Source organism: Triturus cristatus, chromosome 4_1, assembly GCF_964204655.1.
Source record: "Triturus cristatus chromosome 4_1, aTriCri1.1, whole genome shotgun sequence".
Classification (NCBI taxonomy): Eukaryota; Metazoa; Chordata; class Amphibia; order Caudata; family Salamandridae; genus Triturus; species Triturus cristatus.
In genome coordinates, this window is record NC_140585.1 from 697,894,098 (window position 1) to 697,966,186 (window position 72,089).

The following is a 72,089-nucleotide window of genomic DNA, read 5'->3' on the forward strand; positions in this document are numbered from 1 at the left end:
CTAAACCCTAAATCTACCCCCAGCACGGCCCCCCTACTCTACCCAAACACCACTGCACTACCCTAAACCCTAAAACACTGCCCCAGCACAAACCCCTACACTACACAAACACCACTGCACTTCCCTAAACCCTAAAACACTACCCCCAGCATGACCCCCTACAGTACACAATAACCACTGCACTACCCTAAACCCTAAACCCTAAAACACTACCCCTAGCATGACCCCCTACACTACAAAAACACCACTGCACTGCCCTAAACCCTAAAAGACTACCCCAGCATGACCCTCTACACTACCCATTCACCACAGCATAACTCTAAACCATAAAACATTACCCCCAGCAATGACCCACTACACTACTCAAACACCACTGCACTATCCTAAACCCTAAAACACTTCCCCCAACACAAACTCCTAAACTACCCAAACACCACTGCATTACCCTAAACCCTAAAACACTACCCCAAGCACAACCCCCTACACTACCCATACACCACTGCACTACCCTTATCCCTAAAACAGGACCCCCTACACTACACATACACCACTGCACTACCCTTAACCCTAAAACACTACCCCCAGCACGATCCCTTCACTATTCAAACACCACTGCCCTACCCTAAAACCTAAAACACTACCCCAAGCACAACCCCCTTCTCTACAAAAACACCACTGCACTACAATAAACCCTAAAACACTACCCCAGCACAACCCCCTACGCTACCTAAACACCACTGCGCTACCCTAAACCCTAAAACACTACCCCCAGCATGACCCCTACAATACCCAAACACCACTGAGCTACCCTAAACCCTAAAACACTACCTCCAGCACGACCCCCTACACTACACAAACACAACTTCACTACCCTAAACCCTAAAACAGTGCCCCCAGCACAACCCCCTACACTTCACAAACACCACTGCACTACCCTAAACCCTAAAACACTACCCCGGCACGACCGCTTACACCACCCAAATACCACCGCACTACCCTAAACCCTGAAACACTACCCCTAGCACGACCCCTACACTACACAAACATAACTGCACTACCCTAAACCCTAAATCTACCCCAGCATGACCCCCTACACTACCAAAACACCACTGCACTGCCCTAAACCCTAAATCTACCCCAGCACGACCCCAACACTACACAAACACCACTGCACTACCCTAAACCCTAAATCACTACCCCCAGCATGACCCCCTACACTACACAAACACCAGTGCACTACCCTAAACCCTAAAACACTACCCCTAGCACAAGCCCCTACACTACACAAACACCACTGCACTGCCCTAAACCCAAAAACACTACCCTAGCATGACCCTCTACACTGCCCAATCACCACTGCATAACCATCAACCCTAAAACACTACCCCCAGCACGACCCCCTACACTACCCAACCACCACTGCACTACCCTAAACCCTAAAACACTACCCCCAGCACGACCCCTTATACTACCCAAACACCACTGCACTACCCTAAACCCTAAAACACTACCCCCAGCATGACCTCCTACACTACCCAAACACCACTGCATTACCCTAAACCCTAAAACATTACCCCCAGCACAACCCCCTACACTACCCATACACCACTGCACTACCCTTATCCCTAAAGCAGGACCCCCTTCACTATCCAAACACCACTGCACTAACCTAAACCCTAAAACACTACCCCCAGCCAACCCCCAACACTATCTAAACACCACCACACTACCCAAAACCCTAAAACACTACCCCCAGCATGACCTCCTACACTACCTAAACACCACTGCGCTACCTAAACCCTAAAAGACTACCCCCAGCATGACCCCTACACTACCCAAACACCACTGAGCTACCAAGAAACCTAAAACACTACCTCCAGCACGACCCCCTACACTACCCAAACACCACTTCACTACCCTAAACCCTAAAATACTGCCCCCAGCACAACCCCCTACACTTCACAAACACCACTGCACTACCCTAAACCCTTTTACACTACCCCTAGCATGACCTCCTACACTACTCAAACACCATTGCACTACCCTTAGCCCTCAAACACGTCCCCCAGCACGACCCCCTACACTACCCAAACACCCCTGCACTACCCTAAACCCTGAAACACTACCCCCAGCACGACCCCTACACTACACAAACATCACTGCACTACCCTAAACCCTAAATCTACCCCAGCATGACCCCCTACACTACCAAAAAACCACTGCACTACCCTAAAACCTAAACCACTACCCCCAGCACAACCCCCTTCACTACCCAAACACCACTGCACTACCCTAAACCCTAAAACACTACACCCAGCACGACCCCCTACACTACCTAAACACCACTGCGCTACCCTAAACCCTAAAACACTACCCCCAGCATGACCCCTACACTACCCAAACACCACTGAGCTACCCTAAACCCTAAAACACTACCTCCAGCATGACCGCCTACACTACACAAACACAACTTCACTACCCTAAACCCTAAAACACTGCCCCCAGCACAACCCCCTACACTTCACAAACACCACTGCAATACCCTAAACCCTAAAACACTACCCCAGCACGACCCTTTACACGACCCAAACACCCCCGCACTACCCTAAACCCTGAAACGCCAAGCCCAGCACAAACCCTACACTACACAAACATCACTGCACTACCCTAAACCCTAAATCTACCCCAGCATTACCCCCTACACTACCAAAACACCACTGCACTACCCTAAACCCTAAATCTACCCCAGCACGACCCCTACACTACCAAAACACCACTGCACTTCCCTAAACCCTAAAACGCTACCCCCAGCATGACCTCCTACACTACCCAAACACCACTGCACTACCCTAAACCATAAATCTACCCCAGAACAATCCCCTACACTACCCAAACACTACCACACTACCCTAAACCCTAAATTACTACCCCAGCATGAACCCCTATGCTACCCAAACACCACTGCAGAACCCTAAACCCATAAACACTACCCCAGTACGACCCCCTACACTACACAAACACCACTGCACTACCCTAAACCCTGAAACACTACACCCAGCACGACCCCTACACTACACAAACATCACTGCACTACCCTAAACCCTAAATCTACCCCAGCATGACCGCCTACACTACCAAAACACCACTGCACTACCCTAAAACCTAAACCACTACCCCCAGCACAACCCCCTTCACTACCCAAACACCACTGCACTACCCTAAACCCTAAAACACTACCCCCAGCACGACCCCCTACGCTACCTAAACACCACTGCGCTACCCTAAACCCTAAAACACTACCCCCAACATGACCGCTACACTACCCAAACACCACTGAGCTTCCCTAAACCCTAAAACACTACCTCCAGCACAACCCCCTACACTACACAAACACAACTTCACTACCCTATACCCTAAAACTCTGCCCCCAGCACAACCCCCTACACTTCACAAACACCACTGCACTACCCTAAACCCTAAAACACTACACCCAGCACGACACCTACACTCCACAAACACAACTGCACTACCCTAAACCCTAAATCTACCCCAGCATGACCCCCTACACTACCAAAACACCACTGCACTGCCCTAAACCCTAATTCTACCCCAGCACGACCCCAACACTACACAAACACCACTGCACTACCCTAAATGCTAAATCACTACCCCCAGCATGACCCCCTACACTACACAAACACCAGTGCACTACCCTAAACCCTAAAACACTACCCCTAGCACAAGCCCCTACACTACACAAACACCACTGCACTGCCCTAAACCCAAAAACACTACCCTAGCATGACCCTCTACACTGCCCAATCACCACTGCATAACCATCAACCCTAAAACACTACCCCCAGCACGACCCCCTACACTACCCAACCACCACTGCACTACCCTAAACCCTAAAACACTACCCCCAGCACGACCCCTTATACTACCCAAAAACCACTGCACTACCCTAAACCCTAAAACACTACCCCCAGCATGACCTCCTACACTACCCAAACACCACTGCATTACCCTAAACCCTAAAACATTACCCCCAGCACAACCCCCTACACTACCCATACACCACTGCACTACCCTTATCCCTAAAGCAGGACCCCCTTCACTATCCAAACACCACTGCACTACCCTAAACCCTAAAACACTACCCCCAGCCAACCCCCAACACTATCTAAACACCACCACACTACCCAAAACCCTAAAACACTACCCCCAGCATGACCCCCTACACTACCTACACACCACTGCGCTACCTAAACCCTAAAACACTACCCCCAGCATGACCCCTACACTACCCAAACAGCACTGAGCTACCAAGAAACCTAAAACACTACCTCCAGCACGACCCCCTACCAATGTTCCCTCTAATTTTTTTCCTCTGTGTGCGGCAGTATAAGGTTTCTGTGCGCTGCAACTAAGGCTATGTGCGCCGGAATCCAGACAGCGTATGTGGTGCAGCGCCAAATATCACTCCAAACCTTTGCTTAAAAAAGTGAAAAAAGAGTGCATTTCCACACATGTATCTGGTGGAGGTGGAACACAGCATTTAGAGTATTTTTATCCTCTGCATTTGCTTCATTTTATGGATAATGTCCTACACTGGGGTATCTAGCAGCACTTAACACATTATTCTTGAACAAGGCTTTTATGTATCTAGAAGAAATGCAAATCTGTGAGTTGTTGAGTGTATTTGTGTGTGTGTTTTATAGAAGTACTACGTCAGAGGGAACATGTTTTTAAGGTTAAAGAGATAGCCTCAGAAGTAGCACATGAAAAAGTTTCTTTTAGTGAGAAGGTTTATGACCAGCTAAAAATCTCAAGTGTAAGTAGTGAGAACAAAAACATGAAGTTTGAGCAGAGCTCGTCAGTCTTGGTATTTCAAGAATAAAACAAAAGCTAAAGTCCAGGCAGGGTTATGACAGTTAAGAAAATAGCCTCCCTAAGTGGACCTTGATCTTTTATGTGCCAATCAGGTTTATTTTCTGTCACTGTGCACTACTCTGTCTAAACAGGAGCAATAATTATCGAATGAGCTTTTTTGGTCTCCCTTCCTGTGCTACTTTTCTGCATGTGTCACTATAAGTGTCTGAGGGTTGTTCTATATAATTATTATACGTTTTGTGGTCGGTGATTAGCTAACAAGGCATTATGTACATACTCTAGATGCCATTGATCTATGATTAAAAAAGGGATTGTTTCTACACAGATACCAGGATAGGGGCACACATTTTGTAATTGCCTGAATGTGTTTCAGAGTTGCTTTCCGTATCCAGCCATCCTTTCAGTTACTCATCCATCCACCCAGTCACTCATCCTTCCACCCATCCACCATTTCAGTCATCCATCCATCCTCCCTTTCTCTATCCATCGACCCTTTCACTTAGCCATCCTTCCTTCCATCCACCCACCCATCCATCTACTCATCCACTCATGAATCCATCCATTGTCCCTATCACTCATCCATTTATCCTTTCACTCCTTAATAATAATACAGCATTTTGTAGAGCGCGAACAGCTACCTCACAAGGAGGTGTCCCGGCGCTGAAGACCGCTGGGGAACCCATCCTGGCTTTCCCTGTGAGATGGTCCCTTTCTGGGTATCTCCAAGGTGAAACCAGGCATCCCCGGCGTCTGTGGGAGGCCGTTGTAGAGATGAGGCAAGCTTAATGCCCAGAGTTGCCGAGTGTGTTCCTGGTTAGAGTAGGTACCGAAGCGAGAATTATCGAGTCCGTTTTGACCCTGGTCCACAACCCTGCCGCGTTGGGAATTGAACCCTGGTCCCTGGCCGAATCTCTGCTTACGGGTCTGCCACCTCTAACCAGTGAGCCACACCTCTCCACATCACTCATCTATTCATCCTTTTGTCCATCTACCCGCCCTTTCACTCACTCATCCATCCTTACATCCACCCTTTCACTCATCCATCCATCCATTCACCCTTGTTTTATAGAAGTACTACGTCAGAGGGAACATGTTTTTAAGGTTAAAGAGATAGCCTCAGAAGTAGCACATGAAAAAGTTTCTTTTAGTGAAAAGGTTTATGACCAGCTAAAAATCTCAAGTGTAAGTAGTGAGAACAAAAACATGAAGTTTGAGCAGAGCTCGTCAGTCTTGGTGTTTCAAGAATAAAACAAAAGCTAAAGTCCAGGCAGGGTTATGAAAGTTAAGAAAATAGCCTCCCTAAGTGGACCTTGATCTTTTATGTGCCAATCAGGTTTATTTTCTGTCACTGTGCACTACTCTGTCTAAACAGGAGCAATAATTATCGAATGAGCTTTTTTGGTCTCCCTTCCTGTGCTACTTTTCTGCATGCGTCACTATAAGTGTCTGAGGGTTGTTCTGTATAATTATACGTTTTGTGGTCGTTGGTTGGCTAACAAGGCATTATGTACATACTCTAGATGCCATTGATCTATGATTAAAAAAGGGGTTGTTTCTACACAGATACCAGGATAGGGGCACACATTTTGTAATTGCCTGAATGTGTTGCAGAGTTGCTTTCCGTAAAGGCGTGTAGTGAATAATTCAAATGTTTTGTTTGATATTTTCACTGCCGAATGTTCTTAAAGGAGACTGAAGTTTAGAACCTGCTTCTTAAGCATATATCTTAGTAAAACGTAATCCACAGAAAAAGTGCCAGCATCTTTGTTCTCTGCTCTTACAATGCAAACAATTGCAAAATCGCATCATAGTAAAACTAATCCAATACGTTGTAAGCCAAAAAACAAGGCATAAACAACAAATGTATATTTGTTAATCCATTCATGCACCCATGTGTATACATTAAATCATGTGTGCATTCACAGTTGCACACGTATCCATCTACTCTCTACTCACACAGTCGTGCATTCCTCTTCCTGTATATCTGAGACTGTATGTGTGCCTTTGTACTGTTGTCTGTAGGTGCATATGTGTTGTCTGTTTGCTCTGATGCACGTCTTGGTATGCCTAGATGTCCATTTGTCTGCTTGCATCTTTATCTCTTTGTGCTTGGGGATCTGTGTTTGTGCGTGCATATTCTGCCAGGCCCCTCTGTGACTTCACTCTATTCGTAAGCCAAACCTATTTGCTGTACCAAAGTGCATTAAAATATATCCTCAGTCACCAGTGCCAAAAGCTTACGTTAAGCAGGGGTCAGAGCTACTCCTCATTTGGCACAGTTTTCTTTTTAAAACAGAAAGCAGCTACGATCCTGCTATCTAGTTTTCGGTTTGGATGTTGTAAGTTCTTTTTATTTGAAAGGGCAGTTTCGGTTTCAAGTCAATCCTTATGACATCGAGGCAGTGGAAAAATAAGTTAAAATGTGAGTTGTTTGTGTGAACCCCAGCTGCTTCACTCTACAGACCCTCATACGACTTCCGGCCACCTTAGAGCGGAATAGGATCAAGAAGCCTTGGAACTGGTCATGTGAGAATGTCTCGTAAGTGGACGGTATGGAGAGCATCATTTATATTTTGGCACAACTGCAATAGTACATTTCTCTTGTTGAACCGACTTTGTCCGTGACCTCTGCCATAGGGTGACCAACTGGCATTGGTGCAAATTCAGGACACAGATTCAGGACAGGAGGTCAAAATTCAGGACAAAACTTCTGGACAATAGGTAAGTTTTACAGACACATCAGAGGTGGCCGCGCAATAGTATATAAGTAAGCCCAGTCATATCCAAACATATTCAACCATTTGCAAACCTATCCATCATGTAGCCTTCCATCTATCATTTCACTCATCCATCCCTTCATCCATCCTTTCACTCATCTATCCATTATCCATCCATCCATCCACCTGTACACTCATCCATCCACTCTTCTACCCATTTCAGTTACTCATCCATCCATCCACCCAGTCACTCATCCTTCCACCCATCCACCATTTCAGTCATCCATCCATCATCCCTTTCTCTATCCATCGACCCTTTCACTTAGCCATCCTTCTTTCCATCCGCCCACCTATCCATCAACTCATCCACTCATGAATCCATCCATTGTCCCTATCACTCATCCATTTATCCTTTCACTCCTTCACTCATCTATTCATCCTTTTGTCCATCTACCCGCCCTTTCACTCACTCATCCATCCTTACATCCACCCTTTCACTCATCCGTCCATCCATTCACCTTTCCACTTATCAATTCATCAATCCACCCATCCATCATTTCACTCCATCCAACCACTCACTCATCATCCTCCTTTTCACTCATCCATCCATCCTTTCACTTATCCATCCACCCTTTTACCCATCCAGCTACCCTTTTACCCATCCAGCTACCCTTCCACCCATACATCCAGCTATTTACCTTTTCTCTTATCAATCCTTCCACTCACTCATCCATCCATCCTCTCTCATTATCCATCTATTCAATCTTTCATTCATCCATTCACCCTTTCACTAATTCATCCAGCCATCCACCCATTCCTTCACTTACTCACTCGCCCACCTTTTCATATTAATTTTGAGCTGAACCTTTTTGAGAAGAGGCCCATCAAGAACTTCACCCTCGCTGCAGGAGCCATTCCCGGACTGGGACAGAAGCCACCCAGGGCGGAGACAGGATGCACCACAGGGGGGACAGGAGCCATCACAGGTGGGGGGGACAGGAGCCACCACATGGGGGGACAGGAGCCATCACTGGGGGTGGGGGCAGAAGCCATCACAGGAGGGGGAACAGGATCCACCAGGGTGGGCACAGGGGTGGGCATGCAGTATTCTACTATCATCTTGATCTCTGCCAGGGTGGGGTAGGGCTCCTCACCCCCTCCTGGACAAGACAACGAGAAGACAGGCTCTCTTTCCAAAATTTTAATTTTGCCACCCCCCACTGTGATGTACAGTACTTAAAGGAGATACTCCAAGAGAACTGATTTAACTGATTGTCCTTCATACATTGTAATCAGTGTGGGTGCGATTGTGCCATTTCTTTATTTTATTACATTATAGACTGCATGTTTGAAGAACCGAGGTTTGCTTACAATTTAGTGACAGCAATTAAGCTCTGTGAAGAGAACCACGTGCTGCCTCGGGGTAATCAGGGCCGGTTCTAGGATGTTTGGGGCCCTGGGCAGGAAGGGAATGTGTGAGGCCCCTCTAAATTGCACAGACATGACGCATTCAGGGCTGTTTGCATGTGAATAGATGCCCCTGCGCCTGAAGCTGCAGCCCCTCCCTCTGTCACCTTCGAGCACCTCTCCCCTTGCCTGAATGTGTAATGTAACCCGTGCTCATATAAAGCGCTCCAATACCTTCGGCTCGAGTTTGCGCTATATAAATGTGCAACAAAAAAAAAAGGAAAAAAAAGGAAGTAGAAGTGACTTTGTCAGAGTGCAAATGAGGGCCGAAGTGCTTTTGGTAGTCCGGGGACTATTGGGAAGAGGAGTCCAAAATACAGGTCTTATCCGAAAACGACAAAGCTCATTGACATGCAAATGGTCTTTTAAAGACCCGTGAAGTACTCGGTGCGGCTGTTGGGTGCCCGGGAAGCTGGCTCAGCCGGGCTGACACACGACGGGGGTGTGGGGGGCTGAAGCAGAAGCCCTTTAAGCACAATGGGCTTTGCACGCCTGCAAGCACCATATCTCTTCCCCTGCCTCACGCCCGGATTTCGCGCCGCTCGCGTTTAAAAAGCGGCGGCGCGAAGGGTCTTGTAGGGATGACAGTGTGCGCGCTAAATGCAGTACACTGCGCGCTCCGGGTGACCATCGTGGGCGCGCGCCCACGCGCGCAGGTTAGTGGGAACAGTGCCTCCTACACTACCTACACACCACTGCGCTACCTAAACCCTAAAACACTACCCCCAGCATGACCCCTACACTACCCAAACACCACTGAGCTACCAAGAAACCTAAAACACTACCTCCAGCACGACCCCCTACACTACCCAAACACCACTTCACTACCCTAAACCCTAAAATACTGCCCCCAGCACAACCCCCTACACTTCACAAACACCACTGCACTACCCTAAACCCTTTTACACTACCCCCAGCATGACCTCCTACACTACTCAAACACCATTGCACTACCCTTAGCCCTAAAACACGTCCCCCAGCACGACCCCCTACACTACCCAAACACCCCTGCACTACCCTAAACCCTGAAACACTACCCCCAGCACGACCCCTACACTACACAAACATCACTGCACTACCCTAAACCCTAAATCTACCCCAGCATGACCCCCTACACTACCAAAACACCACTGCACTACCCTAAAACCTAAACCACTACCCCCAGCACAACCCCCTTCACTACCCAAACACCACTGCTCTACTCTAAACCCTAAAACACTACACCCAGCACGACCCCCTACACTACCTAAACACCACTGCGCTACCCTAAACCCTAAAACACTACCCCTACACTACACAAACACAACTTCACTACCCTAAACCCTAAAACACTGCCCCCAGCACAACCCCCTACACTTCACAAACACCACTGCAATACCCTAAACCCTAAAACACTACCCCAGCACGACCCTTTACACGACCCAAACACCCCCGCACTACCCTAAACCCTGAAACGCCAAGCCCAGCACAAACCCTACACTACACAAACATCACTGCACTACCCTAAACCCTAAATCTACCCCAGCATTACCCCCTACACTACCAAAACACCACTGCACTACCCTAAACCCTAAATCTACCCCAGCACGACCCCTACACTACCAAAACACCACTGCACTTCCCTAAACCCTAAAACGCTACCCCCAGCATGACCTCCTACACTACCCAAACACCACTGCACTACCCTAAACCGTAAATCTACCCCAGAACAATCCCCTACACTACCCAAACACCACCACACTACCCTAAACCCTAAATTACTACCCCAGCATGAACCCCTATGCTACCCAAACACCACTGCAGAACCCTAAACCCATAAACACTACCCCCAGTACGACCCCCTACACTACACAAACACCACTGCACTACCCTAAACCCTGAAACACTACACCCAGCACGACCCCTACACTACACAAACATCACTGCACTACCCTAAACCCTAAATCTACCCCAGCATGACTGCCTACACTACCAAAACACCACTGCACTACCCTAAAACCTAAACCACTACCCCAGCACAACCCCCTTCACTACCCAAACACCACTGCACTACCCTAAACCCTAAAACACTACCCCCAGCACGACCCCCTACGCTACCTAAACACCACTGCGCTACCCTAAACCCTAAAACACTACCCCCAACATGACCCCTACACTACCCAAACACCACTGAGCTACCCTAAACCCTAAAACACTACCTCCAGCACAACCCCCTACACTACACAAACACAACTTCACTACCCTATACCCTAAAACTCTGCCCCCAGCACAACCCCCTACACTTCACAAACACCACTGCACTACCCTAAACCCTAAAACACTACACCCAGCACGACACCTACACTCCACAAACACAACTGCACTACGCTAAACTCTAAATCTACCCCAGCACGACCCATACACTACCAAAACACCACTGCACTCCCCTAAACCCTAAATCTACCCCCAGCACGACCCCCTATACTACACTAACACCACTGCACTGCCCTAAACCCTAGAAGACTACCCCCAGCATGACCCCCTACACTACACAAACACCACTGCACTGCCCTAAACCCTATAGCACTACCCCAGCATGACCCCAACACTACACAAACACCACTGCACTATCCTAAACCCTAAATCTACCCCCAGCACAACCCCGTACTCTACCCAAACACCACTGCGCTACCCTAAACCCTAAAACACTGCCCAGCACAAACCCCTACTCTACACAAACACCACTGCACTACCCTAAACCCTAAAACACTACCCCCAGCATGACCCCCTACAGTACACAAAAACCACTGCACTACCCTAAACCCTAAACCCTAAAACACTACCCCTAGCACAACCCCCTACACTACACAAACACCACTGCACTGCCCTAAACCCTAAAAGACAACCCCCAGCATGACCCCCTACACTACACAAACACCACTGCACTATCCTAAACCCTAAAACACTACCCTCAGCACAACCCCTTACACTACACAAACATCTCTGCACTACCCTAAATCCTAAAACACTACACCCAGCATGACCCCTTACACTACCCAAACCTCACTGCACTCCCCTAAACCCTAAATCACTTCCCCCAGCACGACCTCCTACACTTCCCAAACACCACTGCATTACCCTAAACCCTAAAACACTACCCACAGCACAACCCCCTACACTACCCAAACACCACTGCACTACCCTTATCCCTAAAACAGGACCCACTACACTACACATATACCACTGCACTACCCTTAACACTAAAACACTACCCCCAGCACGACCCCTTCACTATTCAAACACCACTGCCCTACCCTAAAACCTAAAACACTACCCCAGCACAACCCCCTTCACTACCTAAACACCACTGCACTACAATAAACCCTAAAACTCTACCCGCAGTATGACACCTACAATACCCAAACACCACTCAGCTACCCTAAACCCTAAAATACTACCTCCAGGACGACCCCCTACACTACACAAACACCACTTCACTACCCTAAACCCTAAAACACTGCCCCCAGCACAACCCCCTACACTTCACAAACACCACTGCACTACACTAAACCCTAAAACGCTACCCCCAGGACGTCCCCTTATACTACCCAAACACCACTGCACTACCCTAAACCCTAAAACACTACCCCAGCACAAACTCCTACACTACCCAAACACCACTGTGCTAAACTAAAACACAACCCCCAGCATGACCCCCTACACTACCCAAACACCACTGCGCTACCCTAAACCCTAAAACACTAGCCCAGCATGACACCCTACACTACCCAAACACCACTGTGCTACCCTAAACCCAAAACACAACCCCAAGCACGACCCCCTACACTACCCAAACACCACTGCGCTACCCTAACCCCTAAAAAACTACCCCCAGCATGACCCCCTACACCACACAAACACAACTGCACTACCCTAAACCCTAAATCTACTCCCAGCATGACCCCCTACACTACCCAAACACCAGTGCACTACCCTAAACCCTAAACACAACCCCCAGCATGACCCCTACACTACCAAAGCACCACTGCACTACCCTAACCCTAAAACACAAGCCCCTACACTATAAAACCACCACTGCACTACCCTTAACCCTAAAATACTATCGCCATCATGACCCTCTACACTACACAAACACCACTGCACGACCGTAAACCCTAAAACACACCCCTACACTACACAAACACTACTGCACTACCCTAAACCCGAAATGTACCCCCACACATGACCCCCTACACTACCCAAACACCAATGCACTACCCTAAACCCTAAATTTACCCCAGCACGACTCCCTATACTACCCAAACACCACGGCACTACCTTAAACCCTAAAACAACACCCCTAGCATGACCCCCTACACTACACAAACACCACTGCAATACCCTAAACCCTAAAACACTACCCCCAGCATGACCACCTACACAACACAAACACCACTGCACTACCTAAACCCTAAAACACTACCCCCAGCATGGACCCCTACACTACCCAAACACCACTGTACTAAACTAAAACACAACCCCCAGCACGACCCCCTACACTACCCAAACACCATAGCGCTACCCTAAAGTCTAAAGCACTAGCCAGGCACGACCACCTACACTACCCAAACACCACTGAGCTACCCTAAACACTAAAACACTACCCGCAGCACGACCCCCTACACTACCCAAACACCACTGCGCTACCCTAACCCCTAAAACACTACCCCAACACAACCCCTTACACTTCTGAAACACCAATGTGCTACCATGAACCCTAAAACACTACCACCAGAACGACACCCTACACTACCCAAACACCACTACCTACCCAAAACCCAAAACACCAACCCCAGCATAACCCCCTACACTACCCAAACACCACTGCGCTACCCAACACCCTAAAACACCATCCCCAGCATGCCCTTCTACACTACCCAAACACCACTCCCCTATACTACACAAACACCACTGCACTACCCTGAACTCTAAAACACTAACACCCGCACAACCCCCTATACTACACAAACACCACTGCACTACCCTAAACCCTAAATCTACCCCAGGACAACTCCCTATACTGCACAAACACCACTGCACTATCCTAAACCCTAAAACACTACCCCCAGCAAGCCCCCTATACTACACAAACACCACTGCACTACCCTAAACCCTAAAACACTACACCCAGCATGACCCCCTACACTACACAAACACCACTGCGCTACCTAAACCCTAAAACACTACCCCCAGCATGACCCCCTACATACCCAAACACCACTGTGCTAACCTAAAACACAGCCCCCAGCACGACCCCCTACACTATCCAAACACCACTGTGCTACCCTAAACCCTAAAACACTAGCCAGGCGCGACCCCCTACACCACCCAAACACCACTGCTCTACCCTAAACCCTAAAACACGACCCCCTACACTACCCAAACACCACTGCACTACCCTAAACACTAAAACACGACCCCCTACACTCCACAAACATCACTGCACTACCCTTAATCATTAAACACTACACCCAGCATGACCCCTACACTACCCAAACACCACTGCACTACCCTAAACCCTAAAACACTACCCCCTACACTACACAAACACCACTGAACTACCCTCAACCGTAAAACACTACCCCAACACAAACCGCCAAACACAACTGCACTACCCTAAACCCTATATTTACACCCAGCACGACCCCCTACACTAACCAAACACCACTGCACTGCCATAAACCCTAAAACCCTACCATCAGCACAACCCCCTATACTACACAAACACCACTGCACTGCCCTAAATACTAAAGCACTATCGCCAGCATGACCTCCTACACTACCCAAACACCACTGAACTGCCCTAAACCGTAAATCTATCCCAGAACGACCCCCTACACTACCCAAACACCACCACACACCACTGCCGTACCCTAAACCCTAAAAAACGCTACCCCCAGTACGACCCCTACATTACATAAACCCCACTGCACTACCCTAAACCCTAAAACACTACCCCCAGCACGACCCCCTACACTACCCAAACACCACTACACTACCCTAAACCCTAAAACACTACACCCAGCACGACCCCTACACTACACAAACACCACTGCACTACACTAAACCCTAAATATACCCCCAGCATGACCCCTACACTACCAAAACACCACTGCACTCCCCTAAACTAGGCCTGGGCTAAATTCCTGTTCCGCTCGCGGAAATTGCGATAATTTGACATTTTCGCGTTCCGCGGAGAGCGCGAAAATGTCAAAATTTCCGCATTCCCCAGCTTAGCGATAATTTGTTTCTTGCTCGCGCTGTAAAATAATACATTCACGCGCGCGATCACCTTACCTGAATCCCCGCGTTCGCCGACAAGTTTTCCCGATCCGGTCGCGTTCTCCACGAGATGTTGGATTGTTGGTAGCCATTTGCGCTGTCTCGTGACAGATCGCGCCCGCAGTAATGTCATTGGTCGCGCGATCACATCTTTCTTCTCGCAATCATGCACCGCGAGAAGAGTGAAAAAAAAGATGGCCGTGCCCGCGAACAACCACATGGGTAAGTTGACGAGCCGCGACCACGCAGAAAATACCGCGAACGGACGGGAAAAAAACTTCTGCATCTTCGCGATATTTCCGCGTGTTTGCGGAGATTTTTAACATTTCACTTTCGCAAATTCCGCCCACCCCTACCCTAAACCCTAAATTACCCCCAGCACGACCCTCTACACTACACAAACACCACTGCACTGCCCTAAACCCTAGAAGACTACCCCCAGCATGACCCCCTATACTACACAAACAACACTGCACTGCCCTAAACCCTATATCGCTACCCCAGCACGACCCCTACACTACACAAACACCACTGCACTACCCTAAACCCTAAATCTACCCCCAGCACGACCCCCCTACTCTACCCAAACACCACTGCACTACCCTAAACCCTAAAACACCGCCCCAGCACAAACCCCTACACTACACAAACACCACTGCACTTCCCTAAACCCTAAAACACTACCCCCAGCATGACCCCCTACAGTACACAATAACCACTGCACTACCCTAAACCCTAAACCCTAAAACACTACCCCTAGCATGACCTCTACACTACAAAAACACCACTGCACTGCCCTAAACCCTAAAAGACTACCCCAGCATGACCCTCTACACTACCCATTCACCACTGCATAACTCTAAACCATAAAACATTACCCCCAGCATGACCCACTACACTACTCAAACACCACTGCACTATCCTAAACCCTAAAACACTACCCTCAGCACAACCCCCTACACTAAAGAAACATCACTGCACTACCCTAAACCCTAAAACACAACACCCCCAGCATGACCCCTTACACTACCCAAACACCACTGCACTCCCCTAAACCCTAAAACACTTCCCCAACACAAACTCCTAAACTACCCAAACACCACTGCATTACCCTAAACCCTAAAACACTACCCCCAGCACAACCCCCTACACTACCCATACACCACTGCACTACCCTTATCCCTAAACCAGGACCCCCTACACTACACATACACCACTGCACTACCCTTAACCCTAAAACACTATCCCCAGCACGATCCCTTCACTATTCAAACACCACTGCCCTACCCTAAAACCTAAAACACTACCCCCAGCACAACCCCCTTCTCTACAAAAACACCACTGCACTACAATAAACCCTAAAACACTACCCCAGCACAACCCCCTACGCTACCTAAACACCACTGCGCTACTCTAAACCCTAAAACACTACCCCCAGCATGACCCCTACAATACCCAAACACCACTGAGCTACCCTAAACCCTAAAACACTACCTCCAGCACGACCCCCTACACTACACAAACACAACTTCACTACCCTAAACCCTAAAACAGTGCCCCCAGCACAACCCCCTACACTTCACAAACACCACTGCACTACCCTAAACCCTAAAACACTACCCCGGCACGACCGCTTACACCACCCAAATACCACCGCACTACCCTAAACACTGAAACACTACCCCCAGCACGACCCCTACACTACACAAACATAACTGCACTACCCTAAACCCTAAATCTACCCCAGCATGACCCCCTACACTACCAAAACACCACTGCACTGCCCTAAACCCTAAATCTACCCCAGCACGACCCCAACACTACACAAACACCACTGCACTACCCTAAACCCTAAATCACTACCCCCAGCATGACCCCCTACACTACACAAACACCAGTGCACTACCCTAAACCCTAAAACACTACCCCTAGCACAAGACCCTACACTACACAAACACCACTGCACTGCCCTAAACCCAAAAACACTACCCTAGCATGACCCTCTACACTGCCCAATCACCACTGCATAACCATCAACCCTAAAACACTACCCCCAGCACGACCCCCTACACTACCCAACCACCACTGCACTACCCTAAACCCTAAAACACTACCCCCAGCACGACCCCTTATACTACCCAAACACCACTGCACTACCCTAAACCCTAAAACACTACCCCCAGCATGACCTCCTACACTACCCAAACACCACTGCATTACCCTAAACCCTAAAACATTACCCCCAGCATAACCCCCTACACTACCCATACACCACTGCACTACCCTTATCCCTAAAGCAGGACCCCCTTCACTATCCAAACCCCACTGCACTACCCTAAACCCTAAAACACTACCCCAGCCAACCCCCGACACTATCTAAACACCACCACACTACCCAAAACCCTAAAACACTACCCCCAGCATGACCCCCTACACTACCTGTTAGAATGGGGAACCTCTGGTTGGCACAGGTAGGTACTTGTGACAAGCAGTGGTCCCTTCTTCTATTCAGGGCGAGAGAATTACCCCTTCAGAACAACCCCTGCTCACCCTATAGGTAGTGTGGCGCGAGCAGTCAGGGCTAAACTTCAGGGCACTAGTCAGTTAAGCATTTATGATCACACACAGTAAACCACAACGATCCCCCACAAACGGACACCAGGCGTAAGTTGTATCAAAAATACGAATGCTTTATATAAAAGATTCTTGGTTACGCAGGCATGTACAAGACCATCAATAACGGTTGCGAAATGGAAGCCACAAGATGATAATTAGGCACTGTTCTTGTCTTTGGTAACTTATTCGATCACGAACGCTTCACAGGGCTCGGTTGAGTCGGTCCAGTCACGATGATGCGCAGTGCACCCGGGGTACAGTGATACGGGGAAATCAGAACGTTGCGGACCCCGAGTCCGATAGAGAGTTCACTGTACCTGGGAATGTGCGATGTGCTTGGACGAGTCTTCGGGGGAGATGCAGGTTCTGCACCTCGCGGGTCTTCGGGTCAAGAATTCAGCGGGCGGCTCTCGGTAGACAGGTGCGGCCCGGGGCCTCCGACACGGACTGTGCGGGAGGTCACTGCGGAGGGCGGCACGGTCAGACTCAGGCTGGGAGGTGAAGCGGGCGGCCGGATACGTTACGACGTACGGGCGGCCGTCCGAGGCTTGATTTCACTTCCCAAGTAGAAATCCGGCGGGAGGGCGAGAGGGCACCAGGCACGCTCCAGTGGCAGGCAGGTGACAGGGAAGCGGGGCGGCCAGCCTCGATGGGTCCAGAGCGACTCAGGTAGAGCGGGGCTCTCGGCGAGGGGAGGCGGCCAGGCTTCTGGGTGTCACGGCCCTAGGAGGGGTGGCAAGGTGCGCAGAGCACTCCGGCGGGAGAAAGCACACGGCTCGAGTTCTCAGACGAGCGGAGACACGGTGAACCCACTGGTCCTGGGGTTCAGTTCAGGGGGCAAGCTCTCCTTCCAAGCCCTTGGAGATAGTTGAAGAACAAAGTGCAAAAGTCTCTTTCCGTCTTTTTCCTCTCCTTCCTCAGCAAGGCACCTACTGCAGGCCAGTCCCTCAGGTCAGGGAAAGTTACTCCTCCTTCAGCTTCTTCCAGGTCCTTCTAGTCGGGCAGAGTTCCTTCGTGGTTCAATCTGGATCTGATTTCTTAGGAGCCAGGCTCCTACTTTTATACAGTGATTCTTTTGTTCTTTAGCGCCAGGGGGCCTGGGCCTGGCTCCGTCCAGTTTTGGAGCACTCTGTTGTGGTGACTCGGCTTGTTCCTTTCAGCAGTAGGGCAGAGACATCAGCCGCTCCACAGGGGGCGGCGCCGGCTTTGTGGTGGCAGAGCACAGGTCTATTCAAGAGTCAGGGTGTACTCCTCCCACCCATCCTGGTGTAATCTCTCTACCCACCACCTGGCAGCCAACCTGTCTCCTGGAATCCCCCAGCCCTGCTCCTGTACTGTTGCTAGGCAGAACACCCACCCCCCCAGCAGAGGCGGACTGAGATGGTCAGGCACGCAGAGGCTAACTTTCTAAAAGTAGCATTTGCAAACCCAGGATATTAAAATAACCTTTACTAAAAGATGTATTTTATTATCCCGAGTTCAGGCATACTAAACATGACTTTCTACCATGCTCTCTGAGTCCACTGGGGTCACAGCGTGTAGTGATCCCAGCAGCCCATCCTGGCCTATGGAGAGCAGGTAGCCTTCAATAGTGAAAAACGAAAGTGGTTGTAATTCACTATTAGGACATGCCACACACATCAGGGCATGTCCTACCTTATGCCTACAATGCACCCTGCGCTTAGGCCTACCAGAGGGGTGACTAACATGTAGTTAAGGGAAGGTTTAGGGACTGGCAAGTGGGGACACTGGCTCAGTCAGCGCGACGGTACCAGACCGCGCGCAGGTTCTGCAGTGGCAGACCATAGACACATTTTACCCCGCTGCTTCGGTGGGTGGCACAATCAGTGCTGCAAGCCCACTAGCAGCATTTGGATATACAAGCCCTTGGCACCCTTGGTGCACTCTACCAGGGACTGACAGTAAACCAAATAAACCAAACGTGGAAGTCAATTCACATAACACATTTTACCATAGGGAGCACTTGCACTGTGGCACTGGATGGCAGTGGCACAGTGCCCTGAGCAGCTAACACCAACACAAAAACACATTGAGGCACAGACAAAAATGGAAGGGTGACCCACGCCAATGTTGCCAGGTCCAACACGTGTCCCCTCCAGCTGAAAAGGGGGGAGAACTACCCTACCCCAGGGAGTTCTGCATCACTAAGTCGGAAAAACCTGGACAGACCGTCAGCATTGGCGTGATCTGTGCCAGGGCGATGCTCCACCGTAAAGTCCATACCCTGTAGGGAGATGGACCACCTCAACAGTTTTGGGTTCTCACCCCTCATTTGCATCAACCATCTGAGGGGCCTGTGGTCGGTCTGAACCCGGAAGTGAGACCCAAACAAGTAGGGTCTTAGCTTCTTCAGCGCCCAGACCACAGCAAATGCTTCTCGTTCTATCGCACTCCACCTTTGTTCCCGGGGAAGTAGCCTCCTGCTAATAAAGGCTACGGGTTGGTCAAAGCCCTCCTCAGTGATATGTGAGAGAACAGCCCCTACACCATGCTCTGATGCATCCGTCTGCACCAGGAACTCTTTGGAGAAGTCAGGAGCCAAGAGCACGGGCGCCGTGCACATGGCAGTTTTCAGGGTGTCGAAGGCTTTCTGACAGGTGTCAGTCCATATCACTTTCCTGGGCTGCTTCTTCGAAGTCAGCTCTGTCAAGGGGGCAACGATGCTGCCATACCCCTTGACAAACCTCATGTAGTACCCTGTGAGTCCTAAAAAGGCCCTCAACTCCGTCTGGGTCTTTGGGGGCTCCCAAGCCAGGATGGTTTCCACTTTGGGTTGGAGGGGCGCCACCTGGCCGCTCCCCACTTGGTGTCCCAAGTACACCACTGAACCCTGCCCGATCTGACACTTGCTTGCCTTGATCGTGAGGCCGGCCTTGCGCAGCACCATCAACACTTCCCAGAGATGTTGCAGGTGTTCTTCCCATGTGCCGCTGAACACTGCGATGTCATCCAGGTAGGCAGCGCTGAACTGGGTCAGCCCAGCCAACACCTGGTTGACCAACCTCTGGAAGGTGGCAGGGGCATTCTTCATCCCAAAGGGCATCACCCGGAACTGGTAATGCCCATCTGGTGTAGAGAATGCGGACCTCTCTTTGGCCCCATCAGTTAGGCGATCTGCCAGTACCCAGACGTTAAATCAAACGTGCTGAGGTACCGTGCAGCCCCTAACCGATCGATGAGCTCATCAGCTCTGGGGATGGGGTGCGCGTCAGTCTTCGTGACTGAGTTGAGTCCTCGGTAGTCCACACAGAACCGGAGTTCGGGCGTGGCACCCGGCGCTGCAGCCTTTGGGACCAAGACCACTGGGCTGGCCCAAGGACTGCTGGAGGACTCAACCACCCCTAGGGCAAGCATCTTCGAGACCTCCTCTTTGATGCAGGCTCTGACCCTGTCAGTTACCCGGTAGGCCTTGTGCTTCACAGGTAAGCTGTCTCCTGTATCTACATCATGGACGCACCAATTTGTGATACCAGGAACCAGGGAGAACAGGTCAGGAAACTGCCCCAGCAGCTGGCGGCAGTCACCCTGTTGCTCAGGGGTCAGGGTGGGTGAGAGGTTAACTCCATCCACTGACCCGTCTCACTCTGAGGCTACCAAGAGGTCAGGAAGAGGCTCGGACTCCTCTTCCGTCCCATCATCGGTGGCCAAGAGCATGCCCACTTCGGACCTCTCCAAGTGGGGCTTCAGTCGATTGACATGTAGGACCCTTAAGGGGTTCCTAGGAGACCGCAAGTTCACCAAGTAGGTGACAGAACTCTTGCGCTCCACAATCTCAAAGGGTCCTGTCCACTTGTCCTGGAGTGCACAAGGCTCCACAGGGGCCAGGACCCACACTTTTTGACCAGGTTGAAGCTCAACCAGAGTGGCATTCTGGTCATTCCACCGCTTCCTTTCCTCCTGGCTGGCTTCCAGGTTTGCCTCAGCAAGTTGCCTGAAACGCCTAGTATGGTTCCGGAAAGCCAGCATGTAACGGTATACATTCTGGGGAGGTTTCCTGGGAGATTGCTCCCAGCCTTCCTTGACCAGACTAAGAGGTCCTCGTACTGGGTGGCCATACAAAAGCTCAAAGGGACTGCACCCTAGAGACTTTTGTGGCACCTCGCGGTACGCAAAGAGAAGGCATGGTAAGAGGACGTCCCACTTACGCCTCATGGGTTCCTCGAGACCCATAATCATGCCCTTCAGGGTTTGGTTGAAGCGCTCAACCAACCCGTTTCCTTGGGGATGGTAAGGTGTGGTGAACTTGTAGGTTACACCACACTCTTGCCAAAGGGACTTCATATATTTCGATATGAAGTTGGTCCCCCTGTCAGACACCACCTCTAGAGGGAATCCTACTCGTGAGAAAATTCCCATCAGTGCCCGTCCCACCACGGGGGCCGTCACTGTCCTCAGAGGGATGGCTTCAGGGTACCGGGTGGCATGGTCCACCAAGACCAGGATAAACCTGTTGCCCATGGCAGTCTTGGGGTCCAGTGGCCCCACAATGTCAATCCCCACCCGCTGGAATGGGGTACTGACCACAGGGAAAGGTTGGAGTGGAGCTCTCAGCTTCCTTCCACTCTTGCCACTTGCCTGGCAAGTCTGGCATGTCCTGCAGTGAGTGTCAGAACTCCTGCGCATTTGGGGCCAATAAAAGTGGGTGACAAGCCTTTCAAAGGTCTTGTCCTGCCCCAAATGTCCTGCTAACGGCACGTCGTGAGCCAGCCCCAGTAGGAAGGCTCAGAACTTCTGGGGTACCACCAGCGCACGGGCTGACCCAGGTTCAGCAACCTTAGGCTCTGAGTATAGGAGGTCGTTCTCCCAGTAGATCAAGTGAGTTCCGGACTGATCACCATTAGCCTGGGCCGCAGCCTGCTGCCACATACCCTCTAGAGAGGGGCACTCTTTCTGCTCCCTGCAGAATTCCTCCCTGGTGGGGCCTCCTTCTTGCTGCCAATGGGTCAGCTTAGGCAGGTCCCCCAGTTCGGCTATCTGTTCCCCGGTAGGCTCCAGGGCATCCCCCTCAAGGTCTGCTTCCTCCTGGGCCGTGGGAACTTCAGGAGCCGGATTCCCGTGCCTCCCTTGCCCTCTCTCTAAGGCCGGTTCCTGGGCCTCTCCCTCAGGCTCCAGGGTTCCTTCAACACCCCTACTGGCTGCCATTGACCGGGTGGTCACGCACGCCCAATCAGGTAAGCCCACCATCCGCAGGTGAGTTGTCTTCTCCACCTTTTCCCAAGGGGAGCTCTCCAAATCGTTACCTAGGAGACAATCAACAGGCATGGCCTCTCTCACAGCCACTTGCAGAGTACCAGAGACCCCCCCCCACTCAAAGGGAACCTGAGCCATTGGACACTGACTCTCTGTGTTGTCGGCGTTGACAACACGGCAGAATGCGTGTGGGACAACCTGCTCTTGAGACACCAGGTGTTGCTTGACAGCAGTCACACTGGCTCCTGTATCTCTAAGAGCCCCCACCCTCTTGCCATTTATGGTAACCCACTGCCCATACTTTTGAGTATTGGGGGGCAGTTGGGCCTCAGCGACCATCTCACTGTCTCCTAATGAGACTAGGGCCATCTGTACGGGATCCCCCCCCCTTGGACATCTAGCTCCCTCCCCAAGGCTACACTATTCACCTGCTTGGGGGGTGGAGCACCAGAGGGTGCTGGTTTACCATACAGGGGGCATTTGGGATCCACGGAAATGTGCCCCAGGTTGTTACACTTGTAACATCTGAGGGGCCCTCTTTGAACAGGGTTACCTGTCGGGGCCCCGGTCTGCTTCGGGGGTGGGGGTGGCTGAGAACCTTTCCCTTGGTTCCCTTGGGAATTCCTTTGGGGACCTCTGTAGAACTCCCTCTGTTTACCCTTGTCCCCCCACTCTTCTGCTGGGGACCCTGAACACCTTTGGCGGGGCCTCCCACGGGACCCTTGTGGACCCTGGTGCTGATCCAGCGGTCCGCCTCCTCAGCAAGCTTCCTCGGGTTGGACAGCTTGCTATCGATCAGGTGCTGGCGTAGCTCAGGAAAACAATTATCCGACAAGTGCTCCCATGCAATTAAATCAAACAGCCCTTGGTAATCATTCACTTTGCTACCCTTCACCCAACCATCCAGCGCTCTGCAAAAAAAGGTCACATATTCTACATAAGTGGTACCAGGTTTCTTGGTGCAATCCCTAAATCTCTGTCTGTACAATTCAGGAGTTAACCCATACCTTGTCATAAGAGCCTCCTTCATGTGTGGATAGGATGTGTGGACATCAGAGGGGAGGTCTAGCAGTGTGTCTCGCCCCTCACTCAGGAACCTTCCCCACAACCCCGCTCCCCAATCCTTCTCAGGGACCCGGTGGGAGGACATGGCTACTTCATAGGCCCTGAACCATTGCCCAATATCATCCTGCTTATAATATTCTTTGACTACATCTTTAGGAATGTGCACCCTTGACTCTGTTGAATTGCTGCCACCAGAGGGTGAGTTGTCTAAACTCCTGGCCTTGAGATCCAACTCCCTCATTTTTACCTCATGCTCCATGGCCAGTTTCTGCCTCTCCATCTCCATTTGCAGTTTTGCCATCTCCACCTCATGTGCTCGTGCAGCACTCCTGTCGGCCATCTCCTCGGGCGACAGGCCTCTGCTAGGCTCAAAAACACCTTCGGGGGGTATCACCTCCCGTGCATTCTCTGGGAACTTTGATTCGTGCCAGGCTCTCAGCGCTGTCACGTACTGATCATTGTTGCTTAGTCCACTTTGCTTGATTCTGTACTTGGAGAGATATCCCTTCAGGACATCATTTGTGCACTTCCTCAGTGCCTCGGGCTCCCAATCGATGTCATCCACTCCAGAGAATACAGAGGACGCTCTGCCTCCATTGACTGAGCTATGCATGGTTCCTTAAGGTGGAGATTCTTCTTTAGCAACAACTGTCAATCAATCTGTGGCTGCGTTATAGGTCTGCTCTATGTGGTGATCAATAATTCACTGTATGTAAATTGTAAATGCAAATTCGAAATCCCACCGCTGCCACCAATGTTAGAATGGGGAACCTCTGGTTGGCACAGGTAGGTACTTGTGACAAGCAGTGGTCCCTTCTTCTATTCAGGGCGAGAGAATTACCCCTTCAGAACAACCCCTGCTCACCCTATAGGTAGTGTGGCGCGAGCAGTCAGGGCTAAACTTCAGGGCACTAGTCAGTTAAGCATTTATGATCACACACAGTAAACCACAACGATCCCCCACAAACAGACACCAGGCGTAAGTTGTATCAAAAATACGGATGCTTTATATAAAAGATTCTTGGTTACGCAGGCATGTACAAGACCATCAATAACGGTTGCGAAATGGAAGCCACAAGATGATAATTAGGCACTGTTCTTGTCTTTGGTAACTTATTCGATCACGAGCACTTCACAGGGCTCGGTTGAGTCGGTCCAGTCACGATGATGCGCAGTGCACCCGGGGTACAGTGATACGGGGAAATCAGAACGTTGCGGACCCCGAGTCCGATAGAGAGTTCACTGTACCTGGGAACGTGCGATGTGCTTGGACGAGTCTTCGGGGGAGATGCAGGTTCTGCACCTCGCGGGTCTTCGGCTCAAGAATTCAGCGGGCAGCTCTCGGTAGACAGGTGCGGCCCGGGGCCTCCGACACGGACTGTGCGGGAGGTCACTGCAGAGGGCGGCACGGTCAGACTCAGGCTGGGAGGTGAAGCGGGGCGGCCGGATACGTTACGACGTACGGGCGGCTGTCCGAGGCTTGATTTCACTTCCAAAGTAGAAATCCGGCGGGAGGGCGAGAGGGCACCAGGCACGCTCCAGTGGCAGGCAGGTGACAGGGAAGCGGGGCGGCCAGCCTCGATGGGTCCAGAGCGACTCAGGTAGAGCGGGGCTCTCAGCGAGGGGAGGCGGCCAGGCTTCTGGGTGTCACGGCCCTAGGAGGGGTGGCAAGGTGCGCAGAGCACTCCGGCGGGAGAAAGCACACGGCTCGAGTTCTCAGACGAGCGGAGACACGGTGAACCCACTGGTCCTGTGGTTCAGTTCAGGGGGCAAGCTCTCCTTCCAAGCCCTTGGAGATAGTTGAAGAACAAAGTGCAAAAGTCTCTTTCCGTCTTTTTCCTCTCCTTCCTCAGCAAGGCACCTACTGCAGGCCAGTCCCTCAGGTCAGGGAAAGTTACTCCTCCTTCAGCTTCTTCCAGGTCCTTCTAGTCGGGCAGAGTTCCTTCGTGGTTCAATCTGGATCTGATTTCTTAGGAGCCAGGCTCCTACTTTTATACAGTGATTCTTTTGTTCTTTAGCGCCAGGGGGCCTGGCTCCGTCCAGTTTTGGAGCACTCTGTTGTGGTGACTCGGCTTGTTCCTTTCAGCAGTAGGGCAGAGACATCAGCCGCTCCACAGGGGGCGGCGCCGGCGCCGGCTTTGTGGTGGCAGAGCACAGGTCTATTCAAGAGTCAGGGTGTACTCCTCCCACCCATCCTGGTGTAATCTCTCTACCCACCACCTGGCAGCCAACCTGTCTCCTGGAATCCCCCAGCCCTGCTCCTGTACTGTTGCTAGGCAGAACACCCACCCCCCCAGCAGAGGCGGACTGAGATGGTCAGGCACGCAAAGGCTAACTTTCTAAAAGTAGCATTTGCAAACCCAGGATATTAAAATAACCTTTACTAAAAGATGTATGTTATTATCCCGAGTTCAGGCATACTAAACATGACTTTCTACCATGCTCTCTGAGTCCACTGGGGTCACAGCGTGTAGTGATCCCAGCAGCCCATCCTGGCCTATGGAGAGCAGGTAGCCTTCAATAGTGAAAAACGAAAGTGGTTGTAATTCACTATTAGGACATGCCACACACATCAGGGCATGTCTTACCTTATGCCTACAATGCACCCTGCGCTTAGGCCTACCCGAGGGGTCACTAACATGTAGTTAAGGGAAGGTTTAGGGACTGGCAAGTGGGGACACTGGCTCAGTCAGCGCGACGGTACCAGACCGCGCGCAGGTTCTGCAGTGGCAGACCCTAGACACATTTTACCCCACTGCTTCGGTGGGTGGCACAATCAGTGCTGCAAGCCCACTAGCAGCATTTGGATATACAAGCCCTTGGCACCCCTGGTGCACTCTACCAGGGACTGACAGTAAACCAAATAAACCAAACGTGGAAGTCAATTCACATAATACATTTTACCATAGGGAGTACTTGCACTGTGGCACTGGATGGCAGTGGCACAGTGCCCTGAGCAGCTAACACCAACACAAAAACACATTGAGGCACCGACAAAAATGGAAGGGTGACCCACGCCAATGGTGCCAGGTCTAACACTACCTAAACACCACTGCGCTACCTAAACCCTAAAACACTACCCCCAGCATGACCCCTACACTACCCAAACACCACTGAGCTACCAAGAAACCTAAAACACTACCTCCAGCACGACCCCCTACACTACCCAAACACCACTTCACTACCCTAAACCCTAAAATACTGCCCACAGCACAACCCCCTACACTTCACAAACACCACTGCACTACCCTAAACCCTTTTACACTACCCCCAGCATGACCTCCTACACTACTCAAACACCATTGCACTACCCTTAGCCCTAAAACACGTCCCCTGCACGACCCCCTACACTACCCAAACACCCCTGCACTACCCTAAACCCTGAAACACTACCCCCAGCACGACCCCTACACTACACAAACATCACTGCACTACCCTAAACCCTAAATCTACCCCAGCATGACCCCCTACACTACCAAAACACCACTGCACTACCCTAAAACCTAAACCACTACCCCCAGCACAACCCCCTTCACTACCCAAACACCACTGCACTACCCTAAACCCTAAAACACTACCCCCAGCACGACCCCCTACGCTACCTAAACACCACTGCGCTACCCTAAACCCTAAAACACTACCCCCAGCATGACCCCTACACTACCCAAACACCAGTGAGCTACCCTAAACCCTAAAACACTACCTCCAGCATGACCACCTACACTACACAAACACAACTTCACTACCCTAAACCCTAAAACACTGCCCCCAGCACAACCCCCTACACTTCACAAACACCACTGCAATACCCTAAACCCTAAAACACTACCCCAGCATGACCCTTTACACGACCCAAACACCCCCGCACTACCCTAAACCCTGAAACGCCACGCCCAGCACAAACCCTACACTACACAAACATCACTGCACTACCCTAAACCCTAAATCTACCCCAGCATTACCCCCTACACTACACAAACATCACTGCACTACCCTAAACCCTAAATCTACCCCAGCATTACCCCCTACACTACCAAAACACCACTGCACTTCCCTAAACCCTAAAACGCTACCCCCAGCATGAACTCCTACACTACCCAAACACCACTGCACTACCCTAAACCGTAAATCTACCCCAGAACAATCCCCTACACTACCCAAACACCACCACACTACCCTAAACCCTAAATCACTACCCCAGCATGAACCCCTATGCTACCCAAACACCACTGCAGAACCCTAAACCCATAAACACTACCCCCAGTACGACCCCCTACACTACACAAACACCACTGCACTACCCTAAACCCTGAAACACTACACCCAGCACGACCCCTACACTACACAAACATCACTGCACTACCCTAAACCCTAAATCTACCCCAGCATGACCGCCTACACTACCAAAACACCACTGCACTACCCTAAGACCTAAACCACTACCCCCAGCACAACCCCCTTCACTACCCAAACACCACTGCACTACCCTAAACCCTAAAACACTACCCCCAGCATGACCCCCTACGCTACCTAAACACCACTGCGCTACCCTAAACCCTAAAACACTACCCCCAACATGATCCCTACACTACCCAAACACCACTGAGCTACCCTAAACCCTAAAACACTACCTCCAGCACAACCCCCTACACTACACAAACACAACTTCACTACCCTATACCCTAAAACTCTGCCCCCAGCACAACCCCCTACACTTCACAAACACCACTGCACTACCCTAAACCCTAAAACACTACCATCAGCACGACCCCTTACACTACCCAAACACCACCAGACTAGCCTAAACCCTGAAACACTACCCCCAGCACGAACCCTACACTACACAAACATCACTGCACTACCCTAAACCCTAAATCTACCCCAGCATTACCCCTACACCACCAAAACACCACTGCACGACCTTAAACCCTAAATCTACCCCAGCACGACCCCTACACTACCAAAACACCACTGCACTTCCCTAAACCCTAAAACGCTACACCCAGCATGACCTCCTACACTACCCAAACACCACTGCACTACCCTAAACCATAAATCTATCCCCAGAACGATCCCCTACACTACCCAAACACCACCACACTACCCTAAACCCTAAAACACTACCCCAGCATGACCCCCTATGCTACCCAAACACCACTGCAGTACCCTAAACCCTAAAACACTACCCCCAGTGCGACCCCCTACACTACAGAAACACCACTGCACTACCATAAACCCTAAAACACTACACCCAGCACGACCCCCTACACTACCCAAACACCACTACACTACCCTAAACCCTAAAACACTACACCCAGCACGACCCCTACACTACACAAACACCACTGCACTACCCTAAACCCTAAATCTACCCCCAGCACGACCCCTACACTACCAAAACACCACTGCACTACCCCAACCCTAAATCTACCCCCAGCACGACCCCCTACACTACACAAACACCACTGCATAACCATCAACCCTAAAACACTACCCCAGCACGACCCCCTACACTACCCAACCACCACTGCACTACCCTAAACCCTAAAACACGACCCCAAGCATGACCTCCTACACTACCCAAACACCACTGCATTACCCTAAACCCTAAAACATTACCCCCAGCACAACCCCCTACACTACCCATACACCACTGCACTACCCTTATCCCTAAAGCAGGACCCCCTTCACTATCCAAACACCACTGCACTACCCTAAACCCTAAAACACTACCCCCAGCCAACCCCCAACACTATCTAAACACCACCACACTACCCAAAACCCTAAAACACTACCCCCAGCATGACCCCCTACACTACCTACACACCACTGCGCTACCTAAACCCTAAAACACTACCCCCAGCATGACCCCTACACTACCCAAACAGCACTGAGCTACCAAGAAACCTAAAACACTACCTCCAGCACAAACCCCTACACTACCCAAACACCACTTCACTACCATAAACCCTAAAATACTGCCCCCAGCACAACCCCCTACACTTCACAAACACCACTGCACTACCCTAAACCCTTTTACACTACCCCCAGCATGACCTCCTACACTACTCAAACACCTTTGCACTACCCTTAACACTAAAACACGTCCCCCAGCACGACCCCCTACACTACCCAAACACCCCTGCACTACCCTAAACCCTGAAACACTACCCCCAGCACGACCCCTTCACTACACAAACATCACTGCACTACCCTAAACCCTAAATCTACCCCAGCACAACCCCCTTCACTACCCAAACACCACTGAGCTACCCTAAACCCTAAAACACTACCTCCAGCATGACCGCCTACACTACACAAACACAACTTCACTACCCTAAACCCTAAAACACTGCCCCCAGCACAACCCCCTACACTTCACAAACACCACTGCAATACCCTAAACCCTAAAACACTACCCCAGCACGACCCTTTACACGACCCAAACACACCCGCACTACCCTAAACCCTGAAACGCCACGCCCAGCACAAACCCTACACTACACAAACATCACTGCACTACCCTAAACCCTATATCTACCCCAGCATTACCCCCTACACTACCAAAACACCACTGCACTACCCTAAACCCTAAATCTACCCCAGCACGACCCCTACACTACCAAAACACCACTGCACTTCCCCAAACCCTAAAACGCTACCCCCAGCATGACCTCCTACACTACCCAAACACCACTGCACTACCCTAAACCGTAAATCTACCCCAGAACAATCCCCTACACTACCCTAAACCCTAAAACACTACCCCAGCATGAACCCCTATGCTACCCAAACACCACTGCAGAACCCTAAACCCATAAACCCTACCCCCAGTACGACCCCCTACACTACACAAACACCACTGCACTACCCTAAACCCTGAAACACTACACCCAGCACGACCCCTACACTACACAAACATCACTGCACTACCCTAAACCCTAAATCTACCCCAGCATGACCGCCTACACTACCAAAACACCACTGCACTACCCTCAAACCTAAACCACTACCCCCAGCACAACCCCCTTCACTAGCCAAACACCACTGCACTACCCTAAACCCTAAAACACTACCCCCAGCACGACCCCCTACGCTACCTAAACACCACTACGCTACCCTAAACCCTAAAACACTACCCCCAACATGACCCCTACACTACCCAAAAACCACTGAGCTACCCTAAACCCTAAAACACTACCTCCAGCACAACTCCCTACACTACACAAACACAACTTCACTACCCTAAACCCTAAAACTCTGCCCCCAGCACAACCCCCTACACTTCACAAACACCACTGCACTACCCTAAACCCTAAAACACTACCACCAGCACGACCCCTTACACTACCCAAACACCACCGCACTAGCCTAAACCCCGAAACACTACCCCCAGCACGAACCCTACACTACACAAACATCACTGCACTACCCTAAATCCTAAATCTACCCCAGCACGACCCCTACACTACCAAAACACCACTGCAATTCCCTAAACCCTAAAACGCTACCCCCTAGCATGACCTCCTTCACTACCCAAACACCACTGCACTACCCTAAACCATAAATCTATCCCCAGAACGATCCCCTACACTACCCAAACACCACCACACTACCCTAAACCCTAAAACACTACCCCAGCATGACCCCCTATGCTACCCAAACACCACTGCAGTACCCTAAACCCTAAAACACTACCCCCAGTATGACCCCCTACACTACACAAACACCACTGCACTACCATAAACCCTAAAACACTACACCCAGCACAACCCCCTACACTACCAAAACACCACTACACTACCCTAAACCCTAAAACACTACACCCAGCACGACCCCTACACTACACAAACACCACTGCACTACCCTAAACCCTAAATCTACCCCCAGCACGACCCCTACACTACCAAAACACCACTGCACTACCCCAACCCTAAATCTACCCCCAGCACGACCCCCTACACTACACAAACACCACTGCACTGCCCTTAACCTTAGAAGGCTACCCCCAGCATGACCCCCACACTACACAAACATCACTGCACTGCCCTAAACCCTATAACACTACCCCAGAACAACCCCTTCACTATACAAACACCACTACACTACCCTAATCCCTAAATCTACCCCCAGCATGACCCCCTGCTCTACCCAAACACCACTGCCCTACCCTAAACCCTAAATCACTGCCCCAAGCACAACCCCGGCACTACACAAACACCACTGCACTAGCCTAAACCCTGAAACACTACCCCCAGCATGAACCCTACACTACACAAACATCACTGCACTACCCTAAACCCTAAATCTACCCCAGCATTACCCCTACACCACCAAAACACCACTGCACGACCTTAAACCCTAAATCTACCCCAGCACGACCCCTACACTACCAAAACACCACTGCACTTCCCTAAACCCTAAAACGCTACCCCCAGCATGACCTCCTACACTACCCAAACACCACTGCACTACCCTAAACCATAAATCTATCCCCAGAACGATCCCCTATACTACCCAAACACCACCACACTACCCTAAACCCTAAAACACTACCCCAACATGACCCCCTATGCTACCCAAACACCACTGCAGTACCCTAAACCCTAAAACACTACCCCAGTACGACCCCCTATACTACACAAACACCACTGCACTACCATAAACCCTAAAACACTACACCCAGCACGACCCCCTACACTACCCAAACACCACTACACTACCCTAAACCCTAAAACACTACACCCAGCACGACCCCTACACTACACAAACACCACTGCACTACCCTAAACCCTAAATCTACCCCCAGCACAACCCCTACACTACCAAAACACCACTGCACTACTCCAACCCTAAATCTACCCCCAGCACGACCCCCTACACTACACAAACACCACTGCACTGCCCTAAACCCTATAACACTACCCCAGAACAACCCCTTCACTACACAAACACCACTGCACTACCCATATCCCTAAATCTACCCCTAGCATGACCCCCTGCTCTACCCAAACACCACTGCCCTACCCTAAACCCTAAATCACTGCCCCCAGCACAACCCCGACACTACACAAACACCACTGCACTACCCTAAACCCTAAATCACTACCCCCAGCATGCCCCCTACACTACACAAACAACACTGCACTACCCTAAACCCTAAAACACTACCCCTAGCACGACCCCCCACACTACACAATCACCACTGTGCTGCCCTAATCCCTAAAACACTACCCCCAGCATGACCTCCTACACTACCCAAACACCACTGCATTACGCTAAACCCTAAAACACTACCGCCAGCACAACCCCCTACACTACCCATACACCACTGCACTACTCTTATCCCTAAAGCAGGACCCCCTACACTACACATACACCACTGCACTACCCTTAACCCTATAACATTACCCCCAGCACGACCCCTTCACTACCCAAACACCACTGCACTACCCTAAACCCTAAAACACTACCCCCAGCACGACCCCCTACACTACCTAAACACCACTGTGCTACCCTAAATCCTAAAACATTACCCCAGCATGACCCCTACACTACCCAAACACCACTGAGCTACCCCAAACCCTAAAACACTGCCCCCAGCACAACCCCCTTCACTTCACAAACACCACTGCACTACCCTAAACTGTAAAACACTACCCCCAGCATGACCTCCTACACTACTCAAACACCATTGCACTACCCTTAACCCTAAAACACTACCCCCAGCACAACCCCCTATACTTCACAAACACCACTGCACTACCCTAAACCCTGAAACACTACCCCCAGCACGACCCCTACACTACACAAACATCACTGCACTACCCTAAACCCTAAATCTACCCCATCATGATCCCCTACACTACCAAAACACCACTGCACTACCCTAAAACCTAAAACACTACCCCAGCACAACCCCCTTCACTCCCCAAACACCACTGCACTACCCTAAACCCTAAAACACTACCCCCAGCACGACCCCCTACGCTACCTAAACACCACTGTGCTACCCTAAACCCTAAAACACTACCCCCAGCACGACCCCCTACACTACCTAAACACCACTGTGCTACCCTAAATCCTAAAACATTACCCCAGCATGACCCCTACACTACCCAAACACCACTGAGCTACCCCAAACCCTAAAACACTACCTCCAGCACGACCCCCTACACTACCCAAACACCACTTCACTACCCTAAACCCTAAAACACTGCCCCCAGCACAACCCCCTTCACTTCACAAACACCACTGCACTACCCTAAACTGTAAAACACTACCCCCAGCATGACCTCCTACACTACTCAAACACCATTGCACTACCCTTAACCCTAAAACACTACCCCCAGCACAACCCCCTATACTTCACAAACACCACTGCACTACCCTAAACCCTGAAACACTACCCCCAGCACGACCCCTACACTACACAAACATCACTGCACTACCCTAAACCCTAAATCTACCCCATCATGATCCCCTACACTACCAAAACACCACTGCACTACCCTAAAACCTAAAACACTACCCCGCACAACCCCCTTCACTCCCCAAACACCACTGCACTACCCTAAACCCTAAAACACTACCCCCAGCACGACCCCCTACGCTAACTAAACACCACTGTGCTACCCTAAACCCTAAAACATTCCCCCCAGCATGACCCCTACACTACCCAAACACCACTGAGCTACCCTAAACCCTAAAACACTACCCCCAGCACAACCCCCTACACTTCACAAACACCACTGCACTACCCTAAACCCTAAAACACTGCCCCAGCACAACCCATTACACTACCCAAACACCACCGCACTACCCTAAACCCTGAAACACTACCCCAGCACAAACCCTACACTACACAAACATCACTGCACTACCCTAAACCCTAAATCTACCCCAGCATGACCCCCTACACGACCAATACACCACTGCACTACCCTAAACCCTAAATCTACCCCCAGCACGACCCCTACACTATCAAAACACCACTGCACTACCCTAAACCCTAATACGCTACCCCCAGCATGACCTCCTACTCTACTCAAACACCACTGCACTACCCTAAACCGTACATCTACCCCCAGAATGACCCCCTACACTACCCAAACACCACTACACTACCCTAAACCCTAAAGCACTACCCCCAGCACGACCCCTACACTACACAAACACCACTGCACTACCTTAAACCCTAAATCTACCCCAGCACAACCCCTACACTACCAAAACACCACTGCACTACCCTAAACCCTAAATCTACCCCCAGCACGACCCCCTACACTACCAAAACACCACTGCAGTACCCTAAACCATAAAACACTACCCCCAGCATGACCTGATACACTACCAAAACACCACTGCACTACCCTAAACCCTAAATCACTACCTCCAGCATGACCCCCTACACTACACAAACACCACTGCACTACCCTAAACCCTAAAACACTACCCCCAGCACGACCCCCTACACTACCCAAACACCACTGCACTACCCTAAACCCTAGAAAAATAACCCCCACCCCATGCCCAATCCCCCTCACCTGTCACTCCTCGTGGTTCCTGCTTCACGTCGTCTCTGAGGGGCGGTGCATGTCGTTGTGAGGAAACGGAACAGCCTATGTTTAATTACAACGACGTGGATCGTCTACATTATTTTAGAACGCATGGTCATTTATTATACATACCTTTACAACGAAATTCATTTTAAAGGCATGCGTGGTAAATGACCATCTGTTCTAAAAAAATGCATAGTAATGACTTTGCGATGTACAACGCATGCATGGTAATGCATGCGTTGTAATGGTATTGCGAAGTAAAAAAGTCGTTGTAACAGCTGTTTACCGATCGAATCTGGCCCCTGTTCTTCAGTGAGACTTTTATTTGAATAGGAGGAAGGAATTTGTTTTTTTACTGAAAAGTGCATTCCCGGCTGTTGTATAGTGAAAGTGTCTGCGTGGCCCGGTTTCTCTTCCGGTGAGAGAGTGGAAGAGTCGGTTTCGATCTAAAGGAGTTCTGGTGTTGGACGAGGCTGGCGCGACACATCATCAGAAAACACAGCTAATGGAAAGCGTCCTCCCCGAAGTGTGGAGCAGTGCCATGAGAGGTCAACGAGTGTGCGTCCCACCGCAGTTTGACCGTACTGTGCCGTTCTAGGTTACGGGAGGCAGAAGCGCCATCCATCGCAGGTCCTCTTGTACACTAAAAAAGGACCAAACAATGCTTTCCTTTTTTTTCTTCTTCTGCTGCACTACGGCTCGATCTCAGCGCGATCACGGCTCGACCCCGGAAATACGCGCGAGGAGATGTTGCGCTCATTAAGCGGCTACACCGCGCATTTCGTAACTTTACTTTTGGCGAAATTGTATTGAAAATAATACTTTAAAAATACTTTTATTAATACATTTAGACAAACACCTAAAGGAAAACTTTTATTTATAATTAATTTAAAGATATTTCATACTTTATAAATTGCGCCAAAGTCGCGACACCAGCGTGACTTTTCAAAATGGCTACCAGAATGCGCGCAGCCATCTTGTAGGATGCGCGAAGGGTGCGCGACTTCTGTATAATATTACAACAAAAAAAAGAATGAATCAAGTTTTCCTAACTAAAAATTGTTCACAATTTTTTTAAATATATATATATATGTATAGAAAATAAAAAAACATAGGATTGAGGTACATTAGACTTACAAATTTTCATTTAAAAAACCTTTGAAATTCACTGAAAAAAACATAGGTTTCAGGCACATTATAGTTAGAAATTAGCATTTAAAAAACATAGAAATTCACTGGAAAAACCATAGGTTTCAGGAACGTTATAGCTAGTTGGACATTTCACTTGTATAAAACCATAGAAATTCCGGCTTTATAGTCAGTTCAGCTAACTATAACTTGCGCCCCGCAATGCACTGCTGATGACGTCACATATTACATCATTCATGACATGGTCAGTGACATCACTGATGACATTATCCATGTGAAAATCTGATGCACCTCCTCACACCTGAATATAACCTTTGATATACCCACTCTATAATACAGACTACCATTTTCGAAAAATAGACACATCAATACCAGTTACTAAATACGCACTGACAGATTCCTAGGTCTACACACACATCAACTCATTCACCCATACAGTTACTCATACATGCAGTCACTCATCAATATAACACTTTCATATGCACTCATACACCTATACAGACACTCACACACTGCCACATATCCAGAGTTACTCACACACCTAGTCAGTCATGCAAAGAATCAATCATACTTCCATTTACTCACCTATACAGTTATACAGACACCAACTCACTTATTCATACAGATACTATACATAATTACTCTCGTATAGACTCACTGATACAAATACACACTCATCCATGCAGCCACTCTCACAATTACTGACTCTCACATATAGTTAATTATATACACCATCAATCACATATTCTGCCTTTTACATATGTAGTTACTTAAACATGTACCACTGAGACATCCATTCACTCACCAACACACCCATACACATACTCACCCACCCATACAGCTGTTTCTACATGCACTCTTGAACCCATACACCCAGTGAATCAACCACTCACACATCTATACACAGATTCACTGTTTGTATGTGTTGAAGACAGCATGTGTGCAGGACTGTATGGGTGGATGAGTGTGTGTATGGGTGTGTTAGTGAGTGAATGACTGTCTCAATAGTGTCTTTATGAGTAACTACATATGTTTTAAACTAGTATATGTGACTATTGGTGTATATAAGTGAGTATATGTGAGAGTGAGAGATTGAAAGAGTTCCTGTATGAATAAGTATGTGTTTCTATAAGTGATTGTTAAAAAGACTAAGTATGTGTAAGTTTCCGTAGAAGTAAGTGTGGTGGTGTGTGTATAACTGTATATGCAGATAAATGTATGTTTGATTCTTTATTAGCATGAGTGACTATGTGTGTGAGTAACTCTATGGATGAGTGGCATTGTGTAACAGGATGTATAGGTGTATGAGTACATATGATGAGTGAGTACATGTATGAGTGACTGTATAGGACTGTTGGTGAATGAGTGGATGTGTATGTGGATCTTAGAATTACTGAATAGGTTGTTGTAACTGATATTGGTATGTCCATTGTTTTGAAAATTGTAGTTTCTATTTTTGAATGTGTGTATCAAAGGTTATATTAGGGGGAGAGGAGGTCTGCCACTCTATCACAAGGATGATGTCATCAGTGATGTCATTTGAGATGTCATCAGTGATGTCATGAGTGATGTCACTGACCATGTCATGAGTGAAGTAATATGTGACGTCATCAGCAGTGCATTGTTGGCGCGTGAGTTATAGTTAGCTGAACTAACTATAATGGGGGAATTTAAATGGTTTTGTACAAGTGAAAAGTCCAGCTAACTATAACGCCCCTGAAGCCTATGGTTTTTTCAGTGAATATATATATATATATATATATATATATATATATATATATATATATTATCTACTGTCGGTCGCCAGTAGATAGTTATAGTTAGGACCCTGTTTCCATAGGAAATCCGCAACATTCTATTTGGAATAACTTTGGCGCCGGTCGACGAATCCTCGCGCAATTTTCAAAATAGGTGGGGCGCTACGCTACGCTCCTACCCTGAAAGTCTCGGGGGGATTCGTCAAGCGGGGGCTGAGAAAAAAGGGGGGTCCCAAAACGCGTTTTTCCCATGCATTTTTCCATAGGACCTTTAGACACAGCTACAGCCCGAACGGCTGAACAGAGTTACTTGAAATTTGGCAGAGAGGTAGTCCTCAGGTCAAGGAAGTGCCTTTTGTAGGTTTGGTGTAAATCTGTTTAGTAGATCCTGAGAAAATAGCATTTAAATCAATATATATATCTGTGGCAGCTTACGGTGCGCTTACCGAGCGCTTACGGTAAGCTTACCGTACGCGTACGGTGCCGTGCGCGAGCGCGATTCTGATTGGCTGTTAGATCTAAGTAAACATTCGAATCGGTCGAAACCAGGAAGCGGCGGCCGCCATTTTCTCTCTCGCACTCTAAGTGAGGCAGCAAAAACAAAGGCTAAAAACATCTAAAGTGGCAATGTATTCAGTTCCTAACCACCTAGCATTGATGATGGTGTCCCCAAAGAACCCCCAAGGCCAAAAATGCAATTTTATTTTTTTTTCAAAAAAACGCCGATTACGCTTACCGTACGCGTACGGTAAAAATTAAAAAAAAAAAAAAACTATCCACACTATCCCCACACCGTGTGCAAATTGTGCCCGTAGGGCACCATTTGTGCATGGCATATGTATTATAAATGAAAATATAAAAGATTACATTTCACAACGAAGCGCATAATATGTCCTCCATGTGCGCACGGTGTGCGAAGCGCATCGTGCGTACATGGCCCATCCCACGTAACGTGGGCACGCGGTGCGCGCAGCGCACCGCGTGACCACTGTGCGTGCACGGCACTAACTGCGTAAAGTGGGCGCGCTGTGCGCGCACGGAACGAACTGCGTTAACTGGGCGCGCACGCCACGAATGGCGTAAAGTAACTTAGCATTTAAAAAAACGTACAAATTCACTGAAAAAACCATAGGTTTTACACACGTTATAGTTAGGAATTAGCATTTAAAAAACCTTGCAAATTCACTGAAAAAACCATAGGTTCCACACATGTTATAGTTAGCTGGACATTTTAGTGATAAAAAAACCAATGAAATTCCCCCGTTATAGTTAGTGCAGGCAACTATAACTCACGCGACCGCAATCCTCTGCTGATGCTAATACTGTATTTAGACACTTATTTGCCCATGTCTTCTTCCATTAAATTTTAGCTATACATATATTACAAATATTTTTTTTTCATAAAGACACATATGTCATCAGCAGAGGATTGCGGTCGCGTGAGTTATAGTTGCCTGCACTAACTATAACGGGGGAATTTCATTGGTTTTTTATCAGTAAAATGTCCAGCTAACTATAACATGTGTGAAACCTATGGTTTTTTCAGTGAATATATATATATATATAGTCCTCACCACAGGTACCACCTGTGGCATGCTTCATCACTGGACCCTCACCCAGACACTGAATGTGAAAGGGTGGGTCAGTAGGCTTTCCTCAGGACCTAGTTTTTACCCTGCTTTTAGCGATTGCTAATTATCTGTGCAATTAAATAGTAATACAATTGCAATGTAGCGCCCCTTGATAGGGTCCGTCTCCCTTAGCATTGCACAAGCCCCACTCTCTTGAGGTTGATCTGTTTCTAAATTTCAAACATAAATGAAACAAAGAATGCTTCTCCTTGGATAGGCGATGTTTATTCCTTATCTGGTTACTTCAGACTTAGTTCAAAACATCGCTTAATTTCTGCAACAATATGTAAATCAAATTGCATTGTTAGGTACACTCATCCATCCCTCCATCCCGATGCATTTCAGGCAACAATCCCTTCGTCAGGGGAAAGTTCTAGAGAAATACATATAATCATAACATGAGAAAACCATCCTATCATACAATCTGTGGAAATCCGAAACCAGATAAGGAATAAACATAGCCTATCCACAGAGAAGCATTCTTTGTTTCATTTATGTTTGAAATTTGGAAACAGATCAACCCCGGGAGAGGGAGGCTTTTGCAGTGCTAAGGGGGACGGCCATATCAGGGAATGCTACAGTGCGATTGTATACTACACTTGATGGTCAGATAGTGATTCTCCTGGAGCACGCTACAAACTGAGTACGATAATTATCAGAAACGTTGGGCGTGTCCTCCCACATTTTCATTTTGTTGATTTCATCTGATCTATTGGACACAGCACACTGCACAAACCACGTATATCATGGCATATGAAGACATATCCAATCTGATGGATTTACGAGGCAATACATTTGCTTTCGCCGACGAGGAAGCAACACAATTCTATGCTCTAATTCATGAGGAAACCACAACATCATCAAACATCCCTAATAAAGAAAACAACATTAGACATCTATTATACTTAAGTAAACAAGAGATTAATCAACAACTGCATGCAAGTACTCTTATTAAATATCACTAAGCACAAAGAATTCATAGAGGACTGCGAATCCCAGTGAAACCATTTCTATGCAAAAATATCCCTAAATTCGTAGAAAGATTGTATGCGATTTTAAACAGATGTTCTCTAGATCTAATCCTTCTGATAATCAAAGAACTGTCAAAAGTCTTAGAAGACCTCTCAAAAGAAATCACGCACATCAAAACTGAACTGACCAACACTTTGGAAGCTAAAGACTGGTCTAAAACAGTGGCGGACATTATTATCCAACTAACCAAATATACACAGATCAATGGTGGAAAGATCCGCAAATTCAAGCGAGACACCATCGATTATAAGTTAGGTGACGTATAGTTGAGCAGAAATACATGCCAAACAGCGACAGAACAAACCATATAGTCAGAACACAGAGACCAAAACATCCTCTTCAGATAGTGAAGCCACCAGCCAACAGTGTAGGAAACCAACAGAACAGCTTCCCACTCACGTAATGATTGAACAACCTCATCTGTTGTCTCTTCTTTAGAGATGGGCTCAAGAGATGACCCAGGAGGGGAAAAGGAAAAAGAAAAAGAGAAAGAGAACTCAGAGACAAGAAGCATACCAACCACAGGGAATAGAATGAAGGGGAAAAAAACATAGAACACAGTAACCTAGTGATCAACATCTCCTCTCATGAATTCAACCCTGTTGAAATCAGGATGCTTCAGAAAGGAACTTTGTTCGTCAAACATGTCAAACCAACAGCTTAGAACTGGAGATCAGTTTGTTTAAATTGTGCGTAACTGACGCCTGAGGAACTTTTTTGAGAATGTAGTCAAGTAACTAGACAATGAAGAAGAAGACTTACTAAAAGTCCTTAAAAGCAAAAGCACCTACATGGCCCCTGTTAGCCACAAGAGTCTAGATACCTTTGAGAGCTTAGTGAAACACGACATTCAGAAATTAAATTTCCAAAGAAAATCAAAACACAGAAATGTAACCAATAAAGATTTTGGTATTTTGAAGAAAATAGCTGATAATCCCACCATCACATGCCAAACGGCGGATAAGAGAGGTTCATTAGTCGTGATGGACACTAGTTTTGGTTCATGTGTCAGACACCGAGACATATGCCAGATTAGACCATAATCCCACTGAACAATCTTTGGATTTGTTGAAGAACATGTTGGGAAGGGCAGTGAGTAATGGTACCATTACCGAAAAGGTGAGCAGATTTCTCATTCAAACGAATCTGAAAAGTCCACAAATGTACATGTTACCTAAGGTGCATAAAGGCTTACAAAACCCACCATTTAGACCGATAGTGTCCACCAGAGGAAGCCTCCATGAACCAGTTGGGACTTCCTTGATAAATGTCTGCAACCATTTGTTTTGAGAATGAGCACATATATTAAGGACACTACTGAATTCCTTTCCAAAAATCAATCAGATTTCATTCACTGAAGATGAACAAATATTATTGTTCACGATTGATGTCAAATTGTTGTACACATCCATTTCCCACAATTTGGGGATGGAAGCCGTTGAACGAACAAGTGCTGGTCAATTCTAATCTGGACCAGGACCTACAAACATTTCTCATGGAACTGCTACACTTTACTTTATATCAGAGTTATTTTAAGTGGGACGACCAATGGTTTTTACAGCTCACCGGAACTTCCATGGGCAATTGCGCCGCTCCGGCATATGCAAATTTGTTTATGAGTACATTTGAGGAAGACATCATTCTGGTCACTGCAACAGGGAAAACACATGCCATTCTGTTTTTGAGATATATTGATGATATTTTAATTCTATGGAAGGGATCCCAGGCTGATCTCACCACAGCTCTTGCAACTTTGAATGAAATAATTGACAGAATACAATTCACTTGTAACATTGATGACAACACCATAACCGTTCTAGGCGTACACGTCAATAAAATGAATAACAGATTGGAAACCAACATTTTCAGAAAAGCCACTGATAGGAATAACATACTACATTATAATAGTTTTCTTTAAAAGTCCTTGAAAAACCATCTTCCATATTCTCAACTACTCAGAGTCAAGAGTATATTATCTAATCCAGACACTTCAGACAAGAAAATGGAGTTGATGCTTAAAAGACTTGAGGAACGAGGCTATCCCAAAGGAGTTTTGGAACAAGCAAAAACAAGGAGCATGAATAAAATCATAAATTAATTGCTCATAAAAAATCATAAGGAGGAACAAAAATGCATGGTAGTGGTATTTAAATTCTCCACTACGAGTGGTCAATTTGAAAAGTTTATCACTCAACATTGGTCCATACTCGCAATGGAACTTGATTTCAAAGGCATTTTTGTGGAGACACCCATCTTCGTGTATCAAAGAGGGAGGAACATTAAAGAAATACTCGTTTAGACTAAAGGGGACTTGCAAAAAACAGGATATAAAGGTACGGTCCCATGTTATAATTGTAACAATTGCAACAACATGATTAAAGGTACTTGGATCACTCATCCTATGAAAAGAACAAAAATTGACCTCAGGATTTTCACAAATTGTGACACTAAATATTTTATATATTTACCAAAATGCCCCTGCGGGCTAGTATACATGGGTAAACCCAAAAGAAAGATCAAAACAAGAGTCAATGAACATAAAAGCAGCATTTGTACTAAGAACATAAAGTCTGTTGTTGCCAGTTATTTTGTGGAAAATAGCTATAACGTCAGCCAACTTAAATTTTTAGTTTACGGAATTACAGAGAAAAAAGAAGGCAAAGACAATAATAACAACCTGTTCCAGATGGAGAATTTCTGGATCAAACTCCTGGATGCTTTGAAGCCCAATGGGCTAAATGACAGGATGGAATTTTTATGTTATCTATAATGTAACTTGCAGGGCTTGTTAATTTACTTCTGTGTATTATTCTATATTTTTTCCTTTGACATTAATGTTGTTGTTCTTTGGGTAATCTACAGATCGTACCTATTCATCCTGTGCATATAACCAACCACAGTGTATTTATTACTGCCAATACCCCCATTGTTACAGCACTGTGGAATCCTGCCTTGGCCCGATCATTTTCCTTTTGTTAATGATCCCTAAGTGCTCACTCTATCATTATCACTGTAATGTACCACTTTAGCTATAACATGCTTGTTGTTTTAGCATTCTTGAATAATGCCATCACCCTTCATCACATTCAAGGTGTTACGTTGCAAGATGGCCGCCGCATTTCACGTTTAGCCTCACTTTACTGTTCAGCGAAGTCAGTCTATTTTCGCTGTTTTTTGCAATATGTTTTACACATGGAATCTACCGAGCACCACTTCTGAGTTCTCCGTAGTGCTGGAAGGTCCTCATAGCCCCGTAAGTAACAGAGCTGGTTGAACACGTTCTCACGCGTTATGGTTAACTTGCATGTTGATCATGTTTACTCTAAGAGGGAAGTTAGATGGTTTTAAAACATGGAGGCACAAGAACAATCGCACATGTTCTGTTATTCATACATGTTGAAGGTGTTTGCTTCTAAAGGAGTGTTATATGGAGGCACAAGTATATGAGCACGTTGACGATTTTGAATTCATAGGCACCACTGGTCTGGATGTTGTAATGTTATCCATAGGAATGGTCAGCTTGCATGAGTCAGTATGTAGCTGACTCTTAGAGGCGCTAATGTTCACGAGTTTTAATGGATCACTTTCACAGCATGTTTTATACTGTTTATGAGGTACCTGGTGGAACGTGTCTAAAGGTGCATATTTTTAACGCACTGTTAAGGGCAAAATTCTATTACTGAAGACATTTATTGTACAGGCTGTTAGGTACCGAGGGGGTACCAGCATGATTATGATCTGATGTTTTGGTTTTTATAACCTGCTTCATGATTTTACTTCCTGGGTTATGGCATAGCATGACAGTCATGTGGTATTTAGGGTATTGACTTACGCACTTAAGACCTATGCCTTTCAATTTGCATGGATGAACAGGCATGCTCACTGCATGTATTTTGTGACCTTGCAGTCATGTTCAGTGTTTTATGATTTCAGCCACTAAATTCGCTTGAGTGGCCTTTTAAGCATGTCACTGCGTTAGCCCGAACTTAATAATCACTGCACCTGTGGGTGTCCGATTAGCACAGACTGTGTGATAAGATGGTTTCTCATGTTATGTATATATGTATTTCTCTAGAACTTTCCCCTGACGAAGGGCTCGTTGCCTGATATGCATTGGGATGGAGGAATGATGAGTGTACCTAACAATGTAATTTGATTTACATATTGTTGCTGAAATTAAGCGATGTGTTGAACTAAGTCTGAAGAAACCAGATAAGTAATAAACATCGCCCATCCACAGAGAAGCATTCTTTGTTTCATTTATGCTTGAAATTTGGAAACAGATCAACCCCAGGAGAGTGGGGCTTGTGCAGTGCTAAGGGGGACGGACCCTATCAGGGGGCGCTACATTGCGATTGTATACTACACTTGATGGTCAGAGAGTGATACCCCTGAAGCACGCTACAAACCGAATATGATAATTATCACAGTAGAAACATTGTGCGTGCACTCCCACATTTTCATTTTATTAAATAGTCATAAAAATGCACGTTACCATAAAGACCATATTTATAGGACCGCTCGTATCGTCTCCCTGTATCCCAGCATGAACATGCAGGGATACAGGGAGACGCTACGAGCGAGAGCACGTTTCGAACTTAGACAGTTCTTGGTCACGGTAGTTACTACCGTGACCAAGAACTGTCTAAGTTCGAAACGCGTAGGTGGAGAGCAAGATATTAAACTCATCTTAACATCCAGGAAGTGTGCGGCGTTTTGATTTTCAAAAACTTGGTTTCTGATACAAACTGTGAGGTTTGTCCTGACCTCACCGCCGGCACCAGCTAAACAGCGCCCCCCCACAAGGACGGCTTGTTTGATTCTCTTATATATTTATATATATATATATTCACTGAAAAAACCATAGGTTTTATGGGCGTTATAGTTAGCTGGACATTTCCCTCGTACAAAACCCTAGAAATTCCCCTGTTTTAGTTAGTTCAGCTAACTATAACTCGCGCCCCGGCAATGCACTGCTGATGACGTCACATATTACATCACTCATGACATGGTCAGTGACATCACTGATGACATCACTGATGACATCTCAAATGACATCACTGATGATGTCATCCATGTGACAAATTAGTGCACCTTCTCACACCCTAATATAACCTTTGATACACCGACTCAAAATTTCAGACGGCCATTTTGACAACCATAGATACTCCAATACCAATAACTACACACCCACTCATTGACTTTTAGGTCTACATACATGTCCACTCACTCACCTGTACAGTCACTCATACTTACAGTCACTCTGTGCATTTATACACCTATATAGACACTCACACACCGCCAATCATCTATTGAGGTACTGACACATCTAGTCAGTCATGCAAATAATTAATCACAGTCCAATTTACTCACCTATACAGTTAAATACACTCAAGTTCACTTACTCATAAAAATACTAACAAATTCTGTGTCTTCCTGCAGAAAAACAAACAGCACATGACACAGATATCCTTGCACTATGGTGCATACAGCCACTCCCAAAATCACACACTCTCACATATAGATAGTTATATACTCTTACACACATATACACTGCGTTTCACATATGTAGTTACTGACACATGTACAACTGAGATATACATTCAATCACTAACACACTAACCCTGGGCGTAGTTTGCGAAGTAGCACTTCGCGAAGCTACGCAAAACACTTCGCACTATGCGAGCTACGCGTAGCACTTCGGGAACTGCGTAGTACCTTGTTCGCACTGTGCCAGATGTCATTTTCAATGATTGCACAGTGCGGACAAGCAACCGGCACTGTGCAATCATTGAAAATGGCATCTTGCACAGTGCGAGCTGTAGTTTTCTGCTGCTCGAGTAGATTTTTACTCGAGCGGTAGCTTTCTCAACGCGAACTGGTAGTTTCTCATCGCGAGCGGTCGCGAGCTTACGCGACCACTCGCAATGAGAAACCTGACCTCCTCGCGTTGGGAATCTCGCCGGGAGGTTTATTTTCCATGCTCGCGATCGCCAACTTGATGTTGCTGATCGCGAACAAGGAAAAAGTCTCGCCGGGATGTCATTTTGCTTGCTCGCGGTCGCCAACTTGACGTTGAGGACCGCGAGCAAGCAAAAAATGACCGCAGCACTACGCAACACTACGCTACGTGTGTTCGCACTGTGCTACGTGCAATTCACGTAGTGCGAAGTAGCTCGAACTTCGCAAACTACGTGAGTGTAGCGTAGTGCTTTGCCCAGGCTTATAACACACCCTTACATACAGTCACCCAACCATACAGTCCATCACAGATGCACTCTTAAAACAATGCACCCACTGAATCACCCACTCACACATCTAGTCATAGAGTCACACACACCCTACCCACACAAACACTCAGGCACCCATACAGATACTCAGACAACCAATCAATAACCCATATAGACACTCATATAGCTATTCACAAAACCATGCAGCCACTTATACACCAACACACAGACACATACAGACATTCACACAGTTTAGTCACTAGTCTGCAGTAAGATACATTTAATGACTCACTTATAGAGTCAGTTACGCACCTAGATAATCATCCATTCACACACTTGTACACCCACTTATTCTTCAACAGGCCTTTCCCTATATATATTAAACATATTAAAACTGTTCAGAAACACATACTCAATGGATGATGTCATCAGTGATGTCATTTGAGATGTCATCAGTGATGTCATCAGTGATGTCACTGACCATGTCATGAGTGATGTAATATGTGACGTCATCAGCAGTGCATTGCGGGAGCGTGAGTTATAGTTAGCTGAACTAACTATAACAGGGAAATTTCTAGGGTTTTGTACGAGGGAAATGTCCAGCTAACTATACCGCCCCTAAAACCTATGGTTTTTTCAGTGAATTTCTAAGGTTTTTTAAATGCTAATTCCTAACTATAACGTGCCTGAAACCTATGGTTTTTTCAGTGAATATATATATATATATATATATATATATATATATATATATATATATATATATATATATGTTATATATATATATACGTGTGTGTGTGTTTGTGTATAGATAGATAGATAGATAGATAGATAGATAGATAGATAGATAGATAGATAGATAGATAGATAGATAGATAGATAGATAGATAGATAGATAGATAGATAGATAGATAGATAGGTAGATAGATAGATAGATAGATAATATTAAAAAAAATAAAAACAGGTATACTTAGGGTCGGAAAACTCTCCGGATCTGACTCGGTCGGAGTGCTTTCCGACCCGAATCGGAATCGGCCTCTAAATGTTCTGTAAGTAATTATTCTATGCTACAGAGATTTTTAGGTGTGTATTTGATGTATTGGTGAGCTTGAGGCATATTATTTATTTTGAAATGTTTTGTTGATATTTCTTTAATTACTTTTTAGTTATGTTTAAAAATATTTTATATTTGTAAAATGACATTACTTTTGTGATTTTTAAAAAGTATTTTACATTTTCTGAATAATATTTATTTTAGATGGTAAATGTTAGTAATTTCACTAAAAGTCTATAATATGATTTATAAATTGTATATAAAAAAATATATTTAATTCACTGGTTTCTCTAGAACCCTAATATGAATTAATGTTTGATTGATGCAATTTTTTGTGTTGTACGAAAAGAGACACTAGTCTGAAAAAAGACTTACATATATATTTTTTGCAAGTATTTCTTTTATGTCAATCTGGATTGCTGGTTGCTAAGCAACTTGGGGGTTTGTTTCACATGCATGTAATTAGTATATAAGTATTGTCTTTGAACTTGGTCTGACACAGTGAGCAAGGCGGATTCGTTCGCCGAAACGCGTCTGGGCAACAGCGTTTTTGAAATAAAGCAATTTCTTTGACAAACTTCACCCACGGAGTCAGTGCCTGTTTCGCATGTATGGAACCCGGTTTGGAGACAATATCAGAGGCGTTCCGGTGCCTCTTACACTGACCCTCCTCGATTTGGCGTTTTCCGTTCCCGGAATCAGCTGTTGGATTACCTTTGAGAAACAGAGAAAACGGAGATCCCCCCGCAGCCGGAACCACGGAATACCATACGCGGTTTGGATTCCTTGAATGGGAGTGTCCTGATTCTCGTGAGTGTCGGAGCACATACCGGGATACAGGTAAGCCTATTGTGGGATTCGCTGCAGTTGGAGATATTCCGCACAAGTGGCTGATGGGAGAGGTAGTCCTGTAGGTTTTTATCTACGGGCTGTGGGTGTCAAGGACTTATAATATTTCAATTTGCAATGGCCGAGGATTGGATCAAGGACCGAGAAGAGGCAGAGCTTGACATTTTTAGCGAAAAAGATAGCCAGGATGAAACACCGTCAACTAGTGGCAACACGCAATTACCAACCGCAGGAAGCAATTTAAAAAAACTACTTGGCGAGTTGGAGAAACTTCGGAGACATGAAATAGCCAAATGGTGGGAATGCACATCATTAAAGAAATACCTCGAAGTTTATCGTATTCCGAGGGGATTGAGGATTTTAGTAGCACCAACCTATGAAAATCCGGATCCTGCCATGCTACAGGAATGGGCTGATAATAGTGCCCAATCATCTCGTAATATGTTACAAATACTTATTAAATACGCCACAACAGACAGAGATAAAATTCTGATTCGGATTAATGAAATACTCAAAGAACTCGAAGAAATAACTAATCAAGAGGAGGTAAATAAAGGTCTAGCTGAGATAAAAAAAACGTGTTTTGAAGTACGAACAAATAATCAAAGAAAGGAAAGCCAGTAAGTTTCAGCGCGATAGAAACGATTATCTACATGGCAGAATCTATACTTTTTCAAGACGATTTGAAAATATACGTCGCCAGGAACTATCGAAAACAGTGGCAGGCCCATTGAGTCAACGGGAGCCAAGTGATACAGATTGGAAATTGAATCAGAACCTGAAATGAGTGGCAATAAGGAGCAAACACAGCAAGCACCTACACCTATCCAGGAAGTCGGTTTTTTACGAGTAGAGCGTTTGATGAGTCTACGCCCAAGACCTCAGAGACAGGCGTACCCATCAAACAAGGCTCAAAATCAAGGAGCAGAAGGAGAAAAAATCGGAGATGGGGCCACAAAAACACAGCAAAGAAATATATACAGACGGAACAAGAGGAGATGAACAGTAATAAAGTTACATCGGACAACACAGTGGTAAACTTAACTGACATGGTTTTGACTCAAGATGATGAAAAAATTCTGGCTTTAGGACTATCGTATTGTAAGACTACAAATTTCGATTATACTCAAACCAGGATAGACCTTTACCAGTTTACACGAAAATTAAAATTGCGCAAACATTTCTTCAATACTAAAGAAAAGATAAGCATGAGAGAACAAGGAATATATCCAGAATCAGATACTTTATCTGTAGCGGATTTATCTTTCCTGAGAGACATGGCGGAACTTGAAAAGGAGTGTTCAACAGTGGTACCGAATTTGGATGACGCAGGAATCAATTTGGATCTGAATTTATCAGCTTCTGCAACAACACCATTTCGACCGAAATCTATTTTTAATCCTTTAATGCCAAGGGATAACATCGATATCTTTGCGGATAAAATGATTCAAGATCTTAGAGTTTTGGCAACTGAAAGCAGTAATACATTCAACATGGTAAAAAGTATGGAACCAGTGGGATATTCTAAAACAATACAAAAAATCAAAGAGCGTCCAGACATCGTAGTACGCTGGTCAGACAAAGGTGGTACAAAAGGGGGTGATGATGGACGGAGCATCAGAACCAATCAAACACTCACACCCAGTCAATAGATCTGGGTTTGATCCATCACCGTTCTTTAGCCCACTCTGCCACCCCAGTTCAGACATGGCCATATGCAAATCAGTCTGACCCTGTGCCCCATGGGAACAGTCCAGCCCGAACTGCCAAGCCATGTCTTCCCTGGACCGGAAACAAGCTTCCTGGGACCGGTTTCTGGCATTTCAGCCGTCTTCAGCCAGGCTTGCTTGAATGCAGTGGCAAAGTGAGCAAGGGACTCACGTCTGAGCATACCCTGCCAACTTATGGCGAACAAAGCGGTACAAAAGGGGGTGATGATGGACGGAGCATCAGAACCAATCAAACACTCACACCCAGTCAATAGATCTGGGTTTGATCCATCACCGTTCTTTAGCCCACTCTGCCACCCCAGTTCAGACATGGCCATATGCAAATCAGTCTGACCCTGTGCCCCATGGGAACAGTCCAGCCCGAACTGCCAAGCCATGTCTTCCCTGGACCGGAAACAAGCTTCCTGGGACCGGTTTCTGGCATTTCAGCCGTCTTCAGCCAGGCTTGCTTGAATGCAGTGGCAAAGTGAGCAAGGGACTCACGTCTGAGCATACCCTGCCAACTTATGGCGAACAAAGCGGTACAAAAGGGGGTGATGATGGACGGAGCATCAGAACCAATCAAACACTCACACCCAGTCAATAGATCTGGGTTTGATCCATCACCGTTCTTTAGCCCACTCTGCCACCCCAGTTCAGACATGGCCATATGCAAATCAGTCTGACCCTGTGCCCCATGGGAACAGTCCAGCCCGAACTGCCAAGCCATGTCTTCCCTGGACCGGAAACAAGCTTCCTGGGACCGGTTTCTGGCATTTCAGCCGTCTTCAGCCAGGCTTGCTTGAATGCAGTGGCAAAGTGAGCAAGGGACTCACGTCTGAGCATACCCTGCCAACTTATGGCGAACAAAGCGGTACAAAAGGGGGTGATGATGGACGGAGCATCAGAACCAATCAAACACTCACACCCAGTCAATAGATCTGGGTTTGATCCATCACCGTTCTTTAGCCCACTCTGCCACCCCAGTTCAGACATGGCCATATGCAAATCAGTCTGACCCTGTGCCCCATGGGAACAGTCCAGCCCGAACTGCCAAGCCATGTCTTCCCTGGACCGGAAACAAGCTTCCTGGGACCGGTTTCTGGCATTTCAGCCGTCTTCAGCCAGGCTTGCTTGAATGCAGTGGCAAAGTGAGCAAGGGACTCACGTCTGAGCATACCCTGCCAACTTATGGCGAACAAAGCGGTACAAAAGGGGGTGATGATGGACGGAGCATCAGAACCAATCAAACACTCACACCCAGTCAATAGATCTGGGTTTGATCCATCACCGTTCTTTAGCCCACTCTGCCACCCCAGTTCAGACATGGCCATATGCAAATCAGTCTGACCCTGTGCCCCATGGGAACAGTCCAGCCCGAACTGCCAAGCCATGTCTTCCCTGGACCGGAAACAAGCTTCCTGGGACCGGTTTCTGGCATTTCAGCCGTCTTCAGCCAGGCTTGCTTGAATGCAGTGGCAAAGTGAGCAAGGGACTCACGTCTGAGCATACCCTGCCAACTTATGGCGAACAAAGCGGTACAAAAGGGGGTGATGATGGACGGAGCATCAGAACCAATCAAACACTCACACCCAGTCAATAGATCTGGGTTTGATCCATCACCGTTCTTTAGCCCACTCTGCCACCCCAGTTCAGACATGGCCATATGCAAATCAGTCTGACCCTGTGCCCCATGGGAACAGTCCAGCCCGAACTGCCAAGCCATGTCTTCCCTGGACCGGAAACAAGCTTCCTGGGACCGGTTTCTGGCATTTCAGCCGTCTTCAGCCAGGCTTGCTTGAATGCAGTGGCAAAGTGAGCAAGGGACTCACGTCTGAGCATACCCTGCCAACTTATGGCGAACAAAGCGGTACAAAAGGGGGTGATGATGGACGGAGCATCAGAACCAATCAAACACTCACACCCAGTCAATAGATCTGGGTTTGATCCATCACCGTTCTTTAGCCCACTCTGCCACCCCAGTTCAGACATGGCCATATGCAAATCAGTCTGACCCTGTGCCCCATGGGAACAGTCCAGCCCGAACTGCCAAGCCATGTCTTCCCTGGACCGGAAACAAGCTTCCTGGGACCGGTTTCTGGCATTTCAGCCGTCTTCAGCCAGGCTTGCTTGAATGCAGTGGCAAAGTGAGCAAGGGACTCACGTCTGAGCATACCCTGCCAACTTATGGCGAACAAAGCGGTACAAAAGGGGGTGATGATGGACGGAGCATCAGAACCAATCAAACACTCACACCCAGTCAATAGATCTGGGTTTGATCCATCACCGTTCTTTAGCCCACTCTGCCACCCCAGTTCAGACATGGCCATATGCAAATCAGTCTGACCCTGTGCCCCATGGGAACAGTCCAGCCCGAACTGCCAAGCCATGTCTTCCCTGGACCGGAAACAAGCTTCCTGGGACCGGTTTCTGGCATTTCAGCCGTCTTCAGCCAGGCTTGCTTGAATGCAGTGGCAAAGTGAGCAAGGGACTCACGTCTGAGCATACCCTGCCAACTTATGGCGAACAAAGCGGTACAAAAGGGGGTGATGATGGACGGAGCATCAGAACCAATCAAACACTCACACCCAGTCAATAGATCTGGGTTTGATCCATCACCGTTCTTTAGCCCACTCTGCCACCCCAGTTCAGACATGGCCATATGCAAATCAGTCTGACCCTGTGCCCCATGGGAACAGTCCAGCCCGAACTGCCAAGCCATGTCTTCCCTGGACCGGAAACAAGCTTCCTGGGACCGGTTTCTGGCATTTCAGCCGTCTTCAGCCAGGCTTGCTTGAATGCAGTGGCAAAGTGAGCAAGGGACTCACGTCTGAGCATACCCTGCCAACTTATGGCGAACAAAGCGGTACAAAAGGGGGTGATGATGGACGGAGCATCAGAACCAATCAAACACTCACACCCAGTCAATAGATCTGGGTTTGATCCATCACCGTTCTTTAGCCCACTCTGCCACCCCAGTTCAGACATGGCCATATGCAAATCAGTCTGACCCTGTGCCCCATGGGAACAGTCCAGCCCGAACTGCCATCTTTCCTGAGAGACATGGCGGAACTTGAAAAGGAGTGTTCAACAGTGGTACCGAATTTGGATGACGCAGGAATCAATTTGGATCTGAATTTATCAGCTTCTGCAACAACACCATTTCGACCGAAATCTATTTTTAATCCTTTAATGCCAAGGGATAACATCGATATCTTTGCGGATAAAATGATTCAAGATCTTAGAGTTTTGGCAACTGAAAGCAGTAATACATTCAACATGGTAAAAAGTATGGAACCAGTGGGATATTCTAAAACAATACAAAAAATCAAAGAGCGTCCAGACATCGTAGTACGCTGGTCAGACAAAGGTGGCAACATTGTACTTTGGCCTTTGGACATGTACAACAGGGAAGCATTAGACCAACTATCGGATAGAAACTGCTACACACGAATCAGTGACACAAATATCCTCAGTACTAAAGAAAAATTCCACGGATGTTTGTATGAATGGAAACAAAAAGGGTTAATAACCAGGAATGAACTTGATTTTCTAAAAAATGATTATCCTGTAACACCACAGCTATACTTATTACCAAAAATTCATAAGAATGCTGTGTGTCCCCCTGGCAGACCAATTATATCTGCCATTGGAAGTTTATTTGAAAATACCAGCAAGTTCATTGATTTCTTTCTACAGCCATTTGTACGGACTTTGCCATCTTACACTAAAGACACTGGTGATTTTCTCACTAAGATTTTTGATTTTAAATGGCAGGAGGATTTTTTGTTTGTTACACTAGATGTACAAAGCTTGCACACCAGTATAAGACATCAGGATGGCATGAGAGCTATGAAACACTACTTAAGTAAAAGGGATTTGAGTCTACATGATCATACAGCCATGTTGTTACAGATGGTGGAGTGGTGTTTAACAAATAACATTTTTCTATTTGACAGGCTATTATACAAGCAGTTACAAGGTACAGCCATGGGTACTTGCTTCGCCCCCAGCTATGCTAATTTGCATATGGGCTGGTGGGAGGAGCAAGTACTCATGAAAACATGTAACATTCAATTGAGTGAAAATGTTGTCATATATCAACGTTATATTGATGACATTTTCATGGTGTGGAAGGGCAGCGAATTAAGTGCTATTGACTTTGTTAATGTCATAAATACTAATGAACTAAATCTCAAATTTACAAGCACTATAGACAAAAAATCTATTGTGTTTCTTGATTTAGAACTTTACACTATGAATAACAAAATACATTCGCGCACACACCGTAAGCTGACTTCAGGAAATGCTATTTTACACGCTCGGAGTTTTCATCCTGTGAAACTCATTGAGAATATTCCCTTTGCAGAGTGCCTTCGTATGAAGAGAAATTGTAGTTCTGATGAGAGCCTTACTGAATCCATTGATAACCTGTGCAAAAGACTTAGCAATAGAGGGTACAGAACGAAAACTCTAGAACAAGCTAAGAAAAAATGTTCAAATATCCCAAGACAAGATATTTTATTTAAGAACAAAGTAAACAACGCCACGTCAGGAGAAATGAACAAACAGACACCCAGGTTAATTACAGGCTACAACAGTTTTCATCAGAGACTAAGATAAATCCTATACAGGCATTGGCCGATAATACGATGTGACCCTGTCATAGGTCCTTCATGTACTAAGCTCCCCCAGTTAATGTTCAGGAGAGCCAAGTCCATGAAACAGGAACTTGTATCCAATGCTCCTATGTCAGACAAAGGTACCAGCTGGCTAAAGTCCCAAAAAGGATTTTTTAAATGCACTAAGTGCAAAGCCTGCCAGTTTGGAATCAACACTAAATCAGTCGTAACTCCAATAAGAAAAACTCCCATTGAAATTAGGGAGCACTTTACGTGCAAAACCGAATTTGCGGTATATGTGTTACGCTGTACCTGCAATAAGATGTATGTTGGCAGCACCATTCATCCTGTACATGTCAGAATTTTGCAACACCTAAGGGCAATCAATAACAAAGACCCGACATACCCAGTTGCATGACACATCAATAGTGTACTTGATGGTAAAGTAGAGGATCTGGTATATTTTGTTGCTGACAGTGTCAAGAAAAACATCAGGGGCGGGAACAGACAACTGGCACTAAGGAGATTAGAGTCACGATATATAATACAGTTAGATTGCAAGATTCCAAATGGCTTAAATGCCGACGAAGCATTAAGCGTTCATTTATAAATTCATAGCTGCCTCTTTAGGTTTCTTGTAACAATCCTGAAAAGTTTAGACCCAGTTTTTGTTCATTTGTAAAATTTTATACGTGTCTAGTGTGTAATTTTGACCCCCATACCAACATGTGACAAACTTATGAAGACATTAAGATGCCACATTTATTGAATCAGTCATCATCATTAGACTATTAAATGAGGAATTTGCAGTGGTTATTGACAATGATCAAGTAGGCCCACTTGGGCTTAATTTCACTAAAAGTCTATAATATGATTTATAAATTGTATATAAAAAAATATATTTAATTCACTGGTTTCTCTAGAACCCTAATATGAATTAATGTTTGATTGATGCAATTTTTTGTGTTGTACGAAAAGAGACACTAGTCTGAAAAAAGACTTACATATATATTTTTTGCAAGTATTTCTTTTATGTCAATCTGGATTGCTGGTTGCTAAGCAACTTGGGGGTTTGTTTCACATGCACGTAATTAGTATATAAGTATTGTCTTTGAACTTGGTCTGACACAGTGAGCAAGGCGGATTTGTTCGCCGAAACGCGTCTGGGCCACAGCGTTTTTGAAATAAAGCAATTTCTTTGACAAACTTCACCCACGGAGTCAGTGCCTGTTTCGCATGTATGGAACCCGGTTTGGAGCCAATATATATATATATATATATATATATATATATATATATATAGCAGTCAACCTTTCCTCAGACGATCCGCTCAATCCTGGATCAAGAAGGGGACGGACTCCGATAAGTTATACCCAAATTATTTTATTTTGTTTGTGCGCTCTGCCGCCATGACGCGTTTCGGGCTCAACAGCCCTTGATCACATGACGAACCCCTCGTGTGAATCCCTTTTAAAGTGACAGTGCTTAATTATTTGCCATTGACATAGAAGAAAGATTTAGCCATGATGCTATCGCTTTTGACATGATAGTTCTAGTCACTTATAATTGTAAAATACATCTGTACATTTGTTGCTTCTCACTATATAATTGTAAAATACATTTATACATTTGTTGCTCATTGCCATATAATTTATACAGCAATGAAGTGAGCTGTAATCCGATGTGAGGCTGGAGCTGTTGGCTCATATGCCCTTCTGTCTATTCATAAATGTATAAATACATAAATATATAAATAAACTGCACATATAAAAACAGAGCAATACAAATGGTAAAAAAGCATGTTAAAAGCAAAAAGTTTGTTAAAAACAAAATTGATTTTTAGCAATTGCTAAGCAGCATGGTAATGTTCTAAATGTGCAAAATGGCAAGTAAAGTGCAATGTTGTGCAAAATAGTGCAATGGAATCACCTGTGCATTTATTCAATTATTTTTGGAGACCTTTTTTTCCCATTTTTTCTGTAATACGTGATTCATGAAGGTAAAATGTGGGTCAAGGGAAAAGATAAAAACGGGGAAAAGAGGAAAAGAGAGAAATATCGCGGGAGGGAAATTACAAATATATTTAAAAAAATTATTTAAAAATATCTGTATTTTGTGTGGATAATATTATCTTTATAGTGGAGAACCCTGGACGTTGAAATCTACTTCAGTCAAGTTATTTTTATTTATTCTCAGTTAGCTATAGATTTCTTACAACCACGTGTAGAGATCTTCCGTGGTGTTAAGCCCGTGTGGGCTTTTGCTGTCCAGTTCTAATATATATTTGGTCTCCATTTTTCTGAGGAGAGCCTCACGATCACCGCCTCTTCTAAGAGGTAGGACGCAGTCAATATATATATATATATATATATATATATATATATATATATATATATATATATATATATATATATATATATTTCCAAATGTGCTCCCCACGAAACCCCGGGAAGCATTAGGTGGCACGCCCAAACTGGAAAACATCTCCTTTAATAATTTCAGCAGCAAGAAACATGAATTGCCTCCCAACGCGTTTCGACAATAAGTCTTGTTCACGGGCATGGCAGAGTCAACGGCTACTGTGCATCTCACAGGTGACTTCACTTTAATATGTTGCAAAGAATTAAGTAATCACGCAATGCATCCTGGTCACAGTAGTTCCTGAAAATCAATCAAAACCCACCATTAGGTAAAATAATATACGTTTGATGCCCTGAATAAAAACAATCAAAGAGTCCAGTTTGTCCCATCTTGAGCCCACAATCACCAATGTCTCGGACAGGCCCCAAACGCGGAAATCCGCGGTGACTCGGACCACCCATTTGAGAATTCCGTAGGCAGCCCGAAGTCCTTTTAAGGGTGGTGCGCTCCTCTGCCAGCACTGGGCTGTGCCGTGTAATATATTTCCAAATGTGCTCCCCACGAAACCCCGGGAAGCATTAGGTGGCACGCCCAAACTGGAAAACATCTCCTTTAATAATTTCAGCAGCAAGAAACATGAATTGCCTCCCAACGCGTTTCGACAATAAGTCTTGTTCACGGGCATGGCAGAGTCAACGGCTACTGTGCATCTCACAGGTGACTTCACTTTAATATGTTGCAAAGAATTAAGTAATCACGCAATGCAACCTGGTCACAGTAGTTCCTGAAAAAGAATCAAAACCCACCATTAGGTAAAATAATGTACGTTTGATGCCCTGAATAAAAACAATCAAAGAGTCCAGTTTGTCCCGTCTTGAGCCCACAATCACCAATGGCTCGGACAGGACCCAAACGCGGAAATCCGCGGTGACTCGGACCACCCATTTGAGAATTCCGTAGGCAGCCCGAAGTCCTTTTAAGGGTGGTGCGCTCCTCTGCCGGCACTGGGCTGTGCCGTGTAATATATTTCCAAATGTGCTCCCCACGAAACCCCGGGAAGCATTAGGTGGCACGCCCAAACTGGAAAACATCTCCTTTAATAATTTCAGCAGCAAGAAACATGAATTGCCTCCCAACGCGTTTCGACAATAAGTCTTGTTCACGGGCATGGCAGAGTCAACGGCTACTGTGCATCTCACAGGTGACTTCACTTTAATATGTTGCAAAGAATTAAGTAATCACGCAATGCAACCTGGTCACAGTAGTTCCTGAAAAACAATCAAAACCCACCATTAGGTAAAATAATGTACGTTTGATGCCCTGAATAAAAACAATCAAAGAGTCCAGTTTGTCCCGTCTTGAGCCCACAATCACCAATGGCTCGGACAGGACCCAAACGCGGAAATCCGCGGTGACTCGGACCACCCATTTGAGAATTCCGTAGGCAGCCCGAAGTCCTTTTAAGGGTGGTGCGCTCCTCTGCCGGCACTGGGCTGTGCCGTGTAATATATTTCCAAATGTGCTCCCCACGAAACCCCGGGAAGCATTAGGTGGCACGCCCAAACTGGAAAACATCTCCTTTAATAATTTCAGCAGCAAGAAACATGAATTGCCTCCCAACGCGTTTCGACAATAAGTCTTGTTCACGGGCATGGCAGAGTCAACGGCTACTGTGCATCTCACAGGTGACTTCACTTTAATATGTTGCAAAGAATTAAGTAATCACGCAATGCATCCTGGTCACAGTAGTTCCTGAAAAACAATCAAAACCCACTATTAGGTAAAATAATGTACGTTTGATGCCCTGAATAAAAACAATCAAAGAGTCCAGTTTGTCCCGTCTTGAGCCCACAATCACCAATTACTTAATTCTTTGCAACATATTAAAGTGAGGAGCACATTTGGAAATATATATATGTGTGTTCACAGCCGAAACGCGTCATGCTGACAAATGGAAGAATAAATTAAGCACGTTTAAACTTTTTACGGCGCACTTTTGTGGTCTGTACCTGTGTGACTTGTGGAGTATGATTCAAGGGATCCAGGATCATTGAATTTTATATATATATATATATATATATATATATATATGTTATGTATATCTATATACGTGTGTGTGTGTTTGTGTGTAGATAGATAGATAGATAGATAGATAGATAGATAGATAGATAGATAGATAGATAGATAGATAGATAGATAGATAGATAGATAGATAGATAGATAGATAGATAGATAGATAGATAATATTAAAAAACATAAAAACATGTATACTTAGGGTCGGAAAACTCTCCGGATCTGACTCGGTCGGAGTGCTTTCCGACCCGAATCGGAATCGGCCTCTAAATGTTCTGTAAGTAATTATTCTATGCTACAGAGATTTTTAGGTGTGTGTTTGATATATTGGTGAGCTTGAGGCATATTATTTATTTTGAAATGTTTTGTTGATATTTCTTCAATTACTTTTTAGTTATGTTTAAAAATATTTTATATTTGTAAAATGACATTACTTTTGTGATTTTTAAAAAGTATTTTACATTTTCTGAATAATATTTATTTTAGATGGTAAATGTTAGTCCTTTCCCTTCCAATATATATACATTATTTAATGTCTAACAGACTTGAGTCTAAAAGCCAATGTATGCACTTCCCCCAATGTTTGTTGGAAAGGAGTTAGAAAAGTAAATCAAATACTATGCCCACTTTATGGTCTTTCGCTACTGTTTTTTAGACTTCATTTAGAATAGTAAACCAGCCCATGTAAGCATTTTCCTGCATGATTTTTGGACTGGAGGTAGAATAGTAAATCTCCCTCTCACCAACTCCCAAACATGTGAGCACTTGCTCACATGTTTTGGGAGTTAAAATAGGACATTTGTCTCTTCTAGCGGACACACTTTGCCTAAATTTTGTTACCCAACTAATGTATGCGCTTTCCACAATGTTTTACTGGAGTTGGAATAGAAATCCTATACACCTTCAATATACGCACTTTTCTCAACATTTGTTAGACTATGGTCAGACTAGTAAATTTGTCTCCCTTGCCCTTCCATAAATGCACTTTCCCCCCAAAAATGTTGAATTGGATTTAAAATAATATGTTTAACGCCCACTCAATGTTTGAACGTTCTGCTATGTTCTTAGTTTAGTAAATGGCACTCCCCTTCCCCTCAATCTATGCAAAATATGGATACCAGGATGAATGAGTGGTGCAAAAGTAATCCTAAAATCATTGAAGACTGTAAACAGAATAAGTAGGCCTCCACCAGCTCTTTCAGAGGAGGAGGGAGAGACAAGCAAAGAATAATTTAGAAATCCATCCTTGTTATTTCAACAGTGGTCCAGGTTTCTGTAACATAAGTATATCACATTTGTTAATATGAGTGAACCAACCCTCTTCAGATAGTTTGGAGGCAATACCAGATATGTTCCAGCAGATTTTTTTACTATATGACAAATGGGTTAAAGGTGGTTTTCTGGCCCAGGGTAACCCTTTCAATGGAGGGAAGTAACGCCCCCTCCTTTTGTCCATGCCACTCTTCAGTCACTGCAATGGTTCAGGTCAGTGAGAGGCTGGTCAGAGAAAGGCTGCATGTGATATTTTTTTACAGATAACAGGTTATTAGTGGATGGGAGAGGCAAGGCTGGTTAATCATGCTATCTGGTTAGTTATGCTATCAGGGTGTTTTGCCATGCCTCAGATGGCTATGAAAATTCCCTGGGCCAGTAATCTAATGCTTTCATTCAAACAATGCCTAAAGGTTTCTTGTGGAAGTAGAATTGTGACTAGTGCAGGATTTCTAACGTTTATAACCACAAAATCCCCCTTATTTTGTTTTACACCATGGCCCAACCCAAACCACACTCCTCAGAAATAGGAAGTTCTTTGATTGGGCAATGTTAAAATCCATGTACTTGGTAAACAAGTGGCACACCTTGTCTTTAGCTGCATGGATGATTCAACAGTCTTCGATGTTAGCACTGGAATATTAACCATAATAACTACATAAGGGCAGGCTTAAGGGGGTTGATTGAAACAGGACGATTGAGTCAGGTGGTGGTAGTTTCCATTTGTGGAGAGCCCTCAAGGCCTAGTCACACTTTTGGTGTTTGGTCTACCAGTTATTTCCTGGTCCTTCACCCCTTGTTCAAGAATATTAATGTTACCAGAGGGCATGGTAGATATAAATATGTGCCTTGTTAAAGGAATATTGGCAAGGGCGAGTCATAGTATAACATATCAGGCAAAGTGGGGGGGGTGCATCACACCCTCTAGAGTAGAAGATGTCCTACTAACAGTATTATATTGACCAGCCAATAGTCATGTGCTTTAAAGGCAAGAGGCTTAAACTTGGCAAAACAAGGGCATCAATGAACATCCCCAGCAGGGAAAAGGCTGGAGTCACAGGTTTTAATGAGTCATTCAACCAAGACAATTTTATGGGATGGCCTAATCCAAAATAAACTGTACCTATGGTTTATGGAAGGAGAGGCGCCCCTACCTCTTCAAGTCTATGTCGGTAAAGATGGGCCCGTCGATCGCCCAAGGTGTGGCTGTTCGTGTCTTGTGCAGCGGGCTGGTATATTTGCTTAATAGCACTAGGTGGGTTCATCGTCCCTGGTGCCTCCTTGGCATTGTGGGACTCATTGTTCCTGAACAGTTCCCTTTTCTCCCACACAGTGAGCTGGTCTTTGTGATATGTAGTCCTAGATGGCTCACCAGGCCCACTCATTTTCCCTGCTGACACCTTGGCATTGTGGGACTCATAGTATCCAAACAAACAGCGTATTTTTCTCTTTTGCCGTGATGCTGGCCAGCCTGTTAAAACACTAGGTGGGATTGCTGGACCTACTCCTTCTCCCTCCTGGCTCCTTGGTTTTGTGTTATATAATATAAGTAGAACAAGCAGATTAAATATTTAAATCTCAGTAAAATAGATCAGTAGGATGGGTGTATGTTGAAGAAATATCCAATCAACAGGATACACTTTACAATGAACTTGCTGAAGAGATCTGCAACTAATCCCATGGCATTATGATATCGGGCTCTGTGTCTACAAATACCCATCACACCTTAGGCATTGCACTGAGGATGAGAGCCAGAGTAATTACCAAAGGCTGAGATTTGTTCAAGAAATATTACTAACATGCTTTTGTATTTCTCAGTGTAACACTCTTTGTGTGACAGGTATTCTCATACATGGGTCCGAACTCACTGTCACTGGAAATAAATTGCCCCCTACTAAGCAGACCAATGTAGGCCAAACTTGGTTTGGGTTTGCTTGTGCTCTGTTTCAGAGGTGACCAGACCTGGCAGTTCAGGTTGAACTGTTTCTATTAGTATTAAATTTGTTGCTTGGGTTCCTGTTTCAAATGCTCCTGGACTAGCAGTTTGGGCTGGATTATTCCTATTGGTGTAGGACCAAGGCTAACTTACATATGGTAGGCTCCTGTCTGAGGTGGCAGAGTGGGCAAAAAAAACTGTGGACTGTGATGTGGCTACGAATAATTGCCTGTGGCTGGGATTACAAATTCATGCATTCCACCCTTTACTTTTTGTATTCTGCCTCAACTAAGCAGCAGTCAATGTGACTATTAATGTGTGCAAAGTGAGCCATTGATGATGGGGCCTACATGGAGCACTCACTAACCCTGCATTTCGTTCTGGTGCTGATGCACGTAGATAATTGCCTGGGCTTGTCTCATCATGTGCTCATTATAACTAACCAGGGACTCCGGAAGCAGGGTAGGGTTTCCACCGCGCCTCCTCATGACTAAGTTTTGGAAAGGGGCGGCAGCCCAGAATTTACCTAAAAGGGGCTCTCATGATTTGACCAAATTGGTCAAAGGGCAACAGCAAAGTTTGACTATTTACTGTTATTCTAGCTCACTGTAAACATCTTGTATTGAGTAGTGGGGAGTCAATCTTACTTGGTGCCTGCTTCATTACAGCCTCATTCTTGCCACCAATGCCAGGAGAGTCACTCGGGCAGCTCACAGTCCCGGTTCCGACCGTGAGCGGGAGACGCAAGCCGGGACTACCAGCCCCAGCATTCTCAGCGGTGCGCACGCTGCCCACGCCCGCCCCATCGCGCCAGGAGGCACTTAAGAACACTACAGGGCTCCCGCAGCACGGGAGTCAATCTTACTTGGTGCCTGCTTCATTAAAGCCTCATTCTTGCCGCCACTGCCAGGGGAGTCACTCGGGCAGCTCACAGTCCCGGTTCTGGCCGTGAGCGGGGAATGCCGGCCGGGACTACCAGCCCCAGCATTCTCAGTGGCACGCACGCTGCCCACGCCTGCCCCAGCATGCCAGGTGGCGCTTAAGAACACCGCAGGGCTCCCGCTGCACGGCAGTCAATCTTATTTGGTGCCTGCTTCATTACAGCCTCATTCTTGCCGCCACTGCCAGGGGAGTCACTCGGGCAGCTCACAGTCCCGGTTCCGGCCGTGAGCGGGGAATGCCGGCCGGGATTACCAGCCCCAGCATTCTCAGTGGCGCGCACGCTGCCCACGCCTGCCCCAGCATGCCAGGTGGCGCTTAAGAACACCGCAGGGCTCCCGCTGCACGGCAGTCAATCTTATTTGGTGCCTGCTTCGTTACAGCTTCATTCTTGCTGCCACCGCCAGGAGAGTCACTTGGGCAGCTCACAGTCCCGGTTCCGGCCGTGAGCGGGGGACGCCAGCCGGGACTACCAGCCCCAGCATTCTCAGTGGCGCTCACTCTGCCCACGCCCACCCCAGTGCGCCAGGAGGCGCATAAGAACATCCCAGGGCTCCCACAGCGCGGGAGTCAATCTTACTTGGTGCCTGCTTCGTTACAGCCTCATTCTTGCCGTCACCGCATGTTTAAAAAAAGAATTATCAATGTAAAGGGGTGACGAGTGTACTCCTAAATATAGTATATTAAATAATTAGACATGATAAAGCAGAGCAGAAACATGGTAATAATAATAATAATATACTCTTGAAATATTAATGACAGTGTGCCAGTTATTATAAGGGTAAGAATCGACTTCGAGTGTGAGGGAAAAGCAAGATAAAATAACATGCTTGCTGGCGTGATGTTTTGGTAGTAATGATGTTACCTCACGCATTATTTTGTAAGGTCAAGTACAATGCTGGGTGCAGGGCTAGCCTTGTAATGTCCATATACTTTTCTGCTAATATTTGCCCTACCACTGGTACATTTTCTAGGAGGAGGTATGCTCCTCTGTCGCCAGTACCTTTTCTAAGAGGGAGTATAGAACATTGATACAATATGCCTTTGAAGTGTATCGTTTTATTAAACTAGATTAAACACAGCAGAGCAGGATATTGTGAGCTGATACTAATACCCAAGCAGAAGAAGACGCCGGTGGGCTGCAATGGTAAGAGAGGTTACACGAGACATTCGGCTTCCGTACACGTACGCATACTCGGCGGGCTGGCAGTATACTCCCTGAAGTTAGCCTCGGCATACTGCCGCTTCATCAAGGCTGTGCAAATGGAACTCTCATTCCGAGCATTAACATGCAAATGAATGTACAGTCGTCACTCTGGTGCGGCGCGCGCGACCTCTCCGGTTTGACTCCCCAAGCAAGGAAATTGAACTTGCTGCGGGCACGCCGCGATGAGAGATAGTTCGACTTTCCTCGCTCTTTAGATGACATCGAATCAATTGATAGGCTACAGTGCGCGAGGGCCCTTACCGACATTCCGAGTTCTTTAAGTGAACAGAAACATATATCCGTAAAGGTGGAAGGCACTGTCTATCTAGTCTTAACGTATCTTGCTCAAACGATTACAAGTCAAGATTAAATTACGGTTTATGGTTTTCAGACTAATGTTACTGTTAAGTGTAATAATGTGTCAATTGAGCATTGTACTGATTCCTATATATTATATGTAAACAGCGCCAGAGACTGATGTGAACGTGTTAGCACCATGTAAATGACAGTCATTACATATGAATTGCCGGCTCTCCCTTGGGACCCATGCGGTAATGAGATGTGTTGCTTTTCTCAGAGCAATTCCAGAAAGTAACCATTTTTAATAAATAAAATAAAATATGCGGGCTTGCAAGAACTTGGACGTTATTTCTGTCAATGACAAAAAACAGAACGTCTGCCTTCCCTCCGTGTTTCGTAATTTAGCAGCTATTTTCTTTTCGCTCTTTAGAGCCTTTTCATTTCAGCCGCCCACCTTGGCCACTTTAAACGGTCAAGGTTAGTTAGATTAAATTGGTACAACATTTGTCTGCAGTTGGATCCTTTTGTTGGTCCCAAAAAGAGAAAGAAAGACTTAATTTCATTTGAAATTTATAAATGATGCCATATTCATCTTTGAAGCTTTTCACAGCGACTGCCGGGATAGCTTTAACCTTATTCAATCAAATTACAGTAGCCCACTTAAGGCCTGACATTTTTGGAAACTAATGAACTAAATAGGTGACCTGGTAAGTAAATTGGTAAACTGGAATCATTACTATTTTAATGAATTTCTTAATATCCTTTAAATAATACATTTAGAATATTTTTCAAGCAGTATTATAAAGAAACCTTTGGATGTAAAAGTCACTACTTAAAGGAAAATTATTTTGTCAACCATTTTATTTTATTTTAAAGTCTCACATCTCTCTTTTTGTGGGATAATTGGCCGCACAAAGGCCGTGATCTCGAGATTAAATTCAAAGCGCGAGCAAGGAGCTAGAAGTTAACTCTGAAGGCCCCAATGACCGTCAGGGTAGAAAAATGATCGACTGAAGGATACAGAGCCTCTTTGGAGCAGCAAAAAGAACCAAAAGCAATGGGATGCCCACTGTGGGAAAGAGGAAAGAAGTGGAATGCTTGAGGAAGCGTGAATGGAGTTAGAAGGGATAGATTTAGGGATTTTGAGGTAAGAACATTTATGCTTAAAATGAAAGGCTAAACAGTACAGAGATGCAAGGTATGAAACCAGTCAGTAAATACAAAGAGTATGCAGTTCCTAACCCCCACGGCACCAAACGGCAACTTGGAATAAAAGATCTCCGCCAAAGAGCCCCACATAGGGAGCCCGTCAGGTATTGCAGTGCCAACTTGACGAGGTGCACACACTATGATGAAGCACGAAACCCAGCCGGGTGTGTGAGGGCCCTAATTCCAACAGGAGGAACCCCCTGTTCCCTCTGTAATTTATGACCACAAAAGCTTCCTGTGCCCCACCCCATCAGTTAGGAACTGCACTCTCTTTGTATTTACTATAGTTTGGGCACGTATGCTGGACCTGTTAAAAGCCCTCAGTCCCTCCTTTGTGATTTGTTATGGAACCAGTCAGTGTCAGACTATGACAGAAAATAGGCACCAGCAGTAAAATATAAGAGGATCCCATTGGCCCATCAGTTCACTAAAAAGTGGCCCATATTTGCAAATCTGGAAATGTTTGAACTTGTATAAGCAGTGCTTTATTGAGCCAGTGGTTTCTGGTGCTTGGGTCTGGCACTTTATTGGCAGCAACAACACTTACCACAGTCTGCCACATGGTGGGATTGCTTGTTTCATTTAAACACCTGCTGCCTAAACCAATCTTATAGCTTTGGGGGCCTGGAATGGTCTGAATGGACACAATGTCGGAGTGTTATGGTTGGTAGTTGTGTTGATTCTGTCATTACCAGCACTGGCAGATGAAGTGGGTGGTATAAGCTGCAGTGGCCTCCTGACATGGTCTCTTTCACTTATTTAAAATTTCTTTTTTTACTAATTAAGCACAAAGGCCCTCATTATGATGCAGATCAGGCCGTATCCGACTGCTTATCGGTTGCGGTTCGAACCACATCTACTGCTGCAGTTTGACTGATGCAATAGGATGTGTACAGTCAGAGGCAGAGTCGGAAGGACTGACCAATGCCATCTGTCACAAACTCCACATAATCCGCTGAGGATGGCGTTTCCATCGTTGGGATTATGATGTTGATTTCCAACAGCATTTCTATGTCGGACTTTTCGACATTGAAAGGCTGTCAGAAAGCGACATTGTGCTTGCTGCAGTTAATGTTTGTGGCAATATCACCTGGCCCAGCAGGCCACAAAACAACCCCACAACTAGCCAAATAACAGCCAACACACTTACGTGTCAACCCACCCTTCTGGCACTGCCAGATTGCCCTACAGGACAGTCCAAACATGGATGGGGCGGAATCAGGTAATAAAAATGAAATTGGATGTAGATGTGGAAAATGGACTGACAACACTCATTATATCTTCGTTTAATGGATTGATTTCAGTGCTCATGTGTTGTTAACCTGGAGATAGACTGAAATCTTAAGTTCAACTTCTTTTTTAAATTACTTGCAAAAATGTAAACCACGTCTACTGCTATGTAAGGTAGTCAATTTTGCCTTGTAAGGCTTAAAACTACTGATTAGTTCTTCTTTAGCCACTATGATTTAATCTATCTGACTTAAATTACTTTTGATGTAAGTAAATGTGAGATGTTATTGGATTCAGCAGTTCATATTTGATGTCTACTATCAAGCAGTGTTCATTAAAATGTAGAAGGGGCCAGTTCTCAATATAAATTGTTTAAAAAGTAAGCAATGGCAAGTTATAGTGATCAAATGCTATGTGATTGTGCATGACGTCTCACCCAATTAATCTATTATTTTAGTGAAATGATGTTGTAACTTCTCATAGCGATATCACTATGTTCAAGAGACATTTTCACTAAAACATCATTGTGCTTGCAAAATGTAAACTATCCATAGAAATTAATGTGCCTCTCCATGAATCATATCAAGCTAATTCTGGTCTGTGACTCAGTGCTTTTCAACTGTTGCTGCTTTGGTTTTCGATTGATTGCATGCTTAAATCTGCATGTTTATATCTGAAAGTCAGAGAATGCATACTGTTAAGAAAGAAAAAAATGAAAGTGATTACAAGAACATGACTTCTGAATTTTTGAGTAGGAGGAACAATTGCAGTTTAGAAGTAGAACAAGGTGCATGTTGGTGTCGAAATTTCAGAATGAAAAAATAGATGAAAAACACTAACATCACACACGATTAAAACCATAAAAAACATATAGAGAACATATTTTAATATTTACTTGAAAATGTTGGGCTCGATAAGATGTTGGCTGGAGAATATGGCTGGTTCCAAGAATATGAATAAGAATACAACCACCACTTTCGGCAGTGCCATAGGTTCTTTTTTATGATCTATTTATGTGACAAATGCTTGCAATAAAAGCTATATATTGGCCAATGCATCAGCTTGCCAAAGCCAGAACAGTTGACTTTACCAATGCGTGTTATCACATAGTAGGCCTTATGTACTAAGATTTCTAATAAGTAATCGTAAAGTGCATTAAATAGCATTTGCCTGCTAAAATGGATTTGGTGGAAGTGGGTGCAATTTGCACACCAACTTCTACCGAATGTATTAGTATTTTGGGAACCACCCTATATATAAATAGGTTAGTTCATAAAATACAGGCATGGAGGCTTGCTGGAGTCAGCAGACTGTCATGTCTGTGCTTTTTTTTTATACATAGCAATTTTTATAATGTAGCTTGTTATCCTAATAGGAAAATCAGATGAGTTTAAAAAATAAGATACATACTTTTATAAACATTTTTTATGTGCAGGCAGAGATCCCAGTGATCACTGTCAGCTCCTAAAAAAATAGTTCTTTCGACATTCAAAAAGGGAAAGTGGTGACCCCTTCCCGTTTTCAAATGGTACCCCCAATTTTGATTTGGTGATAAAATAATAATTTTTTGCGACTGAATTTTGGTTGCAAAACTTAAAATTTTAAGCTGTAGAAGCTCTATTTGTAAGGGATGCCTTTTACACACCCCTTTAAAATAATGATTCTGTTTTTAATCCAAAACCCAAATTGTGATTTGATAACATGTTCCTTACTTTCAATTTGGGTTTTGTACATTTAGAATGCCATTTTGTGGTTGCAAAGGCTCATTTCTGGAGTTTGTTTGGTTTTGAGGTACAATAAGTTACAATAGGTTTGTTGTACCTTTCTGCTTCATTTTTCACTTTTTTATGTTCAAGTGTTTGTCCTGTGAGTAAATCTCTTTTTTTGTGTGATCCATCCGATTTCCTGCTGGCTTGTATTGCTGGTGTTTGAACTTTTCACACCGGGGCACTCCTGTCCAGTTCCCAGTCTATGTGCTCTGACCCCTAAAGCATGGCAAAATTGGCTAATCCCCAACTGGCATATCTAACATTTCTGTCATGCCATTGTATATGGTACATAGAAATACACCAGTGGCATGGTGGAAAGTTAAATGTAACTTCTGGACTGCAACACAAGCGTGCTGTCCCCTATGTTGACAAAGAAAACATGACTTCAGCCTACCTCTGCAGTTTGACTTCTGCAGCCTTTAAAGCTGCTGCTGAAACTCTCCGAATAGCTCTTTTTGTCAGGCAAGATCCCTACTTTTATATTTCTTTGATTTATTTTGTCGGGTCATAAAGTATAAACAGAAAAAACAGATACATGTATCCTCCCTCAGCCCGACATTGTTCAACATTTACATGGCCCCGCTCGCACACGTCGCCCGACAGCACGACCTCAACATAATCTGCTATGCCGACGACACTCAACTGATCCTCTCCCTCACCAAGGACCCCATCACCGCCAAAGCCAACCTCCACGAAGGAATGAAGGCCGCCGCCGACTGGATGAAGACCACCCATCTGAAGCTGAACTCGGACAAGACGGAGGTCCTCATCCTCGGCTCCAACCCTTCAGCCTGGGACGACTCCTGGTGGCCGACGGCACTGGGAGCAGCCCCGACACCCACCGACCACGCACGCAACCTGGGAATCATCCTCGACTCAACGCTCTCTATGACCAAGCAGGTCAACGCCGTCTCCTCCTGCTTCAACACCCTCCCCATGCTCCGCAAGATCTACTGATGGATACCAACAGATCCAAGAAAGTCACCCAGGCCCTCGTCAGCAGCAGACTTGACTACGGAAACGCTCTCTACGCGGGAGCCCCGACCAAGCTCATCAAACGACTACAACGCATCCAAAACACCTCGGCACGACTGATCCTCGGCTTACAATGCCACGGCCACATCACCCCCCACCTGAGGGACCTGCACTGGCTCCCCGTCAGCAAGAGGATATCCTTCAAGCTCCTCATCCACGCACACAAGGCACTCCACAAGACCGGCCCAGCCTACCTCAACAAATGGCGCTCCTTCTACATCCCCCAACCGCCATGACTCTAGCGGGGCTTTCGACAACAGTCTTTTTAATAGGGAGGGTTGTTGAAAATGAACCCCCTCAAGAAAGAAAGAATAAGATGTACCCAGTGGGTGGAGTAATGGTGGGAGGGAACATATGCCCAGTAGTGTACCAAAAGAGGTAGATGCTACCCTGCCCAATGGTGTAGGGGCCATTGGGCAGGATATCATCTACAGGTGACAGAGTTCAGGTCCATAAATCAGAATGACAGGTGGTGGGAGAGGGGTGGACTGCAGGAAAATGAGGTATGTATATGGTTGAGAGGTAAACTAGTGGCAAGAATCAGGTATGCACTGAAAGGGCAAAAAAGGAGGAGAGACACAAACTTCAGTCCTGAGCTTTAGCCTATGCTGAGCAGCACCAGTCTGCTGCTGCCTAGGGAAAAGTGATGATGAAGTTAAAGCAGGATCCCGGAATTAGAGATACCATATATCATCACATCCATCTGTAGCTGACTGTTGTGGGGGTCGGGAGGGGATCACTCAGTCCTTTGTCAGTGGGGAAGGGGGCCTCTGGGGAGACTACATGGTGTGTGGACCACACTACCTCATCCACGAATACCGGGGAGTCTACACAGCTGAGGGGGGCTAGTCCAGAGCAAACGCAAGGTGGGAGGAAG